This window comes from Cucurbita maxima, unplaced genomic scaffold (assembly GCF_002738345.1).
Source record: "Cucurbita maxima cultivar Rimu unplaced genomic scaffold, Cmax_1.0 Cma_Scf00015, whole genome shotgun sequence".
Classification (NCBI taxonomy): Eukaryota; Viridiplantae; Streptophyta; class Magnoliopsida; order Cucurbitales; family Cucurbitaceae; genus Cucurbita; species Cucurbita maxima.
This window is the reverse complement of record NW_019272031.1, coordinates 1,694,824-1,766,912: the sequence shown is the minus strand read 5'-3', so window position 1 is coordinate 1,766,912 and position 72,089 is coordinate 1,694,824. Positions and strand designations below refer to the sequence as shown.

The 72,089-nt window shown below is 36.7% G+C and overlaps 5 protein-coding genes across 12 annotated transcripts in view; 3 read left to right on the top strand and 2 right to left on the bottom strand.

The window, feature by feature from the left end:
* Positions 1-17,145: 17,145 nt before the first annotated feature.
* On the top strand, positions 17,146-17,996 carry LOC111490488 (protein LIGHT-DEPENDENT SHORT HYPOCOTYLS 4-like). Of its 3 annotated transcripts, none has more exons than XM_023139134.1 (2): positions 17,146-17,839; positions 17,904-17,996. In XM_023139134.1, exons 1-2 carry the CDS (start codon positions 17,344-17,346, stop codon positions 17,918-17,920), a joined length of 513 nt encoding a protein of 170 aa, XP_022994902.1. In that variant the 5' UTR covers positions 17,146-17,343; the 3' UTR covers positions 17,921-17,996. The 3 variants fall into 3 exon arrangements, with proteins under 3 accessions (XP_022994902.1, XP_022994903.1, XP_022994901.1); XM_023139135.1 differs by having other exon boundaries at positions 17,146-17,837; positions 17,889-17,985; XM_023139133.1 differs by having other exon boundaries at positions 17,146-17,985.
* Positions 17,997-34,011: 16,015 nt separating this feature from the next.
* On the top strand, positions 34,012-39,450 carry LOC111490429 (UDP-arabinose 4-epimerase 1-like). 4 transcript variants are annotated; one of them, XM_023139044.1, is made up of 11 exons: positions 34,012-34,050; positions 34,989-35,132; positions 35,305-35,429; positions 36,201-36,314; positions 36,397-36,504; positions 36,604-36,695; positions 37,564-37,705; positions 38,438-38,532; positions 38,612-38,741; positions 38,833-38,977; positions 39,081-39,450. In XM_023139044.1, the coding sequence occupies exons 2-11, from the start codon at positions 35,072-35,074 to the stop codon at positions 39,320-39,322; spliced, it is 1,254 nt and encodes a 417-aa protein (XP_022994812.1). In that variant the 5' UTR covers positions 34,012-34,050; positions 34,989-35,071; the 3' UTR covers positions 39,323-39,450. The 4 variants fall into 4 exon arrangements, with proteins under 4 accessions (XP_022994812.1, XP_022994810.1, XP_022994811.1 ...); XM_023139042.1 differs by lacking the exon at positions 34,012-34,050 and adding an exon at positions 34,383-34,494; XM_023139043.1 differs by lacking the exon at positions 34,012-34,050 and adding an exon at positions 34,422-34,494 and having other exon boundaries at positions 34,950-35,132.
* A 2,000-nt stretch (positions 39,451-41,450) lies between these two features.
* On the bottom strand, positions 41,451-54,123 carry LOC111490455 (probable ribose-5-phosphate isomerase 4, chloroplastic). 2 transcript variants are annotated; one of them, XM_023139085.1, is made up of 9 exons: positions 53,822-54,123; positions 53,061-53,188; positions 52,383-52,452; positions 51,153-51,257; positions 43,909-44,004; positions 43,761-43,817; positions 42,892-43,009; positions 42,739-42,805; positions 41,451-41,798 (listed from the first exon to the last, which is right to left on the bottom strand). In XM_023139085.1, the coding sequence occupies exons 1-9, from the start codon at positions 53,996-53,998 to the stop codon at positions 41,729-41,731; spliced, it is 888 nt and encodes a 295-aa protein (XP_022994853.1). In that variant the 5' UTR covers positions 53,999-54,123; the 3' UTR covers positions 41,451-41,728. The 2 variants fall into 2 exon arrangements, with proteins under 2 accessions (XP_022994853.1, XP_022994854.1); XM_023139086.1 differs by having other exon boundaries at positions 42,739-42,799.
* Positions 54,124-56,683: 2,560 nt separating this feature from the next.
* Positions 56,684-64,061, bottom strand: LOC111489928 (lysine-specific demethylase JMJ18-like). The gene is given in 12 exon segments (XM_023138333.1): positions 56,684-57,122; positions 57,948-58,051; positions 58,133-58,162; positions 58,165-58,298; positions 58,364-58,767; positions 58,900-59,268; positions 59,730-59,891; positions 60,996-61,220; positions 61,316-61,825; positions 61,920-61,997; positions 62,523-62,594; positions 63,912-64,061. Coding segments are annotated over 12 exon segments (2,325 nt in total). The 3' UTR covers positions 56,684-57,035.
* Positions 64,062-68,713: 4,652 nt separating this feature from the next.
* The window catches only part of LOC111490363 (peroxisome biogenesis protein 1), a 22,480-nt gene continuing 19,104 nt past the window's right edge, over positions 68,714-72,089 (top strand). Inside the window, exons 1-2 of one of the 2 annotated variants that reach the window (XM_023138949.1) lie at positions 68,714-69,251; positions 70,075-70,248. In XM_023138949.1, coding sequence (XP_022994717.1) covers positions 69,039-69,251; positions 70,075-70,248 — 387 coding nt within the window. In that variant the 5' untranslated portion in view covers positions 68,714-69,038. Of the gene's footprint in view, positions 69,252-70,074; positions 70,249-70,677; positions 70,819-72,089 lie in introns of those variants that run through there. The other variant, XM_023138950.1, reaches the window with a different exon arrangement.

Here is a 72,089-nt window from a genome sequence, read left to right as displayed (position 1 = left end):
ACACTAGGGGGGTGCGAACCGCCTAGGGATTCACACTCGCACGTATGGGTTGTGTGTAGGGAAGTACTACACATCCAATTTTTGCCAAGACTAGAGGTCACCCCAAAAATGGTTTTAATGATAGGTCCCTAATCATGAGTTGCGTGTGTTTGGATTCCCTAACCCCAATAGTGGAGTCACTTACTACTGAGTATTTGTTAAAATATTCAAGTCGTGTCTACTTCTATTTTTCAGATAAAGGCAAGACACCCCTATATGGCTGACGACGATATCGCAAGTAAAAACCATGTCTCATGCATAGGATAGAGGTATCTCATTTATTAGACTTTAGGTTAGTATAGAGTTTTTTTTTTCTTCTCTTTTAAATGTGTTATTTATTTTAATTAGTATTTCCGTTAGGTTGCTTTAAAGCTGTTTTCAAACATGCAAGTCTATGACAGTGTTTTATGATCAAGTTTTAAATGTTTATTTTCACATATAAGAGAGTATATTATGATGATATTACACTTTATGTTAGTAGAAATCTAGGGTCGCTACAGTTGATATCAAAGCTCTAGGTAATAGATTTTGTAGACTAGCCTACGAGGTAGACTTGACATGTTCCATGGTCTCACCATTGATACCCCATCACCGTCAGGTATGTCATACGTAAGATAAGAAAAGGAAATTTCATTCTATGTTGTTATTGTTGGGTCATTGGCGATGAAGAGAATTTGATGAAAATTAAAAGTAATAGTTATCTAACATAAAAGTCTTACTTTAGTTCAATCACAATGTGAATACTCTACTCCATCCTAAACTCTTCCTAAAATACCCTAAATTAGCCTTATCCAATAAAATTTTAGCTTAAATACGAGGTATTTGAGGCATAGTGACCTAGAAAAAATGAAATTAGAAGAAATAGTTGGACCATAATCGGTTCAACTAAGCCATAACTTTTGATCGTAGAGTCGAACAACAACATTTAACGTTTGATCGTGCATGGTTCATTTGACGTTGTGCACACATCCTTTCTCAACAACCATAATGATCTTAATCTGAGATGACAACCACGACAATCACCATGTGAAACACTTGTGGAGCTACTCTAGAGAACTCCTAGCAATGGGCTATAGTACTATGGTGAAGACTTGAGAGCGAGAACATTTGAACCCTAGAGTTCAAATTGAAACCGAAGACCAAAATAAATTTGTGAGAAAAATAAATTTCCAGATGTTGATCCACAATACCGTGACTAGAGGTTTGGAATACGAGCAGTGGATGGTGAATAGAATGATGATCAAACCTTGCAAAACAATCGCTAACCAATGGTGAACTCGATCGCTATGTATTGGAGATATCTCGCTAATTAGGTGGGCCAAAATGTAGACGAACACTAAGTTCAATAGTATCGTGAGTCGAGTGCGAACCATAACTGATACTAAAGCCAATGACACGAATTCTACGAGAGGAATTGAGCTTCCTCAACTTTTAAAGTTGGTAGTTCTAGTTTTCTGTTTTCAGTTTATTCTTTAAATATAAGGGTGTAACGACCCAAGTCTACACGATATTATCTTCTTTGGGCTTCCCCTCAAAATTTTTAAAATGCATATGCTGGGGAGAGGCTTCCACACCTTTTATAAAGGAAGCTTCGTTCTCCACCCCAATCGATGTGGGTTCTCATGATCCACCCCCCTTCGAGGCCAAGTATTCTCGCTGGCACTATTCCCTTCTCCAATCACACATTTATAAAGAAAGTTTCATTCTCTACCTCAATCGATGTGGGTTCTCACAATCTACTTGCTTCGAGGCCTAGTGTTCTCGCTGGCACTGTTTCCTTCTCCAATCGATGTGGGACGAAGCACACTCAACTTTTAAAATTGGTAGCTCATAGGTTTTTGTTTTCAATTTGTTCTTTAAATATAAGAGTGTAACAACCCAAGTCCACCCCTAGCTGATATTGACTTTTTTGGATTCCCCTCAAGGTTTTTAAAATGCTTTTCCTAGGGGAGGTTTTCACACTTTTATAAACAATGTTTAGTTCTCCTCCCCAAGTGATGTGAGATCTCACAATCCACCCCATTCATGGCCCAACATTCTCATTGGCACTGTTCCCCTTCCAATCAATGTGAGAACCTAAATCCACTCGCTTTCCAGCTTCCCTTCAAGGTATTTAAAACACATGTGATAGGGAAAGATTTCTACACCTTTATAAATAATATTTCCTTCTCTACTCCAACTGATGTAGGATCTCACAAAAGGTGATACATCATAATTGAAACCAATTTATACATTTGGAGCGTTGGAAGTATTTTGCTCTAAGCTATCTTAAAACTTTGATAAAAAGAGTTTGTTACAAGTTTTAATTATACAAGATCATAGTTGTGGCAATAAGAACATAAGATATGTCATTTCTTTTGTTTTTTGTTAAAGATTCTAGTGACAAATGTTAGAACTTTTTATGACGAACATCAAATTCCATTTTAATTTTACACTAACACTAAAGCATAATATTTTAAGATATAAAGATGGTGAGAATAAAATTGTTTTTTTTTTTTTAAATTTAATTTATTATTCTTCTTGCACGATGTAAGTTCAAGATGATAAAATAATTCACTTGATAAGAATGGATTAAAGAATTAATTCTTTATTTTTTTTTCAAGAAAGAACGGACGTAAGTGAATATTTTTTAAAAAAGAAAAAACTATACAAATATTACATGCATGATATTATGTCTATATGACAAGACATGATCGAGATGACATTATCATCTCTATCTTTGTCCATCATTTCACTTTTGGGCTCACCAAAAGGCATCACTTAATTTAAATTCAATTCCACAATTCCTCTCTAAAATTGTGTGGAATGATAATTTAGCCATGCAGCTCATGCACACCTTTGCTTTCGATTGCTCCATCTCGACTTCACCTAAAATGAATTGAAGTAGTATAGATGACTATAGAAATATTTACTAAGTAGCTTGTTTGTAGTTCTTAGTTTAAGTTTGATGTCATTGATTCGTTTATTTGTTTGATTACTTATTCATACTTAGGAGTCCGTTCCCAAGTTACAAGCTCTTTCTAGGTTATACCCTCGGTTTACTTGGTTCACCTAAGCTTACCTTAGGAACAAGATGGCGAAGTCAGAAATTCTCATGAATCGTAAATGCCTGACTATGATGTACCAAAGAATCTGCGGCTCTTGGATTGTCAATTCTCATGGTTCGTTCCTAGGGTTTTGAAGGAATCTTGTTTACATGTTCAACAAGTTTCTTTCTTCATCATCACTATCATTGTCATCCGTGTCACAAACATCAAAGACCTATAGCTAGTAGGCTCTCGAGGCGCAGTCCCAATATCAGCTTCTAACCAATAGTTCTCATCGCACTGTTATAGACATTGTTCTCAAATTCTCTAGTAGGGTTTATTTGGCATCTCTAAGCCCATAATGTAAACACCATAAAGGAGGTTGCATCCCTCAATCTAGCCAACATTTATCTACTTATATGGTCCCTTGCCCATCCAAACAAGGACACAATTATGGAGCTATTGGAGACCCCTTAACCACACCCACAAGGCGAGTTCTCATTGGGTTTATGCATTTTCAGGGCTCAACTTTAGTTCTACAAACTCCTAAAGGTACTATAGTGAAATTTTACCGATCGGACAGGTTCACTAAAAGAAAATTAACTAGAAAACTTCTAACAATTCCCACGAGTACACATAAACCATAACCATTTCTAAAATATTACCTCGGCCCTTAAAAACTGAGCTAACTAGAGGTACATGGGTTGGGTTGGTTGGGTTGGGTTGATTGGATTGGTAACGAACCCAACCTAAAATTGTTTCCCAACCCAACTCAACCATTTTCGGGTTGGGTTAGGTGGCTAGTTTATTAAAAAAATATTAATTTTTTTTAAAAAAACTTTTTATTTCTCAACCTTACATCTTCATTTAATATAATCTCATATAAAATAATAAAATTTCACAAACGAACAAAAATCAATAGATATTCATTGAAACAAATAATTTTTTTTCAATATATAACTACGACACCACGCTATAATTGTAACATAGTTCAACATTATCATAGAAGAAAAATAAATATCAACAATTGGTTATTCTGAAAGTAATGTGGCTTGGTTGCCCTATAATTACTAGAGAGCATAGAGCAATAGTTTCACAATTACATCTAGTTCCACTCTGCTTTAGAATATGAACAATTACCATATTATGCATCAAAATAACTCAACTATTTGTATAAGCGGTTACATTGAACACAATATGATTTTATAATACCCGAGCAAAACATGTATGAAAATTTCCCTCTATTCACTTTTTAATTTCGAGCATTCAAAATTCCGCAATTGAGGGATGGTCAACCCTCACGAAATCGTTCACTAGACTGAAAAAAAAGGAGATCAAGTATTTGGATCAACAATTTCTTCTAAGAACTCGTTCAAGAAAACTTGAAGTAAATCCGCAGGCGGCTACTCTCGAAATAGTTTCGACAATCAATGAGTTTTGAGTTTTAAGATCGGATTCTTGAACATAATGCTTTAGGAAAGGAAATCTTGAAGTTTCTTGTTGGTACTCGGCCGAGAACCTCAACGAAAATGGAGTAAATCAGAGGTGTTCTCACACTCAACTGCGTCATCACAGCTGCGATGGATGCCCCACCTTTCTATCTCTTCCTTCTAACTTCTCAATGCGGGGATGGACTCTTCAACTTCGATAAGAATATTATTTTTCGTAAGTTTGAACCCGATTATTAGAGTCTACATGCGCCTAAAAATTTCAAGAAAATCATAGTTGAATAGAGGGATATGAGGTCTATAATTTTCGTGAAGAAATCAAGTAGTTTTGGATTACGGATTAACAGGTAAAACATTACAAAGAAAATAGATGGAGTTAGAGAGTTGATTAGAATCTGAAGATTTTGTATATAGGAAAACTTCGGCGACAAGCGTCAAGAAAAGGATGGTGAAACGCAGCGGAGGCTGAGTGGGACACGTGAAACAGAACAGTGGAAGAACGTGTTTGGCTCACCAAAGGATATGCGTAGGACGATATTAGGAGAAATGCGTCCGATGCAAAACGAGACACGCGATGCGGTTAACCGGTCAACTCGACCCAACTTAACTTGTGATCGACCGAACCCTGTGCACTCAAACCAAACCTAACCGAAACCGCTCGACGACCCACGGTCCAACCTGACGACCACCCACCATCCTCGCGTGCCATGTGTCATTTCCACATAATTCAGAAGGTAAGTTGCTTCTGCTAGGGATCGGAGAAGGTACCTAATTCAGAACGTAATTAAGTTGCTTTTACCACGTAATTAAGTTGCTTCTTCCACGTAATTAAGATGCTTCTAATACGTAATTCAGAACGTAGTTAAGTTTCTTCTGCCACAAAATTCAGAATATAATTTAGAAGGTAAGTTCCAATGGTTTATTTGCTTGCCTGATTTAATTTACTGTATTTGATTATCCAGTAGAGGACTAGTAATACGAATGACCCTAGACTCGGGCGTATGGGATAATTTAGCTAGCTATGACTTAGGACGGAATGCCTCTAAAAGACAAGCACTATAGATTTGTGAGAGATGAACAGAGGGTGAGACCCTATTGAGCAATTTTTTGTTTGCTTGCTATGACCTATGACAAATAGATGGTGAGACCCCATACTCGTGACCAAACAAGACTTTGATGTCAGAATCACATTACCTAGAGATGTAGAATTTCTTCAAGGCCGCTAGACAGCCTTGAGACCTAGACAATCAACACGGTAACCCTGTATGTAAGTAAAGCACTACGTAGCCCAATAACAGTCGGTGCAGCGTCGGGGAACCTCTAAATCCCTTTTCACTCCAGTTTGGTACCATTGAGCTAGGCGTGGGTCGGTTAGGGTTTTGTGACTTGAGTGAGAGAGTTTACCTAAACTACCATGAGTGGAGGATCCAACCTATGGGAGGTGCTGATCATGTGAGTAATCAGCTCACCTCCGACCTTGGGCGATTCCATGGCTTATGGAATGAGTTTCCCAGCTACCTCTCATGGATGACGAGCAGGCTAGCACTCACCATGATGTCCCCACTTGATTTTCGAGACTGTTCTTAAGATAGTGCCTCAACTCCAGGCACCGGACACTGTTATGAAACATAACGTAATACAAAGTCTATGCATAGCAAGGCCGAAGAGCCTAGAGCTTAGGAATAACCTATGGTCATTTGTTAGGTCAAGGATGCGATGAGAGTCTACAGGTAGGTTGTGTACTGGGTATTTTTTTATATACTCACCCCATTCTACTTTTCCTTTTTCAGATCCATGAGAATGTTGGTCAAGACGAGGGGTGCTTGGGAGCTCAGTAATCACAAAGAAATGTCGACCCAGGGAATTTGTAGAGTCCATGAGCTCATAGTCCACATTCCTTTTAACACAGTTTATCCCTACCTCGTTCCCCTTTTAAATGTGCACTCCATATACATTCACTTGATTTGTTTTTCACTTTGTAAAATTTCAATTCGGGTGAAATTTTATGGTGATTTTTCTTATGTCTTCTCTTACTTTCATTATGTCTTGCGAGTCACATCCATTATTTTCATGAACAGGATCTATATAGACACATACGTCCAAGGATCCATACATCTCGATCGGAAAAGTATCAATAGAAAAAGAAATAATCGAAATTGATCGTTATATTTCTCAAAACAAACGAAAAGGAAACGAAAGACGAAACATAAATCATGGATCAGTATGAAGACTACTAAACATGTTTGTACCTAAAATGAAATAGGAAAAATATGATTGATCATTCATAAGCCTTCCAATAATAAAGAGAACACTAATAATAATAATAGGATGAAAGGATACTAGTGGATTGTTTGCCATAAAGACCATGAAACACAAAACTTATATCATTACGATGATGATAGTAAAAGTTATTATAATACAATGTTTGGTTTTTAGTGAAGGTCAAACGACAAAGTCTGAAAAATGATCACAAAGCAACAACATATAGTTTTTAGTACTAAAGACCTTAATAAAGAACTTGAAGGTTGAACTTGATGTGATGATCGTCTTTGTGATGTGAGGAGAGGAGGAAAAAGAACTTGATGTGATGACTCATGCGCTTGCGCCCAAGAATGGAAGAATGGGTGGTCGACGGGAGTTGAACATTGAAGAAGAACGTAATGGGAGGCATAGATGTGGTTAAAAATGGTCAAACTAAGTGAAACCAGTTCGATTAGACTAAACTAGCCGATCCAACTGAACCGAGTTGGATCGATCATCGTATACCTTATGATATTGGAATCATCGTACGTATATATCTCCTTCCTCAAGTTGAAGACCATGGTTAAGTTACACTAAGTTTCATCCAAAAGTAAGGAAGTTATGGCCATCCAAAGTTGTAGAAATACCCAAAACCATACCTTTAGATTTTTCAAATTCAAGAAAGGTGTTGTGATGTCCGACATTGGTTGGGGAGGAGAACAAAACATCCTTTATAAGAGTGTGGAAACCTTCCCCCAGACATGTTTTAAAGCCATGAGGAGAAGACCGAAAAGGAAAGCCGAAAGAGGACAATATCTGATAGCGGTGGGTCTGGGCCGTTACAAATGGTATCAAAGCTAGACACTAGACGATGTGTCAGCCTTCTCGTTGTTCCCCAAAGGGGGTAGACACGAGACGGTATGCAATAAGGACGCTAGGCCCCAAAGGAAGGTGGATTTAACGGGGTCCCACATCGATTGGAGAAAGGAACAAGTGCCAACAATGACGTTGGGTTCCAAAGGGGATAGATTATAATGTCCCACCCTTTAATCCATGGACAATTGATTGAGAAGTTAACTCATGAAATTTTTGGTTTGAAACTCAAATTTGAATCTCACTTTTTTCGAGTCCTTTTGCCCGAATTGGATTTGTTCAATCCTCAAGCTTCAACCCTTTACAGGGTCCTTGTTCTAAATCGATCATGGATGGCTCGTGAATTGAAGCTCGATTCTTCTCTAACGGTCATGGGTTCTCAACTAACAATGACCATATCTCCTTAAATCCGAGCTTATTTTCTCAAATCTATCACAAATACCACCTTAAATCTTTTCAATCTCACCTGATATCGCAAGAATTTGCCCTTCCAAATCTACCATTGTAGCTGACCGTAGTGTACGACCAACGACTACGATAACTTTTTTATTTTTTCTATTATTTAGTTATTCCATATCAAAATTTCCTTTACTTCTATCTCAAAAAAATAAGCAAGTACGTTATCTATTGAATTGAGCTCATATTAGCATGTATTACACACCGATCATACTGCAACTCAAATATAATCATAACATAACCTAAACTATCTATCGATATCGTTCAAATGGATATTTAATCACATAAAGTTTTATATAATAAGATATGATGTCATTTATTTTTTGTTTTAAATTGAAGATTGGATATGAATAGGGGAAGTTAAATGGAAAAGATGTAATTATTGAGCATAAAGCATATTCAGAAATGTGGGAATTAAATAATTGAGACCGTGAGGAATGGAATTTTATTTTTAATAATGGAAGTAATAATCTAATAAGAGACCGCATTTTCGAATTTCATAAAATAAAAATACTCAATTATTATTATTATTTTTCTTTTTTCTACAAAAAANAAAAAAAAAAAAAAAAAAAAAAAAAAAAAAAAAAAAAAAAAAAGGAAACGACAATGTCCTAACAATCCAATTTTAAAACATGATCTTATAACCCTAAATATACAAAAGCTTAAGGTGACGTCACCTTCTATTCCAACATTTAGCCATCGTGGAATCCTACATGGCACTATCCAACGTGGAACGCCAAATGTCCCAAAACTATATTTTTATTTTTATTTTTATTTATTTTTACCAACGCCTATTACAAAAATATTAATGGTTTCGAAAATATTATTCCTACTTGCTACCCGACACCTTGGACGTTATTGTTAGTCAAACTTACTGTTGACCCAGAATCTTACTGTGAAGGCACTCCCTGAATGACGATGGTTAAGAAAGCATACTAACTAAAAATTTTGAATCATATGATAAAATGTTCGTGAGAATAGTTAAACTTTTACGATAAAAAGTAATCCTCGCATGATCTAGTCTTATAATATTTAAATTAATAATTTTGAATTTTATAATTTTTAAATGAATTAATCGTGATAGTTTTTGTTTTTTTTTTTTTTTTTGTATAAGATAGTATTTTATCGAATTTTTTGAAATTAATAATTGAATAATTAAATTATTGATAATTAGTGTTTTGTTTTAGATTAATATATATATATATATATATATTATCAATTTAAATGCATGCACTGAATGGAATATCTCACCCACTAGTTGAATTTGGATGAAATTATTCATTATTCTTTTAAAAATGAAGTGAATCATTAGACTAATATTATTCAAAGTATTTTAGTACCTAACTTACTATTATTCTTTTATTTATTTATTTTTATATATATATATATATATATACATGGGTTCCGAACCCTAAACCCTAAACCCTAAAACCCTAAATCCTGAACCCTAAACCCTAAACAATATACTTCGTACCATATCCAACTGAATTTAGAAAACAAAATGGTTTGAGTCTTAATAAGAAGGTCCCTCACATAGCGACTTTGTGGTAACAATTTTCGATGGGCGGGTCCTACTCCCACTTTCCAAAAGTGTTAAATTTGATTGATTTGTATGTCGAACCCCAACTTTGGGATCTGATATTTTTGTCAAAATTTCAAGGTTTAGTATAGGCGCTATGTCATAATCAAAACCAAAGGAATATAAGAGTCATGAGGCTCATAGAAACTTACTATTTTTCTCCTTCAAATAATGTCATTGACGATTTGTGGCAACGTGCAGCTTGCGATGATGGTGAAAGAATATATGGGTAGGCAAGCTGACGATGAGGACATGCGAGATAATTAAGTCATGTTTATGAGATAATTTTGATTCTTAATTATTTTAATATTTATGATTAACACGTGCTTGAATTGACTAACATCAGTCTATTTAAGCATATTAATTTTCGATTGAGTATAGAAGTGTTTGTAAATTGTGAGGATTTATGAGATTGAATTTGTGCTTTAATATAGAGTAGGCACGAGATGAGGTTCAATGTGAAAGCTATTATTAAAGAGTGCTAGTTAATCTTTAATAGTAAACTGTCTCAATAGACAAGGTCTAAATTTGTACAAATTTGTGTTGAAAGGGTTAGTTGATCTAAGGTCGTGCCTTAAGAGCATATGACATGTAGTGTATTATATTGATATTGTTTAGAAGATCTCCAACTATCCTTTGATAGTAAACATATTCATAAGGACAAGAATCTACCTAATATCCAGATAATTGGTGGGCACTAAGTTGCTCCCCTCATGGTTTTGATCTTGGCCATCTTTAGGTTCTTTTTGAAAATTGGACAACTTTCCTTAAGGTGTCGGAGCTCGGAGGACACAATAGGGGAAAGCCTCAATTTCTTTCAAATATACTATGTTGGCCAAAATTTTCGAGTTTTCTCTTACCCAAAATATTCCTTGTACGATGATTAATTTGGGCAGGAAGTTGGATGGTTATGTTTGCTTGAGGAGTACTTGAAAGGGCCAAATGATTGTCGACGAAGAGGGAGAACCATGGTTGTTTTCTAGGTAAGGATTCGTGTTTCAAAAAGTTTAGAACGTGATTTTTCCTCTTTGTGTGAATGACTTTGACCCAAATTGGTTTTCTTAGATTAGGGTTGGTGTGCACAACATCAAACTTAGAGGAATTAGATCGAATAATTGAGGAAGGGTATTAACAAATACTATCGGAGTAATGAAAATTATCGTTGGAAAAGAAATAGGATCCACGAGGTTCTTAAGGTAGAGGACTATGCCCACAGTCAGTGTTACCTGGTTAACAGGTAACCTATTTTGACCCTCAAAGTTCGATTTTTTAATCATTTTTATCGATTTTCCTCTTTTGACTCAATTTAAGACGAGTTTATGACAACTTAAGCTCCCAAAAAGAGGAAAACTGAGACTTAAAACATTAAAAAACGGTAAGTAGTCATTTCAAAAAATTTATGCCAGTTTACCTCTTGAATCGTCTTGAACTAGCATGTTTGAGTTAGAATAAGTTAATGTCTGAATATATGCATGAATTAGCCTAAGAATTTTAAATTACGATGATTAGGTCGTATTATGAACTTGGTGGATTATCCTTTAATTTTGTCGTGCTGTTGAGATAACAATCCTACACATGGAGTATGCAAATATAAGGGTCATTTTTTTTTTGGCATTCTAATCCTAGTTGGTTAGAATGAGCCACCCTATCCAGAATTTAGCAATCATGCAAGTCAAAGATAGGTCCATAAAGATTAAGTGCTAGATACCACGTTGAATGAGATTTCCATGCCAGGGATGGTTTGAAGGCTCATCAGCTCACCCATATGCTTTCAACAATAGATTTCCACGCCAGGGATGGTTTGAGGGCTCATCAGCTCACCCATAATCATGAACTTGTCCTCAGGGAGCGAGGGTCTGTTAGTGGCTTTAGTTATTGGGTCACTCCCTACGATTTCTATAATGATGTGGGGGGGGGTTAGTAGTCGAGCCAATAGCTCCTATTAATGACCCTATCACAAAGATAGAGTCCACAATTATTTGCAGTAGATTTTCAAGAGCTAAATTAGTCAAGGTTATGTCTCGAGATAGTATGTACCACAAGTAAAACTTATGTGGGGATGGTCAAGGAATCTTCAACTACTCATTGGTCGTGAACTTGCCTCCAAGGATAAGGGTTCACAAGAGTGTAGTAACTTGTCAGACACGAGACTCTCTCTCTCTTAGATTATGACAAGATTATGGGCCTATTAGGTATCTACCCACTCATCCTTTTTAGTTGACTAGTATGAGAAATATTTCCCATGTAGTAGTTTAATAATAAGAAACAATTGGAGATTGTGCCTAATAGATGCATGATACTTAGGTGTGTGACATGAGCAATGACAAGTTCAGTACGGCCAGCCTAATCTACCCTAAGACCCTATAGAGAACCCATATAGGTGTAGACGTATTTTGAGGGAGCTGAGTACGAGGCACTTGATGCAATTAGTATCCAGATAAGACTAGTACCCAAGAGAAGAGATGAGATTTAACAGTTCAATAAGAACCTCAATTAAGTCAGAACTCAAAGAGATAGAGATAAAGGGTGCAGTGTCCTACAGGAGCTCGCTTAGAGTTATATAATCCGAAGTTAGTCTCGAACAAATGGTGATTTAGAAGTGTGGTACTAGTCATAACATGAATCGATAAGAGCTACTTAGGGTTTAGGTAGTTCTCGTCAAATGCAAGGGCATCCCTAGATTTGTGCCTTTAGTCTCCTATGTATTTTGATTGTGTACTTTGAATACTTGAACACTCATGAAAATGTATTTTGTATTTGAATGTTTTTGAATGTTTCATAAATTTTAATGCATTTTTATTTCAATACATGAATTGTACCATTTTATGATTTGAAGGTTCAAAAAGTGAGTTGTTGGACAAAGGTCGATGTATAATATTAAGATAATTGGCAGACATAATTATGATATATGACAACTACTCGAGAAACTCTTACTAACCTCTAGTAGTAAGTTGTCTGATGTAATAATGATCAAGAGCTAGTGTCTCACCTGAGCATATCTAAATCACGTAAACTTTAATGAATAGCGTTTAACAAATCATTGATATGTTATCTAAAACATGGTTGATAATAAGCAATGTGGTACTCACTACTGAGTTAGACCATATGATATAATCTTTTGCAAAGAACAAGGTATCAAGCATCAACTCACTGCACCATATACTCTACAACGAAAACGTGTGGTCCAACGAAGAAATCACACCACAATGAACACTGCAAGAAGCTCACTCAAGAGTATGCAAGTCTCAAGAATTTTCTAGGGTGAGGCAATACGACATGCGATTTGTAATGATGCTAAATTTTCTATTTAATTTAAAGACGCTACTATATACATATAATGACCATTAAATACAACAATACTTCATTTAAACTTCTTCGTAACATAAACTTTATCTTAAAACACTGACATTGACTTACGTGCTCAAAAACTTCTTTAAAACAACATAGCAATAAATTAAATGAAGTAAACAAACATTTAAATTAAAAAAACATCATATTTCTAGCCCAAGTCCAAGAAAATAAATGGTCACTCTATGCATGTGCAATGGTCTTGAGTTGCGATGTCGTCGTCAACTGTACAGGATGCCTTTCCTTTATCTGAAATAGAAATAGCGCGTGACTAAATACTCAGTAAGTGACCCCACTATTGAGGTTAAATGCAAACATAGACAAATTCATGAATGAGACCTATCATAACAGTCTATTTTCCTAGGCGGCTATCCTAACGGACAATTGGGATGTGTACTTAATTTTCCTACATACGATCTACACGTGCGAGTATGGACCCACCAGTCGGTTTGCACACCTCCTTGGCCGTCTTTCTGGTCGGGTGAGCATTCACTGAGAGTTGTTGATGTTGGACATCTATTAGGATAGCAACCGTCACGATAATATTATGATAAACATAATGAACGTTCCCCTGCCTAGTAGTGGAATAGGGGTATCCCCCAATGCATGAACACATAATAATGCATAAGGTCTCAACATTTTTCCATCTTTATTATTATTTAATACAACCCTACTAATGTCTTCCTTCATATCATATCATTCATGCGTATGTCAAGATTGTATTTTATGCTAGTACGTTGTTTTGCATGTCATTCACATCATATCAATCACATTTATATGCATATGTCATATCTTAACGTTTCCATATTTCCAGACATAATAATTTTCATCATGTACATACCATACGATGACATATCGTAAACATATCATTTTATCACATATATCATACCATAACATATATCGTATCGTTTTCATATCATATCATTCATGCGTATGTCAGGGTTGTATTTTATGCTAGTACGTTGTTTTGCATGTCATTCACATCATATCAATCACATTTATATGATGTCATATCTTAACGTTTCCATATTTCCCCACATAATAATTTTCATCATGTACATATCATAAGATGACATATCGTAAACATATCATTTTATCACATATATCATACCATAATATATATCGTATCATTTTCATATCATATTATATCATTTCGTAAATACTTCGTAGTCATGTCGTTTCCTAAACTTGTCACAGTCTTATCGTTCTTATACATCTTATAGTCATATTGTTTCATGAACGTACCTTAGTCATATCGTTTCTCAAACGTACCCTAACCATATCGTTTCATGAACATATTCTACTCATATCGTTTTATGAACGTATCGTAGTCATACTGTTACAGGATCGTATTCTAATTCTATCATTCTATCAATCTATCATAATCCTATCTTTTTCTATCCATAACCTAACCATATTGTTTTATCAATCTATCATAACCATATCATTTCCTATACATAATCTAACCATATCGCTTTATAAATTTATCATAATCATATCACTTTCTATACTTAACCTAACTGTATCGTATCAATCATATCTTAGTCATATCGTTACATTACGTTTATCGCATGCTTTTTGTATCCTATCTTACACATATCATTGAACACATCGTAACGTAAGGTTATCATACCATTCACATATCATAGCATATATATATCATATCATAGTCATATCAATTCATAAACAATTCACACTATCAAATATATATGATATGTGCAGGACCACAGGCATGTGTGAACATCAAATATAATCATGTCGATAGTAAAGCCACTTGGTTGGCCTAGGTTAAAGCTACTACGACCATTTTACCTTAACGCTGCTCTCTGAAATTTAATTCTACCTAGGAGTAATTCTAAGAACTGGTTCATTTTACATAAAATAGTTTAAACGAGTTAAACCTAATTATGCATAAATACTTTAAATTTGACTCAAAAAATTTAACTAGCTGGGCCTAATTATGCATAAATACTTTAAAATTGACTCCACAAATTTAGTTGTACGAAATTTAAATGCGCTTCCAGAATTGAAACTAAGCGGAAAGGGTCTTAGCAATAAGCCGTTAAAAAGTGTACTATATGGCTGGCTCGAACTGTTTAATTGGGATGATAAAATGAAGTGGGAGACCTCCCTTTTATCGTGGAGGCCAACCCCCCACACTTACTCACCTTTAGCAATGTGGGACAAAGTTTTCTTTTCATTTTTTTTGTTATTATACGATTTTTTTTCTAAACTGTTTACCAACAAAGGCACGGGATACTCGCACCCCCTACGAAACATGATTCGACAAGACACCTCACTTCGAGTACCTAAGAGTCTACGGTTGTACAGTACATGTTAAGACTGCAAATCAATATATGAAAAAGCTTGATGATTGAACCAAAAGATGATGTACTTTGGCGTAAACGATGGGACCAAGACACACAGGCTATATGATCTGCAACATGAGAAAATTTATGCAAGTAGAGATGTCGTATTCGAAGAAGAGAAAAAGTGGGATTGGTACAGCATTGGCGATAACAAGCAAACTGTTATAGAGATTACTACCCTAGACGAAAAGGGAGATGCAACCGACCTAGGAATTGCACTGACAATGACACCAACATATCCACATGTCATTACCGATGACACCAATAGGTTTGATGAATTCTCTAGAACAAGAGAGTCAAGTGAGAGCACAGAAGGATCCAAAACAGAGGATGGACCAAAGAAGTTTCATTCTCTTGCTGAAATTTATGCAAATACACTTGAGGAAGAATTGGATCCTGACAAGTAAGTGTTTCTTGCGGTCTAGGAGACAATAGCCTACCGTGAGGCAGCAACTGAGACGATGTGGCAGGAGGCCATGCAAAAAGAGTTTGAAGCCATTGAAAAGAAAAAGACATGGACACTAACTAACTTACTGCCCAAACACAAGCCTATCGATTTGACGTGAGTGTTTAAGTTGAAGAAGAATAGTGAAGAGAATTTCATCAAGCATAAAGCAAAACTAGTGGTACCAGTGTGAAAGGCATCAAAGAGTTCAATCAGCAAATGATGAAAGAATTTGAAATGATTGACTCGAGCTTCTCACATACTACCTCGGTATTGAAGTGAATCGAAAGAAAGATTACGTCATGCTAAAGCAATCAACCGATGCTAAGAAGTTGTTGTAACAATTTAAAATGACAGAGTGCAACCTGATCAAGTATCCCATGGAAGAAAAGTTACAACTTAAGAAACATGTTGAAGGAAGCTTTCCACTTAGTATAGCACGTCATTGGAAGTCTGAGGTACATGAAAAAGCCCATTATGATGCATCATCAAGCTGTTAAGTACATTCTCCATTATGTGAAGGGAACAACAAGCTACGAGCTAAAGTATAAAGAGGGCGAGGTCTTGAAGAACTAGCCGGTTTTACTAATAGTAATTTAGCTGGAGACATTGATGATTAAAAAGCACCTCAAAAATTGTGTTTTATCTCAACGAAAATTTGATCTCTTGACAATCTCAGAAGTAGCGAACAATGGCACTATCTTCCTGTGAGGTCGAGTTCATGGCAGCAACTACGACATCGTGTCAAGCATTGTGGCTGAGAAATTTGCTAAACGAAGTGACTAGAAGTGAACTAAAATCGGTAGCTCTCTACGTCGACAAGAATTTGTGATTGCACTAATGAAAAATATGGTATTTCATGGACGTAGCAAACACATTGACACTCGCTTCCATTTCATCCATGAGTGTGTCGAGAAAAGACAAATCATTGTGGAGTTCATATGTACTAGAGTATTCTAACCAAAGCCCTAACAAGGGTTAAGTTTGTAGAGATGACAGAGTTATTGGAAATGAAGAATAAAGAATCAAGTCAAGTTTACGAGGAGATTGTGAGCTAATAAACTTGACTTAGTAGAATAAAAATAAAGTTTAGAAACCTAGCGACTATAAATACTCATTAAATGTATAATCTTTGTTTCAAACCTATTTCGACCGTGGGCTACATCCAACAACAGGAGAAGGTACTAGAAAATGGTCACTCGATATCATGTGACGTGGCTGTGAATGCTGTGGGCCCACCTTTGTCTCCAATAGCCCCCAAACTCTTTGCCCTGTCTTCCACCCCATCCTCTGAGAATCTCTTTAAATTCTCTTCCATTTCACTCCCTCTTTCCTATCCTCTGTTTTCCTCTCTCTCTCTCCTCTGTTCTTCCCTTTCTCTCTCTTAAAAATATCATCCTCATTTCAAATCAAACCCACTTCTCTCTCCAATTCAATCCAATCCCACAACACCCACTTCAAATCATCTCCCAATTATCACCCCCCATCACAAAAACAACAAAATCCCCTGTTTTTAGCCATGTCAGCTGCCGTCGCCGCCGCCGCTGCCGCCGCCCTCAGACGCCGAAGCTCCTCCAACTCCACCGCCTCCGATGGTTTATACACTCAGTATTACCCCTCTCTCTCTCTGCCAAAGATGCCTCTCCGACAGCCGCCATTGTTCAGCCGATACGAGACCCAGAAACGGCAGGACTGGAACAACTTCCGGCAGTACTTCAGAACCCACTTCCCAAAATTAAGCCTTGCTCGCTGTAGTGGAGAGAATGTCGTGGAATTCCTCAGCTACCTCGACGGATTCGGCCAAACAAAAATCCACGCCGCCACCTGCAGCAACTCCGGCCACCGCTACCCAGCAGATATCTGCTGCGATTGCCCCACCCGGCAGCCGTGGACCAGCCTCAACGCACTCATCGGCCGCCTCAAAGTCGCCTTTGTGGAAAACGGCGGAAATCCGGTGACCAATCCGTTTAACGCCGTCGACGTCAAAGCTTACCTCATCGATGTCAAGGACTCTCAAGCGCTCTCATCGGCGGCTATGGCGGTTTCCACCACTTGTCTTCGTCTTCAAAGCTAAGCATGAAAGCTTTTACACATAATTTTTTCATGGCCCAAACTGGTTTGCTAATCTAAGAGGGAGGGGGCAGATAGCAAAAAAAAAAAAGAAAAAAAATGCAAATATCTATAAATGTAGGCCCCTATGAGCAAATAATTAATTATAATTATGCAAATCTAAGGGTTGTTTAGAACCTTAAATTTATTTGTTTTGTTTTAATTTAAAAATAAATAAATAAATCTAATGGGATTGAAAATCACTTTTATTTCATTATATAATAAAAATGATAATTATGAATTTATTTATATTTATTCACAAAAAAAAAATTATAATATATAATTGAAAAAAATTAAGATGAAAATTGTGAAAATAATTGATTACTTTTAATTTGATTATGGAATAAATATCATAAGAATATAGATCAACATATAAACTATATATTAAAAAAATATTTTAAAATATTAAATTTTTTTGTCATGAAATTTCAAATAAATTAATTTATTTTGATTATCCCACTAAATTTAACATGACATAATTTAGACTTAGTGACCAAAAATAAGATTATTAATTAAAATGAAATTATATATACACAAACAAAAAATAATATAATATATATATATATATATATATAATTGCCCACATGTCCAATCAAAATCAAGAGTACTCTATAGTACACAAAAATAATTTGAGAAAAAAATAATAAAAAAATAAAAAATCTATCCAAAAGAGGAATGGAAATTATAGAGTGCTAAATATTTTAATTAAATAATGAATAATAATTGAACAAAAATTGAATTAAATATAAATAGGTAATTTTGTATTAAAAGAATAATTGGTGGTAAAATAAAAGGCTAACTTTATTTTTTAATTTTTTTGGGGACACTTTTTAAGATGACCTAACTTTGCTTTTGTTATATTATATTATATAAAGATAAGGAGTTGTGGAAATAATTAGGTCTTGCATCATCCTTTTGTCTTCTTGCAAAATTTTCCATTTTTGCAATCATTATATTCATTTTCCTACTTTATTATGATTAATAATTTATATCCTAACATTAATTATCATATCATTTTTAGCTCGAGTTTGTGATCGTGTTGTAGTATGAACTATTATGTCCCGACTCTTGCAATATTAGATATATCGATAGTAGCTTGTTGGAACTTTCATTAGTTTTCAACCCTATAGATTATAGGGTTCAATGCGTGAATCTCGTGAACTTAACTTAAAGAATTTTACGTCGTTACTAGGGGTGTTCAAAAAATTTGATGACCCGAAAAAGTCAAGTCAACTCAATCGATATCGTTTGGGTTGAGTTACGTCGTTACTATGGGTGTTCAAAAAATTTAGTGACCTAGAAAAAGTCTAGTAAACCTAATCGATATGATTTGAGTTGAGTCACGTCGTTACTAGGGGTGTTCAAAAATTTTGATGACCCGAAAAAGTCAAGTCAACTCAACCTATATCATCTAGGTTGAGTTACGTCGTTACTAGGGGTGTTCAAAAAATTTGATGACCTAAAAAAGTCAATCAACCTCATCGTTTGGTTGAGTTGATTAGATTAAAAATATCTCGATCCTCCAACTCAATTCAATCCACGAACATTTCTAATATGTTGAATTTTTTAATACAACAATTTTGAAAAAAAAAAAAAAAAGATGTGTAGCTGTTCTCCAACGTTAAGAAATCCCGTATTGATTTAATTACTTTTAATCGTGTGGTTGAACGTTGAGCTTCTAAAATGTATAAGATTACATATGAGACAAGATAATTGAAATTAATAATTAGGTATAATTTAATATTTTTTTAAGGTACAAAAACGACGTAGTTTTGATATTGATTTGATGTACTAGGGAGGTGACAGGCATGGCCTACTTAGACAAGTGATTCATGAGGGTTCACAATCACATAGAATTAATGGATCCCATACAAAATAAAATATTATAATGCAAATAAATGTGGTTGGTTGGTTTTGAATTTATACAATGGGCCATCGGATTAGGTTATCTTATGACATTTAATCAACGGTTAGATTTTAAGCAAATTAATGTGTAACACCTTAAAAAAAACAAAAAACATGGAAACCACCCTCCCATCCCCTAAAATCTCTATTTGACTCGTTGTCGAAAAAGATGCGAAAATTATGGTATGAATTTTCGCATCCTCACCCTACACGTTTCTCCCAACGTCAAGAATACGCCAATCACCTTCAGTTGTATCTCATAGAGTCTACCTCAAAGAAAAACAACATGATATTGAGGGAAAACGAGGGAGAAGAAGAAAAGACTATTGAATTACCTCATGATGAACACGACGCATACAACCACCCCGTCGAGACTTATTGCGTCGTATAGTGTAGATAACGCCATGGAAGAGTGGACTAACAAGCTAGGAAACACTATGATGCACATGAGTCTTATGAATAGTATCGTAACTTTGTTGGCTAAGAGAATATTAAGGATATTTAGTACTTATATTTTATTTTAGACAAATATCTAAATATTTACCATTTTTACCATGGGTATCTCTCAATTTATTATTTTTTTTTCATATCCTTGTAATTTATTTGACTATGAATAAATAACTTTCACATCACAATAATGAAGTGATTGCCACTGTAATTCTCGTAGGTTCAAACCTTAGTAACCTAAATAGAACTCCGTCTTTGACTCCAACCTAATTTTGCCTCACTTTTATTTTATTTATAAATATTTTTTAAAATATTATATTATGTATTTTTATTAAATATTATTAGATTTATTAGGAAGTTTTATTCCTTCTAATAAAAATTATTTAAAATATTGAGAGCACCGGCCATAGCCGGTGAAGTTGGGGCCGTGTGGACGGTCGTACGATCACACCACGGAAATGCAGAGGTTAAAGTATTTACGGAATTTGCCACCGACCACGACACCGTAAATTGCGCTCCGGAGGCGCCGATTGCCAGATGAAGGTGTGAACGGTTCTGTATAATGAGGGCACGGAAATTTCAGGGGTTAAGTGTTGTCGGAGTTTTGGGCGGAGAATTTGGTGGGTGAAATTTGGTAGAATGCTTTGTGAGACGCATATACCACTGGAACAGCTAAGATTGATGCTGTAATCGTGTGGTGAGGTTCAAGGAGAGGCTGCTCCGCCGCCATTCTAGAATAAACACTCCAACCGGCGACGTTCAAAGGGAAGTTCGTTTTCTCTTGCTTTTACTTTTGTGTTTTAATATTTACTGTTCATTATGAGTGTATTAGATTTATTCATGAAATAGGATTAACTTAGCGATGGTGGGAGTGATTATGGTGAACGCAAAATTTTGTATTCTTGTTGTGAAAGAATGCCTCTGTTAGATAAAAGCCTAAAAAGTTTTATGAATATTTTTTTTTTACTATCCAATTACCATTGGGAGGGAAGAGGCATAAATTTAGTTTGCTAGCTATTTTTTAGGGTAGAATAGTTATTTAAATGGGTGAATTTAATGATAAACCAATTACCGCAATATTGGGAGGATCGACTGGCGTTTGCCGCCATACTGCAGTCTATGCCTCCAAAGATGCTAGCGTCTCTCTCCACCAAGCGCACTGCCCAATCAGTCTGGGAGGGGATCAAATCCTGTCGGGTTGATGTGCAGCGAGTGCGGGAATCCAACATCGAGCAGTTGCGGAAGGAGCTCTCGGAGATTCTCTTTAAGGATGTGGGGAATCCATTGATGATTTTTCAATACAGATCACGAGGCTCGCCAACAGCATCACCACTCTCGGTGAGAAAATCAGAGAAGAATGTCGCTTCAGTTGTCAACAAGCAGGGTCGTCTTCTCCTCACTGAGGAGGAATGACTTGCACGCCTGAAGCTCCGCGACAACTCCGACGAGATCGAAGGGCGCGACACCATCCTGTTCATCAGCAAGGGAGACGAGCACTGCAAGCTGACTAGCGTCTACTTCCTCCCGAGGCTCAAGGCTAACCTTGTGAGCCTGGGTCAACTCGATGAGGCCGGATGCTTCATCTCCATCGAGCACGGGCTACTCAAAATCTGCGATGATCGACGACGGCTGCTCATGCAAGTTTGGCGCTGGGCAAACCGCCTTTACATCCAAGAGTTGGAGATAGAGCAACCGGTCAGCCTCTCGGCTAAGACCAAAGAAGTAGCTTGGAGGTGGCACGCAAGGTACGGGCACCTGAACTTTCCTACTCTACAAAAACTTCACAAGGAGCAGATGGTGCTCAGTTTACCGGCAATCGAAGGCGTGAAAAGGCTGTGCGACGGGTGTCTCATCGGCAAGTAAAGGAGCACCCCCTTTCTGTCTTAGACATCCTACCGCAGCAGTGAGCCGTTGGAGCTTGTTCACGGCGATATATTTGGGCTCATCAAGTTGGCAACCCCAGGCGGCAAGACCCTCTTCCTCTTGTTGGTCGATGACAAAAGTCCGTTCATGTGGCTGATCCTGATGCAAGCGAAGAGTGAAGCGGCAAAGGCAATTAAGCGCATTCAAGTGCGAGCGAAGGCCGAATGCAGGAAGAAGATGTGAATGTTGTGCACGAACCGAGGTGGAGAATTCACCTCAGCGAGCTTCGGTAAGTACTGCGACGAGCTCGGCATGCAGCGGCAACTAACAGCACCCTACTCCCTTCAGCAGAACGAGGTGGTGGAACACCAAAATCAGACCATCGTCGGGATAGCAAGGTCATTGCTGATGACGGTTGGGATGCCTGGGAGGTTCTGGGGAGAGGCGGTAATGACGGTCGTCTACCTTCTCAATCGGCTGCCAACGCGAAGCCTCGACAGGAAGACGCTACACGAGGCTTAGTACAACAAGAAGTTAGTGGTACATCATCTCTGAGTGTTTAGCTACGTCGCATACATGAAGGTCACGCGTTCCCACCTCGCCAAGCTCGATCCTAGGGGGCTGAAGATCATCTTCATTGGCTACGAACCCAAGAGCAAGGCGTACAGGCTCTATGATCCTGCGGGGGGCGAGCTCACGTGTCTCGCGACGTCATCTTCGACGAAAGCACCTTCTGGTAGTGAAACGACATGAACAAGGCAGACAAAAACCCAAATCAATTCACGGTAGAGTACCTCATTACCGAGCTGGGAGAAGGAGGAGTGCAGCATCAGGAATTGTCACAATAGCCAGCAGCTGCACCCCCTAAACCAATGGAGTTTGCAACACCACGGACTNGGGGGGGGGGGGGGGGGGGGGGGGGGGGGGGGGGGGGGGGGGGGGGGGGGGGGGGGGGGGGGGGGGGGGGGGGGGGGGGGGGGGGGGGGGGGGGGGGGGGGGGGGGGGGGGGGGGGGGGGGGGGGGGGGGGGGGGGGGGGGGGGGGAGCTCACGTGTCGCGCGACGTCATCTTTGACAAGAGCACCTTCTGGCAGTGAAACGATGTGACCGAGGCGGACCAAAATTCAAATCAATTCACGATGGAGTACCTCGTCATCGAGACAGGAGAAGGAGGAGCGCAACATTGAGAATCGTCACCATAGCCAGAAGTTGCACCCCCTGAACCAATGGAGTTTCCAACACCACGTATTGCGGATTCGACGCTGAATGCCAATCACAATGATGATCTGGTGGCTAGGTACCGGAGGATAGAAGACCTAGTGGGAGGAGGTGAACCACCTGGACTGGCTGCGCGCGAGCTCAAAGAAGAGGCGGCCGAACTGCATACCATTAGCGCGGATGAATCGAACATTTGTCGCTGGCTAAAGGAACCCTTGTTGGTTGAAGGTAATACAGGAAGAGATGGCGTCCATCACTGAGAACAAGACGTGGAGTCTGGAGGACATGCCATCGAGAACCAAGCCATAGGGCTCAAATGGGTCTTCAAATTTAAGCGTAACGAAGAGGGAGAAGTTGTGAAGCACAAGGCCCGTCTGATGGCGAGGAGCTACGTCCAGAAGCAAGGAGTATACTTCGAAGAGGTATTCGCGCCGGTGGCAATGTTGGAATTTGTCCGCCTATTGCTGGCGATCACGACACATCATTCTTGGGAGGTCCACCACATGGACATGAAGTTCGCTTTCCTCATCAGAGAGTTGAAGGAGACCATCTATGTCCGACAACCACCGGGCTTCCTAGATAACGACAACTCCGACAAGGTACTGCGCATGCACAAGACTCTATGGGCTTCGGCAAGCACCACTAGCCTGGAACGTAAAGCTCTATAGTACCCTGCTGTCGCTGAAGTTTAAGCGCTATGCCTCTGAGAATGACATGTACACGCACGGCCATAGTGAGCAGCGACTGATTGTGGGAGTGTACGTTGACGACCTCATAATCATTAGAGGTGACATGGAAGTCCTTGGAAGATTCAAGAGGTTGATGTCAAAGAACTTCAAGATGAGCAATCTCGGCGTGCTCAGCTACTACCTCGGCATCGAAGTACAACAAAGTACTGCCGGCATCACCATCTGTCAAGGTGCGTACGCAAAGAAGCTGTTGGACACAGCTTGGCTAGCAGACAGTAACCCTACAAGGACACCAATGGAGGCCTGACTTCAGCTGAGGAAGGTCCGTACTACGACTACAGTCGACTCCACCAATTACCGCAGCATTTTCGGGAGCCTGTGCTATCTGGTAAATACACGCCTTGACCTTGTTTATTTTGTTGGATACGTGAGTAGGTTTATGGAAGCACCTAAGGAGAAACATCTTATGGCTGTCAAGCGCATCTTGTGCTATGTGGCCGAAACAAGAGGCTGGAGTGTGAAATACTACACAGAGAGAGGAAAGAAGAAGCTTGAGCTGGTCGGCTACAGTGATAGTGACATGGCCGGTGACGTTGATGATCGTAAGAGCACTAGCGGGATGATTTACTTCCTCTCAGGCGGCGCGATCTATTGGCAATCAACTAAGCAAAAGGTATTTGCTTTATCTTCTTGCAAAGCATAGTACATTGCCGCTTCGACGACAGCAACACAAGGGGTCTGGCTTGCGCGACTGATGGAAGAACTCGTTGAAAAAGAAGGACATTTACCAATGCTTTACATGGACAACAAAGCTACGATCTCCCTGATTAAAAATACAGTTTTGCACGACCGGAGCAAGCACATAAAGATCAGGTTCTATTACATTCGGGAGTGTGCAGATCGAGGGCTTATCAAGATTGACTTCATCCGAATAGAGGAACAGCTTGGAGACATCTTCACTGAGTCTCAAGTGTGGGTAAAATTTGAGGAACTACGTTCAAAGATTGGAGTTCAAATAATAAGGTAGATATACCACAGGTTTTAGGAGAAAATTGTTAGATAAAAGCTAAAATTGTTAGATAAAAGCCTAAATAAAATATTTCCTTTCGACCATTTGACCAACAGGTTGAATGGATTACCATTTTTTTTTAGGGAAGCGGCACAGGAGTAGATTGTTAGATACGATTTTTTTATTTAGCTTTTACACGTTTTTACCCAGTTGATTGAATATTTTCTTTTGAACATTTGACCAACACGTTGAATGGATTACCATTTTTTTAGGTGGCCTTTTGAAGGGAAGCGTCACATATTTAGTTGGCACTCTAGGCCATTTTTAGGATAGAATAGTTATTTAAATGATTGAATCTAATGATAAACCAATTACAGCTTCTTTTAAGTCAAATCAAAGTTTCCTTCTCTCTTTTATTTTTACTCTCTTTATTTTCATTTTCTTCCAACAAATTTCTTTAGCTATTCCGTCAATGATTTCCCTCTCAAAATTTCTTTTCCTATTCCGTCAATGATTTTCTCTCACCAAAGTCGATTGTCAAAAGACAACATTGCCTTAGTTTATTTGGGTTTTCATTATTTCCTAGTTCATAAAGAATAAATGTGGAGCAATTAAGGCTTTGTCAAATGGGTAATCTAATTTTCGATTGTCGAATGGGAGTCGTCTCGAAAAGGATTTTGAATTTAAGCCATTGTTGGATGAATATGTGAAGGTTGTGGAGTGTTAGGAACTACGAATCTCCACAAATTGTCCACTTTAACTATAAGCTCTCTTGACTTTGCTTTGGGCTTTCCCAAAAGGCCTCATGCCATTGGAGATGTGTTCCTTGTAAATACATGATCATTCCTAAAATTAGCCAATGTGGAACTCTTTCCCAACAATCCTCTGAGCCTTCCATGAGCCTATGGAGCCTTCGAACAACCTTCCCTTATAATTGAGGCTTGATTCCTTCTCTGGAGTCTTCGAACAAGGTAAACCTTTGTTCGACACTTGAGTCACTTTTGACTACATCTTTGAGACTCACAACTTCTTTGTTCGAAATTTGAAGATTCTATTGACATAGTTAAGTTAAAGGCATAGCTTTGATACCAGGTTAGAAATCATATTGTATGATATTGTCCACTTTGAGCATAAACTCTCATGATTTTGCTTTGGGCTTCCTCAAAAGGTCTCATACCAATAGAGATGTATTCCTTACTTATAAACCCAGGATCATTACCTAAATCAGCATGTGGGACTCCGTCCCAAGAATCCTCAATAGTGCTCCTCAATTGTACAATTCTAATAAACGGATGATGAAGGAAAATGTGAGTACAAAATAGTGTCAAAAACCAAGTGACTGATGTTCAAGGTAATGTGGATGTAAAGAACATTTTTAAACGTGTTGATCGGAAAGATATGTTCAATAATACAGAGAGAATTACATGTAAGTTTGATAACAAGAGGAAAGGAGTTACAAGATCAAAGTATGACGTTAAAATGCAAGGTGTCACGGTCATGTTGTCCAAGGCATGTCGTCCATGGCCGCATGCCTGTGACACACCGAAACCCTTGTCTTGTACTACTTTATTGTTTTCTTTTACCGCTTTCATGTTTTATTATTTTTTTTATTGTTTTCTTTGAGTGTATGACATTTCGGTGAAGTCATGGCTATGCCTGGTAGACATGAAATGCCTCAAAATGTACTATAGGGGATGCGACTAGTTGTCAAATTCTCCCTACCCAAAAAGTTATATATTGTTTAAGCCGTTGTTGTTCCCTTTTTGCTTGCATGCTACATAACCACCCCTCTCTCTCTCTCTTGCTTTCAAAACTTTTTTTCCAAAACCTCGATCCCCCACATTCTAAAATCTTCTCTTGAAATCGAGACCCGAGGTTTGTATTCACGTTGCCCGACTGTAAGCAACGTAACTCGAAGTAGGCTTGACTCACTCAGTGTTGAGAGTGAGTGCAGCACAATCGCCAAATCCCCTGTCTAGAAACCGCGATTGTGACACGAGGCAACCCCTTTTGATTCATATGTTAATGATATACAACATGAAGATAAAAAGAAAGGAAGCTGTGTTAGGATCGCACAACAGTACACACACTCGATCTAGATGAACACAAAGAACAAGATAGAGAAAATGCAATGAGAATATTGACTAAAGGTTTTATATTGATGACTACATATATGTACACTAAAAAGAATACAGATAGAAAGTACATTTTTCAAGATGATGTCGGTACATTTTTCAAGATGATGTCGGAGGGAATATATATATGGTTCAGCTTACTATATATAGTTTTACCAGATATAACTGCCTTATATAACTTTGCTTTTTACTCTACAACTTTGCTTTTTACTCTACAACTTTGCTTTTTACTCTACAACTTTGTTTTTTTACTGTACAACTTTGCTATTTACTATACATATCTATTCACTATTTACGATAATTTACTTTATACTTTATATGTTATTTACCATATATAGTTTTACTATATATTTACTTTATATGTTATTTACCATATATAGCTTTATTATATATTTACTTTATATGTTATTTACCATATATAGCTTTACTATATATTTACTTTATATGTTATTTACCATATATAGCTTTACTATATATAATCGTTGACTAAGTTATAAATAAGCCGTAGACTCCATAACCTAACAAGCTGGTTGAGTTTGATTGAGTCAAAAGTTTGAAGGTGGAACAGAGACACTGGTTCATTTTAAGGCTAATACACACTAGATATCAAGAGAGAAAGAGAGCACCAAAAGGAGGCAAAAGAATATAGAGGACTCGAGCAAAGTGAAAGATTAGCTAGAACATGGGATGTTTGAAGAAGCTAGAGAGCTGTTTCAGAATTTATCAGAACAAGGACAGGATGAAATATTGGCACGGTATCTGACTCAATTGTACCACGTACATCCTCTTGGATTTCCAATCACCATAGCGGCGATTCGCATCATTTCTCTCAGTCAACTTGACTACATTTTGTAGCAGCCCAAATCCAACGTCAGCCTCATGGTTTTAAAACGCATGTCTTAGAGAGAGGTTTCCACACTCTTATAAGGAATGCTTCTCCCTCTCAAACCAATGTGGGATCTCACAATCGACCCCCCTTGAGACCCAGTGTCTGTTAAAATAAAACTCACAAATCTGTGAAGTAACTCTCACATTCACTAACAATCAAACGCTCAGATACCGCTTTGTGAAAGTACTACTCGTGTACTTGTGAAGGAGATGTCGAGAAGGGAGAGACAAGGAGACGAAGAGTATTGAAAAACTTTTTTCTATTACTCTGTACTTTCTTGTGCTCTTCTACACTTTTGCTCTTTTCTCTTTTGCTCTTGCTCAGACTTTTACAATCAAAAGCAAACTAATTTATAAGTTTTCTAAAAACTAAATATGTCTATCAACATTTTGACTTTTTCCTCTACACTGAATTTTAAAACCCAATAAAATTAACCAAAAATTATTTAGGTTTATTTTAGGCAAAAACTAATATCCATCATTTTAAGTTTATTCCAACAGTGTTCTTGCCGGCTTTTCTTCAATGTTTTTAAAACGTATCTACTAATGAGAGGTTTGTACACCTTTGTAAGGAATGATTTATTCCCCTCTCCAACCAATGTGGGATCTCACAATCCACCCCCATGGGTCCCAATATCCTCGTTGGCACATCACCCGATGTCTAGCTCTGATACCATTTATAACAACCCAAGCCCATCACTAGTAGATATTGTCCTCTTTGGATTTTTTTCGAGCTTCCCTTCACAAAGTCTTTAAAATGCGTATGTTGGGGAGAGGTTTTCACACACTTATAAGGATGTTTCATTTCTCTCTCTAATTGATGTGAAATCTCACACAATCACTCAAAAAAAAAAAAAAAGTTTCGTGATGATACTATTATTCAATTCATTAACAAGGTTAGCATGTTTCTTACTCGAAATGAGTCATGAAATCCATTGTTTCAACATAATCTAAGAGGAAGGGTTCTTCTTCAGTCATTCTCTTGTGGTTAATACCTTAACTCAAGAGTCAAAAGTTGCACAAAGTAGGATTATCAATTCTTTTAGGACGACGATTAGACTAACTAACAAAAGAGGTAAGTATTTGTTTAGTTCTTTCTCCTCCAACTAATTTTACGAGGTAAATAGGCTTTAAACAAATACACTATTCAAATGCTCTTGACATGCAAATCAAAGAAACATTGCCAAACGAATGGAGCTTGGAGCTCGAAAACCAAAACCCGAAAACCAAACAAAACAAAGATTCCTACAAAAACCCTTCAAACTTTTTCCATCACGTGAACAAGAGATCTTCCAATTGGGCAAAGATGGAAATGAATTTGTTGGCATAATTGTATTTATAGTTGCAAATAAGAAAGAGAGGGAGAGTGAAACAAAGCAAGTATTTAAAAATTAAATGAAATAATAACACCAAAAGATTATTATTCCATAAATCATTTTCAAAAATCGAATCTTCCAAACACAATTTTTGTCATGTATGTTTTCCAGCTCACATGGTTGACAAATTTCTAAATTCAAGATTTTGGATTAAAAAAATATATATTTAAATGGGAAAGTTCTTAAGTGAGCAGTTTTTTTTTTAATCAAGGGTGAATTTACAAAATTGGAATAAAAGGTAAAAATTGCAATGTTTATCTACCATAGAGTTTAACCGAACAACGTAATGAATCATGAGAATGGGAGCTGAGAAAGAAGGGAAAAAAACGTAATGAATCTAAGGTTACATAAGGACGTTTCGTGAGTTAAAGCTCTATCCTGACCCAATTTTCAAGTCTTCAAAAACTTTGTGATTATAAAGACAAAGACCAATAACAAATAAACCATAAGCAAAATAAAATAAAAATAGGATAAATTTAATTCAAATAAAGACAAATGACATCACATTAGATGTAAAAGGAGATCCAATTACAAGATAAGATACTATATCGATTGGAGAGAGGAACGAGAGTTAGCGAGGACGCTGGGCCTCGAAGGGGTGTGGGTTGTGAGATCCCACATCGATTTGAGAGGGGAACGACATTGATTGGGGAGAGAAATGAGTGCCAGCGAGGACGATGGTCTCCGAAGAGGGTGGATTGTGAGATCCCACATCGGTTGGGGAGGATAACGAAGCAGTCTTTATAAGGGTGTGGAAACCTCTCCCTAGCTGACACGTTTTAAAAACTTTGAGGACAAGCCGAAAGAGAAAACCAAAAGAGAACAATATTTGCTAGTAGTGGGTTTAGACGGTTGCAACAATGTTGTTCAAATTTATTACAAAGGGAAAATGAGTTTGGGACACAATTACAAAATGAAATACAAAAGACTCAAATACAAAGACAGAACGACGCTTCGAAACAATCGCCTATGTGACCACACAACTCTCGAACACTCCTCCAACTCAACCGACAGCATATGAACACCTAAAAAAGAAAGGAAAAAGGGTGAGTACATAACGATCCCCTGTGTGACAGCACAACTCTCGAACACTCCCCCAGCTCAACCGGCAGCCTATCAACACCTAAAATAGAAAGGAAAAAGGGGTGAGTCTAAAAATATTTAGTAAGCAACCTACTCTCTTATTGTATCCTTAATCCACTCCTCCAGCTCAATTGGCAGCCTATCAACACCGAGAAAAGAAAGGAAAAAGAGGTGAGTACAAAATATTTATAAGCAACCTACTCGTATGCTCTTGTCGCATTCTTAATCCAGTTGGTATCTATGGGTTTTTCTCTAGGTTTTTTGTTCTTTTGACTTAGATAGTTTTAATGAGACACTATGATGTTTTTTTTTACCCTAAATATCATCCATGGAAGGTTAGCTTCATCTAAGTTTGGGGGGTGTGATCCCCCAAGCATTGACCACCTATTAGGTCAACCTATGTGGTTCCATACCCTGCTCTCAAGAACAGATTTACAGCATAGTAGCCGTGTTCAAGGAAATCCGAGTCATTTCCACAAGTTTGGCACATCTAGTCATCTTGACGCACATCCCTAACCATTCTAGGTTTAGCTCAATAGTACTGGTATGAGGGTGGAAAGGGTAGTAGATACTTTACTGACACCGTTCACTGTTATTAGCCTGAGAACTACGTTAATCATTCTTGGGTATTGTGGTAGTCTACTAGGTTTTATGGACACTTGAGCTGTTTAAATCTCATTTCATTTTTTGTTTCCACAACATTTAGGATTAGCTCCTAAGGGGGCTAAACTAATCTCCGGGTTCACATAGGTCTCTGATCGTTGCTCACAATCCTAGGGTGTAGGTTCTCCTTAGACAATTAAACATTTCTTATGAAAGATTCCTTCTTCCTTAAACCTTTTATTAGGGTCCAACTAGACCGCTAAGTAGTCAAAGTTGTCAAAACGACTATTTTACCCCTGAAGTTCATTTCGACCTAATTTTTCACTATTGTCTTTTATATGTTTATTTTTATTTTTTTTGGAGTTTCTAGAATTTCTCTAAATATTTTACTCTTCTACTCTATCTTAAAATTCAGTCTCTAGACCTCTCGATAAAAACTCAAAAGCAAAAATAAGGTATTTAATTTTTCACCCTCGAGTGTCTTCTAGATACGAAGCCTTGCAGATTTGATAGTATCCGAGCTAAGAAAAGAATTAAGATGCTCAAACTTGGATCGAATGACTCTACAATAATTTATTTTTAGACTTAAAGTTTTAATTTTTTTTCAATAAAATATTAATTTTCTATTTTAGCTTTTATTTTGAAATATTTGTAGTTTAGAGATCTTTTTTCCTCATTAATCATCACTTGCATAAACTTTTACCCTTTCCCTCTCCCTCTCCCTCGTGGGGAAATCATGAAGCCTTATGTTTTGTATCAAAATTTTAATAAGTAATTATGACTATGGACCTAACTTTAACATACAATTATATAATTCAACTTTGTTTTCACTCCTTTCAAATTCTTACACTCTTTCTTCTCATCTAAAATATTCGGTTCATATGAATAAGTAACATCGTTCATTAGGTTAGGCTCATTAGGTATCACCAAGTTTAATCCTATCGTCATCAACCTCACGGTTTAATTTAAAATTTACAATTATGTGAAAATTCATAATAAATACTTCATGGACTTACCCATTTAATTTTAAATAAGAAAATAAAAATAATATAATTTTTGGACATGAAGAATGAAATAAACCATCTATCAACTACTAAATGAAATTTAATGCATAATGCTGTCCTATTTTACTTTTATAGTCTTTCCAGCATTCACCGTCATTCGCGACTCGAAAAATATAAGAGTCTTAAAAAATATAAGAATAGTATGTGGCTTGACTATTTTAAGAAATACTGAGTGAGTTATGCCACTGTAGAGGTTAGTAATGCAATCACACACATAACATGATTGGGACCTATCCTTTAAAACCATACCATGGCCTTGAATTCTTTCTAGTTTCGAGCTGGGTTAGATGTGTTGTACTTCCCCATACACAATTACGCATGGACACATGGACCCACCAGACGGGCTCGTATACATACCACATCACTGGACGCTATAGAAAAAGAAAGGCCTACATGATATCTTGACGAACATAAATATCGAAGGTATGCATCCGTACTAACATAACATAACGGAGAAGTATGCCGATGCACATTACGTACATACATGCATGAAGTCTCTATGATTTTACATTCATATACATGACAATCATGTGTGTATGCATGTTTGATTCCATTAGAGAGGCCTACTTATTGAGTATTTTTAATACTCAACTTTTTTCAAAATATTTTTATTTATCTTTATTTGATTTGATGTCGAGTTAAACAAATATCTTTTTTTCCATACATTTTTATTAGTATACACGTGTTAATGACTTTAGAGAAATCGTATCGTTTCATCGCCATTTTGTGATAGACACAAGAGAAAGAGTTTGCATGTTCAAACCCTTCAAAAGAAAAATCAAATTTCAAAAGATATTTAAGGACACTATCGTTAAGAGTGAAGCGAATGAATATGTTGCGAGTAAGAAAGATTGTATCGAGAATTTTCTGAATTATTCGATACCACATTTGGTCCCGTTCCCTCCTTTACCTAAAATTCATATTGTATTCTAATATTTCTTGAGAAAAATTAACAAATCTAAAAAGTGGGTTCTCCTACGTATTAAAAAAGTTTAACCTGGTCAATCAAAACATATTTTTGAAGATAAAAATAAGCTTTCTATTAAAAAAGATTGAAAAATCTAAAAAGTGGGTTCGTCTATATATTAAAAAAAGTTTAGACTTGTCGATCCTAACATATTTTTGAAGGTAAAGAGACACTTAATACTAAAAAAGATCGACAAATCTAAAAAGTGAGTTCTCCTGTATATTAAGTAAAATTTAAATGTGTCTGATCAAAACATATTTTCGAAGATAAAAACACGTTTTATACTAAGAAAAGATCGACAAATCTAAAAAGTGGGTTCTCCTATATATTAAGAAAGATTTAAACTTGTAGATCAAAACATATTTTCGAAGATAAAATAGACGCTTAATACTCACAAAGATCGACAAATCTAAAAAGTGGGTTCTCTTATATATTAAGAAAGATTTAAACTTGTTGATCAAAATATATTTTCAAAGATAAAGACATGCTTAATACTCACAAAGATCGACAAATCTAAAAAGTGGGTTCTCCGATATATTAAAAAAGGTTTAAACTTGTCGATCAAAACATATTTCTAAAGATAAAAAGGCACTTAATATCTTGACTGAACTTATTAGTTCAATGGTTGATCGTACTTTATCATCCTAAAATCGAAAAAAAGGAAATATTTAGAATGTTTATACCTTTTCATACTAAATAAGCAAAAAAAAAAATAATAATAATAAAAATAAAAAAAAAAACCTAATAATCCAAAAAAAAAAAAAGCATCTTTCAATATTAACTCTATATGTACATAAATTATTGAAATGAACGAATGAATTTCCCCAATAAAGGAGAAGGAAAGGAAATTCAGAACTCGCATGCGCCGTGAGGTATACGCGTTAATGCAATGTGGGACATACACACAGCTCCAAACAGAATTTCACCTTCGCTTTCTTCCCTGTCTCCCTCTGTCTCCGTCTCTTCACCTTTCCCATTCATTTCATTTGGTTTCATTTACTTTCTGTTTCCATTGGCAACGTTTCTTTCAGAACCCTATGTCCACCCTCGATTAATTAAGGGAATGGTCATGGGTTTATAATCTAAGAATATACTCTCCATTAGTACGAGGCCTTTTGAGAAGTCCAAAGTAAATTTAGGAGAGTTATGCACAAAGTGGATAATATCATACTAGTATGGAAAGTCGTGTTCGTCTAACACCCACCCCCATTTTAAGTCCTCCCCTTCTCTTTTCCTCTGTTACCCACATTTTCATTTTGGTTCTTTGTGTTCTTCATCCAATTTCATTCCTCCCCTGGACTTCAATTCAATTTCTGGTGACGTTTCCCTCTGTTTTAGCTGTTTTCCTTTTCTGGATCTTGCTTGGATTGATGCAATCTGTTTTCCATTCAATTCTTGATGATTTGTTTTTGAAGATCGTTTGATTCTATGAAATGGGGTTGTTTCTATATGTGATTCTCTTCCTTTGATTCATCTGCATTTCTAGTAGGGGATTGATTTCTTTGTTTTTCTTAGTGAAAGTGCAAATGATCGGGAGATGATTGTTGTTTTTGAAGAGAAATTTCTCGTGCCTTTCGTATAATCTTAACTCAATGGATATTGATCTGTAATTTGAAATTTGGGTTCTTATTGTTAGTTTGTTTCCATTCCTGCATGGTTGGCTACTGTAGTTTGCATTATAAATCATATCAGCATCTTTGAAGTGTTTGAGATTTAGAAGTGATGATATCTTGAGGGGATCGGTTCACATTTCTGGCTGGTTTACTTGCAGAATTTAGTGATGAACTTAGTTAGAGTGTTAATTTTGCAGGATATTATACCACAGCTCCGTCCTGAACTGGATTCTTTGAGTTACTTTCGTGTAATATAACAAAAGATAGAGCGATTTCCCAAATGCTCAGTTTGAGTAGGTCGAGAAATCAATCGAGGTTCGGTAGATCGGTGTCATTTGGAGGTGAGTTTCTCTTATGCAGTGTCTTCAAAAATCGATGTACATTGTAGGTTGGCTGCATGTATGAGTGTTTGAAACTTTTAAGTTGCTTGAAAAGACATGAAAGTTGCTGCTCCTTAAGATCTTGAAGGTTATTTACTTGTTTTTTCTTACATTTACCTTCTTTTATGTATAGGTATGGATTATCCGGATCCCAAAAGGAAGAGCAATTTTGTAGGAAAGATCATTTTGGCTGCTTCACTTACAGCTATTAGTATTATTATGCTCAAGCAATCCCCAAATTTTAGCACCCCGACCCCGGTAGCTCTCGATCTCTAATGATTCTTTTATAGCTTTGTATAACTAATGACCGAGTTAGTTCCGCCATGGATTATGTTCTTTAACGTTGAAAGTCTACAATTCCTGTTGGAGGAATCTTCAGCCTTTTCACTTGTTATGTGGCATAGCATCTACTAGATCATATTTGATATGAGTCTAGCTGTCAGTCGTTTTGTGAGATCTCACATCGGTTGGAGAAGAGAACGAAACATTCTTTATAAAGGTGTGGAAACCTCTCCCTAGCAGACACATTTTAAAACCTTGAGAGGAAGCCCAAAAGGAAAAGCCCAAAGAGGACAATTTGTTCAACACTTGAGTTACATTTGACTAGAGCCATCGAACAAACTACACCCATTATTCAACACTTGAGTCACCTTTGACTACACCTTCAAGTCTCACAACGTCTTTGTTCCACACTTGAGGATTCAATTGGCATGGCTAAGTTAAGAGCATGACTCTGATACCATGTTAGAAATCATGAATCTCCACAATGGTATTAATATTGTCCACGTTCAGCATAAGGCTTCATGACTTTGCTTTTGGATTTTCCAAAGGGCCTCATACCAATAGAGATAGCATTCCTTACTTATAAACTCATGATCTTCCTCTTAATTAGCCAATGTGTGACTACTCCTCTTAAGAATCTTCAACACTTTCTTTATCGAGAAAAGACATGTCGAGAATCACCTTTTTCTAAGAGAACCATTATTTTATGCCATTTTGAAGTTGTTGTGCATGTTGTTTTCCTTACAGTTTGCAATTCATCAACCAGGAGTCACTCATGTCCTAGTAACAGGAGGTGCTGGATATATCGGTTCGCACGCTGCTCTTCGGCTATTAAAGGACTCTTACCGTGTAACAATAGTGGTATGTCCCTATAAATTTTGAAGGTTGAACCATGGTAGCCATTGGTGTTATGACCTTCATTTATGAATTCTTCCTTTGCCAGGACAACTTATCACGAGGAAATCTAGGTGCTGTAAAGGTTTTGCAAGAATTGTTTCCTGATTATGGAAGGCTTCAGTTCATCTATGCCGACTTAGGAGATGCAAAATCTGTATCCTTCCTATATGACTCTTTATGATATATATTTCTGAAGAATCCAAGTAATACCAGCTGCCTTGAACACCAATGTTGCCTTAACTGGTATGTTCAGGTCAATAAAATATTTTCAGAGAATGCTTTTGATGCTGTCATGCATTTTGCAGCAGTTGCATATGTTGGGGAAAGCACCCTGGATCCTCTGAAGTGAGTATAAACTCTTAGAATTGCCGTCTTTTTTTTTCTTTTTTGTTGATGGTCACTGGTCTCTTACTTCATCATGTAGATCGTAACGGCCCAAGCCCACCACTAGCAGATATGGTCTTATTTAGGTTTTCCCTTTCGGGCTTCCCCTCAAGCTTTCTAAAACGCGTCTGCTAGGGAGAGGTTTCCACACTTTTATAAAAAATGTTTCGTTCTTCTCCTCAACTGATGTAGGATCTCACAATTCACCTCCCTTCGGGACCCAACGTCCTCGCTGATGCTAGTTTCCTTCTCCAATCGATGTGGAACCCCCCAATCTATCTTCTTCGGGGCCTAGCGTCCTTGTTGGCACACCACCTCATGCCCACCTCCATTTGGAGCTCAACCTCCTCGCTAGCACACATCACCCAGTGTCTGGCTCTAATACCATTTGTAGCAGCTCAAGCCCACTACTAGCAGATATTGTTCTCTTTAGGCTTTTCCTTTCGGGCTTCCCCTTAAGGCTTTTAAAATGCGTCTCCTAGGGAGAGTTTTCCACACTCTTGTAAAGAATGTTTCGTTCTCCTCCCCAACTGACGTGGGATCTCATATAGATTGTGATAGAAGATTGTTTTCCTCTCCATTAGCGGATTTGATAGTTCATAAGCATATGCATACTGATACATAGCCAACATTTTATGAATTGATGGATGATGTTAAACAGTTCTTCTAAGATCATAAATCCAACTCCATTCTCCTTGTCAACCTTTTGATAGACATCTCTAAACATGAAGCTTCATTGTGGGAAAGAGAATTAGAAAACTTCTGAGCGGGGTATTTAGAAGTATTTAGAAGTAAATCATTTCTGAGCGGGGTATTTCTTGCTATGTAGGTATTATCACAATATTACTTCAAATACCTTGACAGTATTAGAATCAATGGCAGCACATGGTGTGAAGACATTGATATATTCTAGTACATGTGCCACATACGGAGAGCCAGAAAAAATGCCCATCACTGAAGAAACTCCACAGGTTCGTAACATATGCATCATCTTGTGTTCGAGGACTCATGGCTAGTTGGATTTCGTTGGTCATACTTTATTTGGTTTATGTGAGATCCCACATCGGTTGGAGAGGAGAACGAAGCATTCTTTATAAAGGTGTTGAAACCTCTCCCTAACCGACGTGTTTTGAAACCGTGAGGCTGACGGTGATGCGTAACGGGTCAAAGCGGACAATATCTACTAGCGGTGAACTTTGGCTGTTACAAATGGTATTAGAGTCAGACGCCGAGCGGTGTGCCAGTGAGGACGCTAGCCCCCTAGGGCGGTGGATTGTGAGATCCCACATTGGTTGGAGAGGAGGATGAAACATTCTTTATAAGGGTGTGGAAACCTCTCCCTAACATACATGTTTTAAAATCGTGAGGCTGGGCTGATGACGATACGTAACGGGCCAAAGCGGACAATATCTGCTAGCGGTGAACTTTGATTGTTACAAATGGTTTTAGAGTCAGACACCAGGTGGCGTGCCAGCGAGGACGCTGACCCTCAAAGAGGGTGGATTGTGAGATCCCACATCGGTTAAAGAGGAGGATGAAACATTTTTTATAAGAGTGTGGAAACCTCTCTCTAACAGATGTGTTTTAAAATCATGAGGCTGATGGCGATACGTAACGGGTATTACCGTTTATTTCTTCGACATGCTATAATTTTGGATGCAGACTGAAGTTTGGCTGATGAAAATTCATTTGTTTCATTGCAGGCCCCAATTAATCCTTATGGGAAGGCCAAGAAGATGGCAGAAGAAATCATCCTTGACTTTTCAAAAAATTCAAAGATAGCAGTCATGATCTTAAGGTTGTTCCTTTTTGCTTCTTCCTAGAACTTGCTTTCTGGAAATTACTGTATTCATGCTTCTGTGTCGAAAATCGTCCAGATACTTCAATGTCATTGGTTCCGATCCAGAGGGAAGACTTGGGGAAGCTCCTACACCTGAGCTTCGGGAGCACGGACGTATATCGGGTGCTTGTTTCGATGCTGCCCGTGGCATTATTTCCGGGATTAAGGTAATTTGCATATATTGAAAATGAAACATGTTCCAGAAATCATTGGTGTAATTATAAGATCCAGCTAAACTTTTTCTTATGATGTTTTCAGGTCAAAGGAACCGACTACAAAACACACGATGGAACATGCATACGCGATTATATCGACGTCACTGATCTCGTGGATGCTCATGTAAAAGCTCTAGAGAAAGCAACCCCTGGGAGAGTTGGAATCTACAACGTTGGGACAGGGAAAGGTTTGAAATAAATTGTTGCATTACTATACATTTTCCTTTCTATTTCCCAACAAGCAACCTAGACATGGCAAGCTGTAAGTTAGCTTTGGATGTCTTTGATCAGGCCGATCCGTGAAGGAGTTCGTTGAGGCGTGCAGGAAGGCAACTGGGGTCGACATCAAAGTCGAGTATCTCCCTCGTCGACCAGGTGACTATGCCGAAGTATTCAGCAACCCGACTAAGAGCAAGAACGAACTGAACTGGACAGCGCAACACACCGATCTTCAAGAAAGTTTACGGGTAGCGTGGAGATGGCAAAAGTCGCATCGCAATGGCTATGGGAACGCTTTGGTTATGTCTTCTTGAAGCACATTGGTACTGACTTGTGAGGATTAGTTCATTTTGGTCACATAGAAGTAGGAGAATACCATTACTACTAATATTGTTTGTACCATTTTTTGTCATGTATTGGATAGATTGGTTATTGATATGAATGCATCATGGTGGGATGGCATCTTGAATCATTGTTCTTATTTCCCTTTGAACAACGTTTTGATGGAAGCATTATTAGTAAGGATTTTGTGTTAAAAATGAATTGAAAACATTTACACTTAGAATTTATCAACTCAAAATTATAGATATGTATATCACATGTAAATATATAACTCTTTCAATGCTAAATATGTATATCCATTGAATAAATCCTTATCATCCAAATGAGATTAATAGAGCTTAGCATTGACATAGCATGGAATGTAGGTGCCATGGGATAGCCAATGCATGATTTGCAATGCCCTAAGCATTTTATGCTATATAGCAAACACGTGCATGCATCCATCTCGACTAATCTATACAAAAACTCTTTTATCGATGAAAAACATTATGAAAACATTAAGAACACGAGTTTGATTTGAATATTTGAGATTTTGAACAGAAAAAAATGATCCTTATGGCTCTCCCTTCTCTTCTTATCATTTGAGAAGAAGATTAACTTCTGCAGAGGAAGCAGTTAAAATGCCAAAAGACTCACCACTCAAATTACAGTTACAATTTCAGACCTTAATTATTTTAACTTTTTAACCATTTCACTCTAATCCCATCATCATGATTCCCATAATGCCAAAGCTCTCCTCTTTTGCACATTCCCTTACTTCCGATCCCTCCCCCTTCCCTTCTCTTCTCCTACTACTTCTCGTCTTCACCCTTCACGTCCCCACATGCCGTTTCTTCTCTTATTTCCTTTCTGCAAGCCCTTCTCTGTACTACCATTGTGCTGCTGCCCGTAGGAACTGGCTGTGCAATCCCATTGCAATATCCACTCCCAAACGGCTGCCTTCTGGTGGTTGGTCTTTACGAGTTGCGCCAATTGCCTTACTCGTGGTGGTGAGTTGGTTGACTAAGAAGGATGCGGAAGGAGTCACTGCTCGGAACTGGGGATCTTGGTGCTGTCATGTTCCGACCATCTCGGACATGAGGAAGCACAAGACGGAGGCTGAAGGAATTGGTGGTTGTACTCCTTGGGTTCTTGTGGGAATGATATTGTTACTATTCAATATGGCTCAACGGCAGGCGCTCATTCGACATTGCTTGTTTGTAAGTATGTGAACTAAGGTTCTATGGAAGGAGATAAACTCGAGAGTGTTCTCAAAGAAGCTGTTTCCTCTATCATCTTTTAGTGATTTTGTACAGTTTACAGCCTCTAATTGGAGTGCTCCGTGTCACGGTCATGCTTGTCTTGGCCACATGCCCGTTACACTCCGAAACCCTTGTCTTGTACTATTTTATCGCTTTCCTTTGACTTTCGTGTTGTATAATTTCTTTCTTGCTTTTTCTAAGAGTATAACGTTTCAACAAAATCATGTCTACACCTAGTAGACATGAAATGCCTCATAATGTACTATAGAGGGATGTAACTAGTTCTCAAATTGCCCCTACCCGAAAAGTTATATACTGTTCACGCTGTTGTTGTTGCCTTTTGCTTGCATGATATATAACACTGTTTTCAATCTCTCACTCAACCTTGCTTTCAAACTCTTTTGTCAAAATCTCTCTACCCCGCTTTCTAAAACCTTCTTCTCAAATTGGGGCCAGAGACTTGAGCATACGTTCGCCGGCCGTAAGCGATGTGATCCGAAGTTGACTTGACTCACTCACTGTTAAGAGTGAGTGCCGCACAATTGCCAAATCCACTGCCAAGAAAAAGGCGATTTTGATACTCAGCATAGGTTATTTCGTAACTACTCTAAAGAAACCATGAATCTAGATTGGAAAGTCCTTTTGTAACCCTTCCTTCATAAGAAAGGACCTTATCCCTTTGTCCCTTGGGTTGTTTTGATCTGCATTTCCCTTGTTTCTCATTAAAAAGAACGCAAGTGAATTAATCCTTCTATAAAGTATACTTGATCTAAGTAAGGAAAGAAAAGAAGTATACACCTAAAGACTGATGAACTATCTTTGTTCAATTTATGTTTTCGTGAGACCTGCAAATCAAACACACTAATCACTTGCATTACTTTATACTATAAATGATCAGACAATGTATATCAGTTTCATGTACATGCATATTGGTCGATGAGATAGACGAGTACTCTCGGATGAATGTATAGATATAGCATGACGTAAAAGGACGTCAAAACCCATAGATTCATCTAATATCAAAGGTAGAAAGTGTATTTCTTGTCATGGTTTACATAACTTCCACAAAATTTAAATTGGGACATTCGTGACTAGCAAAATTACCTGTGATGGCATTGATCTGTACACTGCAATACTCTATACCATATTCCTCTGCAGATTATCGACAATTTGCAGCCCACTTTCAGATGCAATAACTGCTGTGCAACTGTAACACACGGAAAAGTATAAGGAAGAACTCGACTTGTCAGAACTTCAATCTAGGGTGTTATTAGCAAAACAAAATGTGCATAGTGCTGAATAGTTAAGGAGGTTAGGAATAACGACTCTCCACAATAGTATGATATTGTCCATTTTGAGCTTAAGCTTTCGTGGTTTTGCTTTGGGCTTCTCCAAAAGACCTCATACCAATGGAGATGTATTCCTTACTTATAAACTCATTATCATCCCCTTAATTAGTTGATGTGGGACTCCCGCCCAACAATCCTCCCCTCGAACAAGGTACACCATAGAGCCTCCCTTGAGGCCAATGAAGTCCTCCAATAGTCTTCCAATTAAGGCTCGATTCCTTTCTTTGGAGCCCTCATGCTTTGTTCGACACTTGAATCATTTTTTTACAACATTTTCGAGGTTTACAACTTCTTTGTTCTACATTTGAGGATTTTATTGACATGGCTAAGCTAAGGGCATGACTCTAATACCATATTAGGAATTACGACTCTCCACAATGATATGATATTGTCAACTTTGAGCTTAAGCTCTCATGGTTTTGCTTTGGGCTTCCCCAAGAGACCTCATACCAATGGAATACCAATGGAGATGTATTCCTTACTTATAAACCATTATCATCCTCTTAATTAGTCAATTGAGACTCCTGCCCAACAATCCTCAACAAAAGACATGTGAGGGCTAACCGAGGAAGATAATTCCTAAGAAAATGAATGTGGAATGGAGTATAATTCACAAGTATTGTTTTTCTGCTATGAATAATATCAATTCGACAAAGTAAATTTGTTGAACTTGAAGCAGATGGAAGAATAATTCTGAAAATGGAATAAGCCATAAGGTATGCAGACATCCAATGCGTAGAACCAAGCAAGAGGAATTTCATTTTAGCAAAAAGAAAAGCAACTGAGAGAAATACTGACGGAAACTTAGAAATGACTCCATGATCTACAATTCCATCGATCTGCTCAAGACTTTCTGCCACTGCAGCTGCAAATGCATTTCATGTGCTTAGAAACTATTTCATGTCATCTATGAAGAAATGAAAGTAGAGCCTAGAACAAATCATCACGCACCCAGACTTGATATTGGAGATGTAAATATGACATCCAGAATGTTATGCCCTTCTCTAGTGACAAATGGAAAGTCGCCCCCAAGGGGACCCGCATGCCCAATTGATGGCCTCCTCCATACCTTAACGTGGAAAATTTGATGTCATGGCAAAGCTTAATAATCTAACATAGAACTATTAAAATAACTAAATGAATAATTATTTGTGTTTTCCCCAGTAAATAATGATGCTTAGAAACCAAAGGTTACCAAGCCATACTGAAGACATGTTTATGATTGACATCTCTCGTTCATTTCTTTTCCAAATAAAATTACTATATTACTTTTCCTGAATAAGGACCTTTTTTGATTTTTCGCGCTCATGGAAGATCCGTCTTAAAAGATACACAGCTAATGACAAAGAAAAACAAACAAATCATTATTTCATGTGTTGAGCATAGTTAAAGCGACCATGCAATGCATAGATTCACAAAGAGTGATTCGAAATTGAAATAAAAATATAAGAGAGAACAAAATCAATATTTCAATATGTTTAGCATATGTAAATAGAACATGCTACCTTTATATTGTCCTGTTAGATCTGCAATTAACCCTGCGCACACTTTTGAATTCATCATTTGTTTAAGCTTGATTTTGTAATGTACAAAGTTACAATTTACAAACATTTGATCATCTTTGTCACAAATTACATTAATTGGTATAGCATTCATCAAAAAGAAAAAAGAAACTATACTGAGCATGGTGCGTAAGCAGGTCAAACTAACGAGTTTGGCTTTCTGAGCTACATGGGTAAATAATAAAATCAAGCGATTCCACTTGGTAAAAGCAGGGTAAAGTTTGACAAAATTGTAATATCCGTCAGTAAAAAGCTTACCTCGGCATCCCCTAAAAAGAGATCATCAATTTCTTCTGCAGTTTGCATCCAATTAAGCTGAAAATAAATTTCAGTGTTTCTTCATTAGCTATCTGATAGTCTATGTCATATATAAGCCATGCTATAGATGATATTGATGTCTTCTCACAGAATTCACTAGAACTGGAATAGAACCCTCGGGCCCACCCATATATTGGCTATCTTTTACCATGAATGCAAGCTGGTTCGAAGCATTTAATATATACTGCAAATAAATGAAAAACAAGAGAAAAAGAATAAGAAAATAGATGATCACGAAATGATATTTTCTCATTAATTGTGATCAACAGTAGCCCTATATATAGGCTTACTGTAAATACAAAATAAACAGAATTACATATGAAAGGTAGAAGTAACTACCGTTATCACCAGTAAACTAAGTATTAACAGACGTTGAGATATGATTCAAAGTATTCAAAAAGAATATATGTTTTGAAGTAGTTGAGATATGATTCAAATATTCAAAGAGATTTTAGGAAATTGGGAGTAGATTTGAATTTATCTATATTTCCATAATTGACTAATTTTGGTATGAGAGCCAGGTTCCTTCAACACAAACCAAAAATGGCAGTAGCTGGTTTTTTTCCTCTGCAAAGTTATTACCAATCTTTAATGGTGAGAAATATGAGTGGCGGAGCATCAAGATGAAGACCTTGCTCACATCGCAAGAGCTATGGGACTTGGTGGAGCACGGGTTGGTTGATCTATTAGAACCCACAATAGAAGAAAAGGAGAGACTAAGAGAAACCAAGAAAAACGATGACAAGGCTCTATTCACTATTCAGCAAGCAGTTCATGAGACTATCTTTTCACGAATTGCAGCAGCAACCACATCAAAGCAGGCATGGTCAATTCTACTGAAGAGTTTCTAGGAGATTCAAAGGTCATGACAGTGAAATTGCAATCTCTAAGACGTGATTTTGAAACTCTACTCATGACGAATGGCGAATCAATTGTTGCAAAGGTGTTGAGAACCTTGACTCCAAAGTTTGAACATGTGGTGGCTGCCATAGAAGAAGCTAAGAATCTATCCAAACTCTCAATTGATATACTGATGGGCTCGCTTCAGACTCATGAGGCAAGAATCAATAGATCATCAGAAAGGAACAAGAAAAGGCACTACAAGTGAAGGAGACAACCAACAACGAAAGAGAAAATATTCATTTAGTAGGCAGAGGTAGAAGTCGTGGAAGAAGAGGATTTCGCAGCTTCCATGGTGGTCGCAGTAACAGGGGTAGATGGAGAAGTGATGGACAGAGACAATTCAATGAACAAAGGAATGTCATACAATGTTACTATTGCAGAAGGTATGGGCACACAAAATCTGATTGTTGGTATAAAAATCAACGAATGAATTTTGCAGCAGAGAATGAAGAAGAAGAAGAAAAGCTGTTTAGGGCGTGCATGGATACTAATCCGAAAAAAGGTGACTTATGGTTTGTTGATAGCGGATGCTCGAACCATATGACAAGAACCAAATCCTTATTTAAAGAGCTTGATGAGACGCAAAAAATTAAGGTGCAACTTGGAAATACAAAAGAGATGCAAGTTGAAGGAAAAAGTACAGTGAAAGTCGAAACCAGTTATGGTAAGATAAAACAATTAGATAATGTTCAATTTGTACCTGATTTAGGGTACCATTTATTATTGATGACCAGAGGACATTTCATTCTATTTGATAACAACACATGTGTCATTACACATAAGAAATCATGCCATAAAGTTCAAATTGTCATGACTCAACATTATGTCATCTCAAATATGGACATCTTCATATGAACGGCCTGAAAACACTCAAGGATAAAGGTATGGTTTTCGGATTACCAAGAATTGATTCAACTAATTTATGTAAAGGATGCATTTATGACAAGCAGACTAGGAAGTCCTTTCCTGTTGGAAAAGTTAAAAGAGTTTCACATTGTCTAGAACTAATTCATGCTGATTTGGGCTAATGCAAACGAAGTACTTGGGTGGGAGTATATACTTTTACTATTCATTGATGACTATAGTCGCATGAACTGGGTTTACTTCCTACAACATAAATCAGAAACTTTTTAGAAGTTCCAAATTTTTAAAGCTTTGGTTCTCCACCATAGTGGCTGTCACATTAAAGTTCTTCACACAGACAGAGGTGGCGAGTTCATATCTAAAGAGTTCAATCTGTTTTGTGAAGAAGAGAGCATCCAAAGGGAGTTAACAGCTCCCTACACTCCAGAACAAAATGGAATCGCTAAACGAAAAATCGAACTATTGTAGAGATGGCAAGTATGTTACAAGCAAGGAGACTTCCAACCCAATTTTGGGCAGAAGCTGTAGCAACATCTGTTTATTTATTAAACATCTAGCATGGAAGAACACCATCTGTAAGTTATTTACGAATCTTTGGTTGTGTTGCTTATGCTTTTGAAACATCCTCAAATACGTCAAAAGCTTAATGAAAAATTTGAAAATGCATTTTCATTGGCTATTGTACTCAATCAAAGGCATATAAATTATACAACCCCATTAGTGAAAAGATTTTAGTTAGAAGGGATAATATTTAATGAAAATGGATTGGAGTAAAGCACAGGAGCAGCAAAAGATTACAGTTTCCCCAAATGAAGAGACAAGGGTCAACTCCAGTACATCTCCCAGTGCATCCACTACAACACAAAATGTGTCAAATTCATCATCTTCAGCATCACTGAATAGCAATTCTTCTCTTGAAGAACTTTCGAATGAGACACCTCCAAACTTTAGCTAATATCATGTCAATTTGCTCTTACTATTTCAGGCCCTATGAATTATGAAGAAGCAACTGAAAAAGAAACTGGAAGAAAGTCATGGCAGTAGAGATGCAGTCCGTTAAGAAAAATGGAACATGGGATATGGTTGACTTGTCAAACGAAAAGTTCTATGGAGATTTACATGGGACATGCAGCCCATTGTGATGGCCTGTTTATCGGTTTGATGGAGATTTACAAGAAGAGGTCTATGTAACACCGCCATAGAGATTCATAAAGGAAGACAAAGAAACAAAGGTATACAAGCTGATACAAACATTGTACAGGTTAAAGCAGACATACTTACGAAGGCTTTGTCAAAAGAAAAGTTTTGTACTTGACATCTGCAACTTTGAATCAAGAGGGAGTGCAATTTTGAATCAAGGGGGAGTGCAACTTTGAATCAAGGGGGAGTGTTGAGATATGATTCAAAGTATTCAAAATGAAGATATGATTGAAAGTAGTTGAGATATGATTCAAAGTAGTTGAGATATGATTCAAAGTAGTTGAGATATGATTCAAATATTCAAACTACCGAGATTTTAGGAGATTATTAGTAGATTTGAATTTATCTAGATTTCCATAATTGACTATTTCTGGTCCAGTGTATAAGCCTATAAATACTGGAATTGTGTAACCCTTAAAGTATGGAGTCAAAAAACAATAATAAAGCACGGCAACTTTGATCTCTTTTATCTTTTCTTATCTCTTTCTCTATCCCCTTCCCCAACATTGATAACCAAAGTAGAACAGTAACCCTATATAAAGGAATTGATGGTTCAATTTTTTATTGTGAAAGTTGCATCTTAGCGAAGAATCATTGTCGTGTCATGTATCCCTAATGCTATGATGAATGATACTAAAGGTTCAAGTAACCATTCTGTATCTGATATGTCTAATCTCAATATTCCTATAACCCATAGAAAATGTATTCGTAATAATACCAAATATCCTATTGCAACCTATCTTTCTTACCATATATTGTCTCGTAATCACATATCTTTACCTCCATTATTTCTTCTAAGGAATATACAAGAGGCCCAAAATGATCCGAATTAGAATTTAGTAGTTAATCGAAGAGATGAATGCTTTCAAGCAAAACTGCACATGGAAGATATTAGAACTACCAAAAGATAAGAAAACAATAGGTTATACATGGGTATTTACTATGAAGTGCAAAGTTGGTGGTAACATTGAAAGACATAAAGTCACCTTAGTTGCTAAAGCCTTGACACAAACCTATGAAATAAACTGTCAAGAAACATTTGCTCCATTGCTAAGATTAACTCTATTAGAGTGCTCTTATATATTGTTGATAATTCAGATTGGTCGCTTTATCAGCTTAGTCAAAAATGCATTGCTCAACGGTGATCTTGAAGAGGAGGCATTTATGGACTTACCACCAAAATTTGAAGTGGATTTTGCCGTTTACAAAATATACAAATTCAAGAAACCTTCCTAAACAGATCAATTTATGAATTTTTAGAACCAAGCAGATCATACTATTTTCTATAGATACACTAAAAATGACAAAATGGTGGTTATAATAGTGTATGTTGACGATACATTCTTACAAGTAATGATTTGGTTGGACTGAACAATTTGAAGAAAAAACTTGCAAATGAATTACAAACCAACGACTTGAAATTTTGAAGTATTTCCTAGGGATGGAATTTATCCGGTAAAAGAAAAGGTAACTATTTCAATCAAAGGAAACATAATATTGATATACTTGAAGAGATAGACTTACTTGGTTGTGGGATCATAGAAACTCCTATTGAACCAAATTTAAAAATGCAAGCAGCAACAAAGGAAGAAGAAAAGATAAGGAAAAATACCAAATACTTGTGGAAAGACTTATTTACTAATCTCAACTCATCCAACTATTGCTTTTGCATTTAGTACGTGATATGGAATCAACTCAAGGGAAAGTTTTGGAACGGAATACCTTGATGATCAAGATCAAGAGGTTTAATTAATACCATTTGAATGACTCTAGCATGCAAGTTCTAAATACAAGAATTTGCAAAGTAAGAGCTTAGCTCTCAACAAAGCTAAAATAGGAACTCTATTTTTTTCCATTCCAAAATCAGTAACATGAATGACTATTTATAGCCTTTAAAATAAACCTTATAATAATCCACGGTAATTGAAAGGTTATAAATTTCATGGTCATCAATACCATAATGCCCACTAACTCATTGTAACTTATAATTTAAAGACAATTCTCTAAAATTTTCTTAAATCTAAACTATCCATGGTATGATTAAGACACTCTTTCGTATTAGTATGGTAAGTCAATTCATACATGGCTTAGGACCAACTCATTTTGAGGCAGTTTATAGGATCCTAAAATATTTGAAAGGAACTCCAAAAAAGACATACTTTTTAAGAAACATGGCCACTTCCATGATGAAATGTACACTAATGTTGATTAGGCTAATAGTACTACAAATAGAAGATCTACTTCAACCTTTTGGTTATTGCTCCTTTATCGGACGAAATCTAGTTACTAATCAAAGTGAAAAATAAAGTGTGGTAGCTAGAAGTAGAGCTGAAGTAGAAGTCAAGGCTTTACCTCATTGTAATTGTGAAGGTATTTCCATAAAAAGACTACCGGAAGGATTGAAATTCAGTCAAATGACGCCTCTGTGTGTTTTTTGTAATAATAAGACAATCCTCTCCATAACTCACTATCAACTTCTTCATAATACGACAAAACATATGGAAGTTGATAAACACTTAATAAAGGAAAAGGTTGATACTAGAGTGATATGTATTCTCTATCTTCCCTACAAGAGAGCAAATTGCTAACGAACAGAGGAACTTCCAAAGTTATGATTGGTTGTAATTATATTGTAATAATGTATGTAAGTTTTTTTCGTTTTATGTTTTAGGGTTTTCTCCTACTTAAGATAGGTTTCTTGTAATCTTTATGAAGAAGAAATAGACAAGTACTCAGGTCATATTTTATTGGTATGATAAAGTATCGTCTGGTTGATGGATGAATACCGCATAAGATGACTTTCTTGAGTCAATAACATCGGATACACCTTTGGAAGAGAGGAGTTAGTATCAGATAAACAGAGATAACAAATCAGATAACGGGCCTAACCTAGCCAAAATGTGCATAACGTGATTGTCATGAGAGATTTTTCGTCCAACATCTATTAAGGAGTCAACCAGATTCTTGATCTTGGTAAAGTATTCTTGAAGAGTGAGAGTACCTTTCTTCATCGTCTCAAGCTTCGATTTCAATTCCATAGCCCTAGCCAACTTTTTCACAGAATAGCAAACATTAAAAATTTACCAAACCTCACGAGCCGTTTTACAATCCAGCATTTCAGTTGATAAAGTATTCGACATTGATCCAATATCCATGTTGTGATTAAAGCTTCCTGCTGAATCCATTGCTAATATGTGGTATGATTAAATCGTCAAATGCAATACATTTGGGCAGAATGTCACGGATTTCATCAACAAAATTCTCCAATCCATGACCTCAAAGTACCATTAACACTTGAAATTTCCATAACAGGAAGTTTTCTTCATCTAATTCGACAGTAGAAGACTTTTTCATTGGACTAGTAACCTTTGAAGGTGAAGAAGAGTTGAGAAGCTTAGAATAACTTAATGAATCGAAGAAGAATCCATGGGAACGTAAAAGAAATCGGATCTAGACTGTTGTTAGAACTACGATGCTCTGATACCATCATAAGTATTTGACATGAGAAAAAATGAGAAAATAGAGATGATCACGAGATAATCATTTCTCAGTAATTGTGATAAAAGTAGTAGTAGCCCTGGATATGGGCTTACTGTGAATACAAAATAAAAAGAATTACATATGAAAAGTAACTACAGCTGTAACCAATAAACTAAGTATTTAACAGACTTTATAACCAGAGTATAGTGAGCTCTCGTAACATAGGAAATGAACATGGTTCAAGCGTTTACTTCAGCTTGCTTGAAAGCTTCATCCTGGTGTTCTCTGTCCTAATATTTTGCGGCTTTTCTATAAATGATATTTACGTACATTGAGATGTTTTTATCTTCTATTAGTCTTTATTATTTTTTTTTTACTTGTGGTGTTTGTATCTTTTAGCATGTCTCTTTTCATTCCTTTAATGAAAAGTTTCATTTCTTGTTCAAATAAATATGTTCTAGGCCTTGTGGGTTCAAGTCTTCACATGACATTGACACCAAATTGTTGTTGTACAATAAAAATCAAAATTGTTTTCGATAAATATAAATAATCAAACCTTCTAGACTCCAAGTTGTTGGAGTCTGCAGGTTTAAGTCTTCACATGATACTGACACCAAATTGTTGTTGTACATTAAAAACCAAAGTTGTCACCGATAAATATACATGATTGGATCTTTCAGACTCTAGGATCTTTTCCCTGCTATAGATGAAAAAACATGAGCCCCTGATTTAGGAACTTTTGAAAATGGTAGAACATGCAAGCAGGAGCTTTAGATTTGTTGTGGGTTTATTTATTGTATGTCCTTGTTTTCATTTCATTTCTTCTCAATGAGCTTAGTTTTTTATGAAAGAAAAAAATTGATAGGACAGACAGATTTTATTCACCTTCTCCTGGATTATTGAATCTTCCACTTGCGGTTTCCTATGCCCAATGACAGCAATCAGTGTTCCTTCTTCCATAATATCAGCATCATCAAATGAAAAATCAATCTACAAAACAACAAACTTATTGTTACTTGACTGAGGTCTAACATAAAAAATAATACAATACAAACCAAAAAGTAAAAAAATGATTAAAATATAAAAAATCGGGGAAACGAGAACGATACTTTCATTTACAGTATTGAGTTCATAATATTGATCTAGGTTAGGTTATGGACCAATAAAAAAATGATTTTTATATTTGAAACCCATTAGAAAGAAGGGACAGTAGAAATCATACAGAAATGATAGACTCGAAGGCCTTGAAAATGCTATGAGGTGTTCGAAAATGGTTGAAGTTAGTTGAATAGGAGGATCACTATGACTATAGCCGTTGGTAAATTTACCAAAGACGAAAATGATTTATTTGATGTTATGGATGACTGGTTACGGAGGGACCGTTTCGTTTTTGTAGAGCTTTCCATCTTTAATGCCCAAAATCCATAGAATAATAATTAAAATTCAATTATTCATTATTAGGGACTTCGTAACACCTCATTGATTTATTTTTTTTAATATTCCGTGCGTGTCTAGGTCCTAATTGGGTTCACAACAGTTATTTATTTTTTATCCACAAGGAATCAGAGTTCTTATGAGAACCTCTGGGGTCACAAAGGCTCAGCAATCTGTGCCAATATCATTAATACACCCCAATGACAAAGAAGCATCAAACAAACATGAGGAGACTCTAGAATGGAGATGCATTCCTTACTTATAACTCATGATCATTCCCTAAATTAGCCAATATGGGACTCCCTCCTAACAATCCTCAAACTATTGACATGGCTCTAATACCATATTAGGAATCATGGATCTCCACAATGGGTATGATATTATCCACTTTGAGTATAAGCTCTCATGGTTTTGCTTTGGGCATAATATTATCCACTTTGAGCATAAGCTCTCATGGCTTTACCTTCCCCAAAAGGTCTCATACCAATGGAGATGTATTTCTTACTTATAAACCTGTGATCATTCCCTAAATTAGCCAATGTGGGACTCCCTCCCAACAATCCTTCACATCGTCTACCCTTTAAATATTTTCCCATCATAACTAAACTTAGAGACAACCTTGGATTCAAAAAGTACTCCAGTAAAGAGCATAATTAATTAAGAATTGAATGTTTAGCTCACTTGAGAACTATCATTGAACTGGTCTAGTGGAATTCCTGCCTTGGCAGCTTCACTCGCACTTGTTATGGACCTGTATCAAGCCAAGGAAACTGACATGGTGCGTTAAGAAAGAAAGGTACATAGAAACTCATTTTGTCTTTCAGAAATATAGCATAGTGCGTTAAGAATGGTAAGTTACATATAAGAAAGTCACTGACTTCTAAATTATAAATATAATTACAACTATTATCGAAGTCATTTTGCCTTTCACAAATATATTCAACAAGTTGGAAGTCATCAACTGGTGAATATGGAGACATAGTTGGCATTCAAAATCTCAAAGTAAAATAGGACTGCATAAAATTTAATAACAACCAAATAGTTGGAATTTGGTGTAAAGAATCCCAAATTGGCTTTTGGCCTAACATCTCCAATGCTTTCAAGAGATATTCACTGTAAACCTCGTTTAACTTTATAATTCTAAGGGTGAACTTTCAACGCAAAACAGGTCTTGGGAAGGAGATTTTAATTATTTCCAAAAATGTTTCTTTCACATCAATCCTATCCAGTGTCGATAAGAAAAACAAGTACGACTACAAATTGCCAATTGTTGTAATGTTCAGATTGGAATTAGGCCGATGATGAAACCAAGCATTTAGTATCAGACATCATCAATGAATTCAGAGGATAGTAACTCACATGGGTATCCCGACTATATCTTTCAAAGCACCTGTTCGAAGCAACCGGCCAAGATACCCAATGGCCATGCCAGAAGCTTGACCAGACCCCAAGCCAATAACCATTCCACTTTTTACGTATGCATCCACCTAGAATTACAAAGACTCGCAGCAGTCATTTTCCTCCAGAACATACCCTCTAATTAATTAACAAAAGCATTTTCGAAATCAGATCACATAGAGATCAAATTATCACAAAACAAAAACTATCGACTCTTCCAAATACTTCAATTTAGACTATCTACAATCATTCCCCTCGTACACTTTTAAAGATTTCTCAATCTTGGGTTTTGCTCCTATCTCAAACCGGAAGTCTCTCTTTCAGCCAGATTACACAAAGGTGCAAGAAGAGTAATGTACAATTTTTCTGCCAACTCGAACAAACTCAATGGCCGAACTCTCATTCATTCATAGAAAGATTCCGATGCTAACACTTGGCTCATAACCATACCTTTCATTACTTATAAGAGCGATGAATCCCGGTCTCTCTGCTTCTCCCATTTTTATCATACCTATTTGCTCTGATTAGTTCGCCAGTTCACATGCTAGGTAAAATCACACACAAAAAATGCAAAAAAAGCAAAAAAAACGCTGCGCCTTACAGTCACATTACAGGAAGTATCCTAAAACAGAGAGCTCAGACATTTCTTTTACCAGAACGAGTAGAATACAAGAACACTATAAGAAAAAAAAAAAAAAAATGCTCGTTACTTGAAACCATACAGTATGCTTGGCTGCTTGAAGAAGAGGAGATCCATCGGCAAGAACGGAGGTTGAGGCAGAAATTCTGAAGCAATTTCTTCGGAGTTTGATCTTGGGGCGAAACTTGCGCAAAAGAATGGATTTGGAGGAGCATGTGCAGGGAGGAGCTGAAAGCGAAGCGGCCATGCCCACTCTCATTCGTCTTCTCTGCCACTGCCAAGAACTTCGTCAGTTCAGATTGAAGCAATGGAGTGGATAAGGAGGGTAGAGGTAGAGGCTTAGTGACAAGTATGGCACTTGTTTGGGGCCTCACCGTTCATGCCTTGATTTATTTATATTTTATTTGAATCAACACTAAATTAATTAAAATAATTTTAATTCTCTCTATAAAAATCTTTTTATTAATATTTTTAAACTTATTAAAAATATTCTTAATCATAATTTTAAGGAAAATTAATATTTTTAAACTTAGATGAAATTATTAATATTTGTTTAAAAATACTAATATTCTTTTTAGATATTTAAAAAATAACTTTGAAATATTCTTAAACCTTTTTAAAACTTTTTTAAAATTTGAAAAACATTTTTAAATTTTTTTTCTTAGAATTTAAAAATATTTTTAGTACCAAATTTAAAAAAATACTCCTAACTTTTTAAAATATTTTTAATAATTTAGGAAGTACCATAAACTATTTTTTTTTTTTATAAGGTACAAATATTTTTATATTAAAAAATAAAATAAAATAAAGATATTTTTTAAAAAAAAAAAATCTAAAAAAATTAAAACTTTTAGGAGTTTAGAAATAATTTTATTAATTTAGCTGTATTCATGAATTTTGCATTTGTGTATAAAAGATGCTATCAAACTTTTGAAAGTTAATATCATTACTAATATTTTATTTAAAAAATATCACAAAAATTTCATTAATTCCTTTAGATTTTAAAAACTTCAAAAAAAAAAAAATTAAATTTTTTATTTTAAACTTTAGAAATACTCTTACTTTAGTATATGGGCAAGACCGTTAGGATCGCATTTCAAAAATACTTAAAAACTTTAAAAATAATGTTAGTTAATTTAAAGTTTTTACTACTAACATTCTTAAAATTGAAGTGATTTTTTTTTACGGAAGTTGCGTGAGTTTCGAGAATATCCTCATTCATAGGTCTAATATTCACATCTATGCATTGAAAGGTCCAAATGATCAACTCTGCAATCGTTAGAATCAATAGATCTTCAAATCGTTCATTTAAAAAAATTGATTTTAAAAGTTTAAGAGTATATTCGAAAGTCAAATGCAAGAAAAATACCATAATAGAGAATATATAAAAAAGTATTTTTTGTTTTCATGTTTAAGATATTTGGAAAATCTCATACGGCAATCTATGTTTGTAAATACCTTTAAAATTTGACCATGATCATAACTTCTTATCCTACTATAGCTTAATAACTTTAACACTGCGTATTTTAACTATGATCGAGATGTCTAACTGAAACATCTTACCTTCCTTATCAAAATCATTTTCATGCATATGTTAGCATTTAGTATCTTACTAAACAATAGCTCCCCATTCACCATACAAGCCTTCTTAAATCTAAATATCGTCAATACATCAATTAACATTCACATTACATGCAAGGTAAATCATAACATGACAAAACAACATCATTTCTTATCTTTTATAAGGTATACCTAACGGTGACAGTATTAGCAGTGGGACCATGGAACATGTTAAGCCTACTCGTAAGCTAGTCTACAAAATCTATAACCTAGAGCTCTTATACCAACTGTAACGACCTGATTTTCTATTGAAATAGAGTTACTATCATATGCATGACGTAACCTCTTTATGCAGAAATATTCATTTAAAACAATTTCATAAAATGATGTCATAGACTTGTATGTTTGCATAAGAGTCTTGAAATAAAACAATGAGAAATATTCCATGCAAAATAAAATAAAACCAAAGAAAAAGATTAAAATGATGCCCTAGACTAAAACTTAAGATCTACAAAATAAAATGTAACTACCCTAACACAAGTTTCATGGTCTTTAATACGATGTCGCCGTCAATTGTACAAGAGTGTCTTGCTTTTACCTGAAATATAAGAGTAACACAAAGCGGAAGTAATTTAAAAAATACCCAGTAGTTGACCCCACTATTAGGGTCAGAGAATGCAAACACATGTGACCTATAGTTTAAAACCATATTCTAACTACTAGTTACACATGCAAGTGTGGGTCCACCAGGCAAGCTCGCACGCCCCTGTCGGGCTAGATTGAAATGACCATCATGCTCGTGCACCATGCGAGCATGATGGTCATTTCAATTTCATAGTGCACGTGTTTGTACTCATCACAAACTAGAAGTATCCCAATGCATATGAACATACAATTATGTATGAAGTTCCCATACTTCGCATTATAAATATATAAATAAATCATGCATGACAACCCTATTCATTCCTCACGTAGGGTTATCTTTTTGTAGGGGTTTATCTTTTTTGAGAGAATGTTGAACTGGTCAATAATTTCTAAATGAATATAAATTTTTCAAATCTATGGGTTTTCCCTTCCGAGCTGCCCTTCAAGGCTTTAAAACGTGTCTGGAAAAGGTTTCTTACCCTTATAAAGGGTGTTTTGTTCTTCTCCCCAACTAATATGGAACATCACAATGAGCTTCCGTGTATGCGCGCGCATCCATGCATATATATATATATATATATATATATATATATAAAAGGTTTTAATTGCTGGTAAAAATGCAATGCCACCCATAGCCCCAAGGTGGGAGAGATTCTACCTTTAAATTTTCTTATAATAATTTGCAATTTCTTACCAAAGAAACAAGCCTGTAAAATGAAATTCCTAGCAGAAAAATGTCTTTCTATCATTTTTAGATTTACTGTTGCATTTATCAGGTAATTTACAGGAGTCAATGAATGTCTATTATCAACCAAAAGTTCGTTTATTGTTAAAAAAATTTACATAAATGAAAGCAAAGAGTTAAACTGCTAATATCTATCTAGAATTGAAACTTACTGCAAATACTATATTTGTTATTTCCAGGCATATCTTAGTGTCATCATTGTTTACCTTTACGACCACCACTTCAAGCAAGCTGAGAAGTTCTTCCATGACTGTTCATAGTGAGTATAAATTCTGGACTATATCATCATCATCATTATCTTTTCATCTGCTTCCCAGATTTTCATACTTGGCTGTTCTCCAGTTAGTTAGCCTTGGTGGGTACTCAATGATATACCTGATGATCCACTTGTAAAAAGCAATCCACTTTCACTGGGAGATTCTTCCAAGCTCACCTAATTCCACAGAATCAACGATTAATACACAACCAATTTTCTTAGAGCTCTCTTTATGGTAAAAGCTATATAGTGAGATCCTACATCAGTTGGGAAGGAGAACGAAACATTTTTTATAAGGATATGGTAACCTCTCCGTAGCAAATGCGTTTAAAAACTTTAAGGGAAAGCCCAAAGAGGACAATATCTATTAGTGGTGGGTTTGGACGGTTACAAATGGTATCAGAGCCAAACACCGGGCGATGTGCCGCGAGGAGGCTGAGCTCTGAAGAGCTATGTGCCAGCAAGGACGCTGAGTCCCGAAGGAGGTGGATTTGGGGGTTCCCACATTGATTGAAGAAGGGGACGAGTGACAGCAAAGGATGCTGGGCCCCGGAAGGGGAGGTGGATTGTGAGATCCCACATCGATTGGGAGGAGAATGAAATTATAAGGGTATGGAAACCTCTCCCTAGCAGACGCGTTTCAAAAACCTTAAGAGGAAGCCCGAAAAAGAAAGCCCAAAGAGGACAATATTTACTAGGGGTGGGCTTGGACTGTTACAAATGCTATCAGAGCCAGACACAAGGCGATGTGCCAGCGAGGAGGCTTCCCAAAGGGGGTGGACACAAGGCGATGTGCCAGCAAGGACGCTGGGCCTCGAAGGGGGGTGGATTGGGGAGTCCCACATCGATTGGAAGAAGGGACCGAGTGCCAGCGAGGACGCTGGGACCCAAAGGGAGGTGGATTGTGAGATAGAACAAACATTCTTTATAAGGGCATTCTTTATAAAGGTATGAAACCTCTCCCTACCAGACGCATTTTAAAAACTTTAAGGGGTGACTCACCTTGAATAGAGGTCCCAGGAGGCCATGATCGAAAACATCTGACCTGCAGGTAACAATATTAGTTGGATTAAGCACACTAAAGAATTTCTCTCGGCTTCTAAAACCTGAAGAAGTCGAACAAAAAAACAACAATAAAAAACAGAATCCTCTGAATTAGGAAATTAAAGCTAATTTTAAGGTAATACCTTTTGGAAATATGGCTTTCTGGCGGTGCAAGGCTTTCCAAGCATAATTGTTCCAATATTTGTAGGTTCAACAAAAGGAACCAAATTCCAAGAACTTGGCGGTATCTTTTTCTTCATGTGCTGCTTTACAAACGTCCTTTTCTTCAAACACCAAACTCTACGTTTCCTCCAAATCAATGATTATCTGCTCACTCTTGTCCCGCCTCGTCTTTATTAATACCCTTACTTCACCATTTACAATGCATTAAAGCTATTATTTCTGGAGACCAAGATGAATTTCCAATTACCTTAGCTACAGTTCCATTGTCGTTTCCCATTTCACAGTATCTCGAGGCCCATTCTTTAATGGCATCTAATCCCCCTTCTAATGCTCCAACAAGTGTGTGCAGCTCGTTTATACTGTAGCGAAAGAGCACGCACCTGTCGTCTACTGGACATGAACAAAAGTTACTAGCATGCTTAAGGCATGAGAATCGATCGGGGGAACACTTGCACGAAGTTGAAGAGAGATATAAGTCGTAGAAGCAGGCATAACACTCTCTCTCGCTTTTGCAATCAATCTCGTTTTCCATCTTTTGCACCTTCATAAGAGTTGGAAGGCAATTCATTCTTTCCTCCTCCATCTTCACCCTTGTCTGTGAATATTGACATGATAACATCAGTTTTAGTACAACATGAACAAGCCAGATAGCTCACTCAGTGCCACATTCATATAGACTATGCAAATGCAAACAGAGGATTTGGGAGGATGAGAAAGAACAGTTTACCTTGATCACTTTTGTAAGATCTCCATCTTTTCCACACACACTTATCCAACTCTGATTACTTGGTGTTCTCTTTTCAAGAACTAATAGCTCCCAAAGGGCCTGGGCAGCTTCCCGAGCTGATCCAATTAACAATTTATCATGTGAAAGCGATGTCCTATGTCGTTGTGCACTATAAAGTTCGATAGCATTTTGCCCATGAATCAACCAGTCCACCGGTGCCACGTTCACAGCCTCAGCACAGTTGAAACCACAATTAAATCCTGCGTGATATGCCCTTGGAAACGTAAGAACAAACTCCCTGGAATTTTGGACCACTCGATACACAGGTACTCCTTCAGATTTGAGTATTGAAGGAGATAATTGAGTGACCTGTTGCAAGAAAAAAGTCATAATTCTTTAAGAAAATTTAGAAAAAGGTTGCTTCTACCGAGAGAATTGAAGATGTGACAGAAAGTTATCAAGCACACCAGTTGATGAAAGTCGAAGTAGAGGGCTGAAAAAAATAGCATGGTATTTAAAAGGTTCAGAAAAAGTTATATTCGATGATTCATGATTCCCACTATACAACATTGGAGTTACACTAGGTGTCCCCAACCGTCGAATGAATTGGACTAGGCTCATACAAGGGTCCATTCTATTGTTGATAGAAAATATGTTCCGAGAATACAAATTATTTGAATGAAAATTAAATGATATCTATATAGATGTATAGTCAAGACCGTAAATGATAACAAACCAACACTTCTGGAAATTTCAACTACGGTGAGATCTTTATGTTTGTGGGAGTTCATTCCAGCACGATTTGGAAAATAATAAACTGATCAAATTACCAAGTCATGAAGTAAATCTGGGTGTTCTTCAAATAAGTCAGGCAAATGTTTTTTCATTGCAGCTTCTAAAGAAGGTGCGTAGCTTCCAGGAACTCCATACCATACTTTTGGATCGCCCCAGTGCATATAGTTTAAAGAGTAAAGATGGTGGTCTTCAACATGCTGTTAAAAAATCACAACAAAAAACCTGGAATGACTTTTGAGAAGAGAAAATATTTCGTAAACAGTTGCGGAATTTAACCAGATAATCAATCGACAGCGCAAGTCTTCTTCATATAAACTGAAGAGCCAAAAATCATCTTACTACGCTATGCTAAATATCAAAATTCATATTATTACAAAAGAAAGAGAGGCAATAGATGATAAATAAGCAAAAAGCAGTATGGCTTCCATCATGACAGTTCGTACTTCTGTAACCTTCAGACTTTTTTTAATGTCACATTTCAGTCTTTGTTTTCCTGATCTATTTAATCGATTGCAGTAGAGAGATAGTTGGGCCCAAGTGCAAAGCACATAGTTTTTAGAAATAGTTGAAAACAAAATTAAAAGCTATCGAAAGGAAATACACACTAACCCAATTTTTCGGAAGCATAGAAATTACAGTTCTTGCAATAACCTAAAAGGTCGTATCATATCCCCCGAAGGAGGATGGATTTTGAGATCCCACATCAATTGGAGTGAAGAACAAGTGTCAGCGAGGATGCTGGGCCCTAAAGGGGGTAGATTGTGAGATCCACATCGATTGGAGAGGGGAACGAGTGTCAGTGAGGACGTTGGGCCCTGAAGCAGGGTGGATTGTGAGATCTCACATCTGTTGAGGAGGACAATAAAGCATTCTTTGTAAGGGTGTGAAAACCTCTCCCTAGAAGACGTGTTTTAAAAACCTTGAGGGGAAGCCCGAAAGGGAAAGCCCAAAGAGGACAATATCTGCTAGCAGTGGGCTTAAGCTGTTACAGCTTAGTTTCCTTATCTCTGCACCTTCTTTAGAGACAACGGAGTCCTTAGCTACTAAATATGTTTTGAGTGGATACATAGGTTAAGCTACCATTCTCAATTATAAACATATTGTTATCCTAATTTTATGTAATATGAATATATTCAAAAATTACTTGAAGAATAGATGGATTTTGAGAATAAGAGACCCAAGGAAGAGGTGAAAGGATGGTGATTTCTTTTGATAAGAGACATTTCATTCAACAAAAATAAATACGGGATACGTGAAGACGAGAGGTCTCCACTCTCCTTAACAAAAGAGGACAAACTTACCCAACAAAATGATGAAAAGAACATTCCGACATACAGCCATGGAACTAGAACTCCAGATATATCACTTTCCTCAAAACACAGAACAGAACCTGGCAAGCGAGGGAAGTTATTCAGATTCCAACCAGACTTTACATATGGATCTGAAATTCCTTCAGTTACCATCGATGAGGCCTTGGGAAAGCCACTGGCGAACGTTCCTGATTCTATATCAGCTCCATAGTAAACCTGCAATACGGCATAATAAAACAGAGTACTCATGAACGTGCAAATATTTAAGAAATACAAAATAAAAAAACTAGTAAAAGACAATATTTTTATACCTCGACCTCATCTGTAGACTTTTCAACTATCCGCCAGTACTCACCCTCAATATCCTCCACAGAAGGCTCCCTTCTCTGGCTAGATTTGATATCAAAATTTAAATCCTCTTGAGCCTGCTTAATTCCAAAATAACATTCCTTAAAGTAGTCTGCATATGCCTGGAATTCCTTGAGTGTGAAGTCTGGTCCAGAATTGAATCCAAATTTTTTATCAGACCCAGAAGAAGGGTTTGCTTCTACACCAAGATTGGTGTTTCTAACTGATGTCCCTGCTCTTGACTGCTTCCTTCGCTTGCGTTTTCTACCTCTACTCTTCTTTTTCATGGGCTCCCTATTTTGTAGCAAATCAAGTTGCTGAATACGAGTAGAAAATTTGTCATTTTCCCATATGCATTTCTCCTTGAGAACGCATGGTGGATTCCAAGAAGGCGGAGGGACAATCCGGCATATACCATAAGCTTCTGCTTGAAGACGAATCTTAGCTATGTACCCAAGTGTATCTTCAAATTCCTAATGAATAGTAAAAGTGGATAAAACCAAGTTTGTATAAGAGAAACAAAAGGCTACGAAGTTGTACAATAATTTCTTTAATAAATGATATTACCTCAACGGTTGGATAAAATACAGGTGCTTCATCAATTAAAGGCCTGCACGCTTCATGCGGGTCCCATCTAGCTGATATCTGCAACATGACAAAAGGGAGTGCTAATAAAGGGTACTTAATTTTGTTGGACAAGATACATACATCAATCACAATATATTGGTGTCATATGAGGATGCAAAACATGACCCTGGAAGAAAAATATTGAACAAAACTCCGTAGCTAAGGAACTCTACCAAGAAGCTCAGAAACAACTCAAGCAATAAATGTATCAAGGCTCTCTTTTAATCACACCACAATCCGATGATTACATACGAATAAATAATGCTAGATTTGGTAATAAAGAGGTGTCTCGAAATAAGTGGAACAGTGGAGTAGACTGTTAATGATAAGAGTCCTGCATCAGGGCAACAAACCGAAGGCACAGATTCCCCCATCAAGAGCAGATGCATTTAATATGGACATTAAAGTGTACAAGAAAAAGTCTCAACGGAATCCTTCTCATCCAAATCGTGCATTTTCACACATATTACAAAGTTCATATCGCAAAATTTTATAGGCTAATCGTGTGCCACGGCATCTAACAATGGTGCTCGAGTTATGTACCTTCAGATGCTGAGGACTCCCTAACATCTCAACAATCTGATCACTTTTATGACTGCTCTTGGAAGAACGATCCTGGAAAGAAAGACCTCAAGTGAGAAAGGAGTGTATTGATTTATATATATATGTATATATGTGCCTATCTTAGCACAACAAAAATTGGACATCCGTCTAAATTGTGATAGAAAATCAAACCTACTAGCAGTCTAAATTAACAAGTTTCCTGACAGCAAGTTCTTGACGAAAATCCAGTGTATAGAAGAAAATATTTTATAGGTCTAACATTATCAAATACAGATCAACGTTAACAATAAAGATCGGTTCCTAACTTGGCTTGGGTTCCCAGAGAATGAATGGATAATTCTTTCTAAAAAATGATCTCTGGTTCTATGCTCTAAGGGCAGTTTACAGTGCCTAAGGCTATCAAAATAATATTCAAATCACTCATTAGAAAAAAAAACATCACCAATAGGAAGTTCATAATACACCTTTTCACTATTATTAGTGAACATGTTTTCTTCAAATTGCAGCAAAATTTGAAGAATTATAATTAGCAAGTTCCAAAAAAAATCTATGATCACCAGGTAAACAAACAAAAGTCAGAAAAAAATTCGAGAACAAAAGATAACAAGAAAAATCTATAAATTTTGTTCTAGAATAGAAGGAGAAGATCTGTTCAATCAAAGGTCAGATGGTAAAAGATTGATTTTACAATGTTATATTTACCCGAACTACAAGGATAATAAATTCAAACATATTCAAGTTCAAGAAAAGAAATCAGAAATCATTCTGATCTATCGACAGCAATGACGTGAAAACCTAATTCATCAAACAAAGAAGCAAAATTCAAACCCATTTGCATGAAAATACACAACATTATCAGAGAAAAATGTTCCTGCATGAGCATAATCAAGCTATCATATTCAGAACAGGAGTTATTAAATCGGGTGCTTACCCCAAATCAAGAGAGCTACGAAAGCAAAAATCATTCCGGGAAGCAATGTTTCACCATTGTCTCAACCAAGAGCTTTAATGGATGTAAGTGGATTGATTTACAGAATCAAACCCTCAAGAGTAATGACTGAATTCTAAAAAAAAAGAAGAAAAAAAATACCCAAATGATGATCAATTGCATGTTTTCAAAGAAACCCAGTTTCTAAAATTCCCCAAGAGAAATGAAAAATACCAAATGTTGAAATCAAATGGACGATAACGGATGAAATTAATTGGTAAGTAAATAAGGCAGGAAGAACAATAAATATGAAGAGGTTTCGAAATTCCTGATAGAAACAGGAAAAGGAAGAGAGAAGGGGCCTGCGAGAGCAAATGTTAAAGAAATAAGAATCAGGGAGAGAGAGAGAAAGAAAAGCCGCTAAAAGCACGCGGATTAACGGAAAGCGGCGAAACCGAAGCCAGGCAAGAGCCAAAACTGGGAGTTGATTGAGTGGCTAATTTTGATGTGGCTCGTTGGAGCTCGTGATTGTGCCCCAGTCCAGTCCAGTCCAGTCCAGTACGGATTTGGCTCGTTGCAAGCAATACCATACAAATAAAGCAACCGGATGCTATGGATTACTAAGCAACCGGATGTCTTGTTGCAACCTCGAATGCAAACTCATATACTAGGGACCTATCGTTAAAATTATTATATGGGTGGCCTCCAATGTAGACAAAATTCGATGTATAGTACTTTCCTATATACGACTCACGAGCATGGGTCCCTAAGCAGTTCGTACTCCCTGGACCTATCATAGACGAGCTAGTTGTTTTTAGTGACGTCCGGAAGTCAGCAAACCCCTGAGTGTCATGAGAGGCATGACCATCATCATCATAGTGTACGCGTTCGTACTCATCATCATAAATGGGGAAGTATCCCGATGTATATAAACACACAAAATGCATGAGATCCCTATAGTTTTCGTTTTTAAATCATCTTTATGACACAACCCTATATATCGTTTACACATTATTCTAAGTAACATGCATGCATTGACCTTCGTACATTCATCATCATTAACATTAACTAGAGTTGTGTCTTTGAAACTCATCGTCATAATGCATCGTGACATTTAATACATGCACATCATTTTAATATGAAACATCATTATATTAAGTCATTTCATCATTGAACATCTCACATAATCTTATTATTATGCATCATCATTATCATGGCAACATCGTGTACATCATCATATAAACATAATCACATCATTATCTAACATCATCAAGTCATCATATAACATCATCATATCATCATATAACATCATCATGCACTCACAAGCTTAGAGTAGACAGAAGATTTACCTATGAGGAATAGGCGAGACTATGTGATGTCAATATTAGTTGTAGCAATACTTTAGTTTCATAAACAGTTGAGATTTCAAGTTAGATCTTATGGAAATTGTTTATAGCCACAAATATTGTAACAATGAAGGCCTCGATGTGCTGGGATGAGGTAGGAAGCATGAACTATTGGGACAAGAGTTAGTCCAAGTCACCAATGAGACTCAAAAGATCAAGGTAAGAATGTGCACGACTTAGAGTAGACAGGAGATTTACGCCGACGTAAGGCGTAGAAATTTAGAGTTTGAGGTATACAACAAGATATTCTTGAAGGTGTTTTCGATGAAATGCATCTTAAGGGTCGAACGAAAGGGGAAGCTAAACCTTCATCAGACACTTCAACATTATAGATCAAATCATATTGATGACATACAAATTAGTCCTACCACCATCCCTCTTCGTGGTTCATAACGTATACCACATATCCATGTTTCAAAAATACTTGGATGACACGACTCACATCGTAGACTACGAATCCTTACAGATAGGCGATGACCTAAGATACGAGAAAACACTAATAAGAATTTTCGACCGGGGAAGTGAAGGTTTTCTGTACTAGGAAAATAGTCTTTACAAAGACATGTATGATGTAATAACCCAAAATAAAATAAAAGTTGTCCCACATCGGTTATGTTGAGAACGTGGAGAGTTGGGCTCCATTATAAAAAGGGAGGTCCCTTAGTCTTCTTTTCATTCCATTTGAGCGGTTCAAAGCCAGTCGAAGAATTCATTTTCTGTGTTTGATACACTCGGACCCTTTCCTACTAGTTTTTAGCATCAATGGGTCGTAAAAGCTTTGGTCTAGGCCAACCAATTAAGTGGTTCTCCCTTTCCTACTAGTTTCTAGCATCAATGGGTCGTAAAAGCTTCGGTCTAGGGCAACCAATTAAGTGGTTCTACTATCGGTTTGGTTGGAAAATTTGTTTTATGTATAACGACACATGTCTCGTGGCCTTACTCATATCATGTGTGTGATATGCCTTGTGATGTGATGATGTTGTGAATGTGTCATTATATGATATGTCAAATGACACGATGGTATGAATGAAATTCTATATTATGACGCGATAAGCTATGTAATGTATGAAATGACAAGATGCACTCTGATGTATTGTTGGTTTTATGTTCTAAAACTCATAATTTGTAAATAAAAATATATTCTATTTTCAATAAATTTATTATTGATGTTTATTCAGTAAAGATTGTTATTGAATAAAGTGAATTTTACGATTATTAATCTAAATCTAATAAACTAAGAACACTTTGACTATAGTATGATTACTTAAATTATATGTAGAGACATAAGAGTGGATCAAGTTCGAATATATATTCAAAATGATCTATAGTACAGGGATAAAGTTGAGTACCTTATCTTGGGGACACTATGGATGCGACCCACTTTTGTATATGACATAAACAATATGATCATTAAATTGTACATGCGAAGACATGTGAGTGGGGGCGTCCTATGCAATGAGTATTGCATAAGATTGGACCATGAAGAAAATCACTCTCACTTGATAATGTCGTTTACTGTTGAGATAGATTTTCTTTTCATTCGATGACCTAGGTAACTCGATCTTAATCCTAAGTTAACCATGAACTCCTGTTTATTCGGAATTATCCTTAGATTTGCATGAGTGAGAGTGGCTTAAGTTCGCCGACTCAATAGGCCTCCCATTTCAAGGGTAAGGCTAGATGAATGGCTGGGAACGTGGGGTGCAAGATTGACCTGTGAATTGACCCAGCTCTAGTTAGGAATAACCTGTGAAGGATCGACTTACTAATCATGGTTATATAAATGGACAAAAATATATCTATAGTGAGGGGAGTGCAACTATTAGGCTATAGTGGAGTGTAGTTAACGAATGTTGGTTAACAAGGTTAATGAGTTTAACTGCTAATCTTGAATCGTTGGAGCCCATGATCTATAGGTTCATTAGGTGCCTCTGCTAGCTCATATCATACTAAACCATAAAACAGTGTGATGAGTGAGTTCGAAATGTTCGAATTCAAATTAGGAAAAATGCACTACATATATACGATATATTTAACTGCATTTTTGTTTTATTTACGAATTAAATAAAAAGAGAGAATCTGATATATTTAAATAAGATTTAAATATTTTAATCAAATATGTGTCGGAATTGATTGGGATTGACATTTGAATTAATATTAAATATTAATTAAATAGTTTAATTAATCATTTAATATTACTTTAATTTGAAATTAATTATTCAAATTAAAAAAAATCTTTAGTGGAATTTTGAGGTGTCAAAATTTGGGTTAACCAAACTTACATGCTTGCCAAATAAACCTCACAAATTTGAGTGTCAAAATTTGGTGATCTCAAATTTGCATAAACATGCAAATATGACTCTATAAAGAGATTGATCAAGGTACATGGAACTTCTTTCTTGGAAAAACCTTGAGAAAAACTCTCTCTTCATATATACTAAATCCCTTCTAAGTTTAGTCACTCACCAGATTCCACAATCCTGTTCTAAGGCCGAAGAATAGTAGAGAAGACACTAGTGGTGGTTCGAAACGGTTCGTAAGGAAAAAAGAATTTGAACTACAAAAGGTTAGTTTAAACTCTTTGAGTTTTAATACTTATGAACATACTAGTTATTTACTATAATTGATGTTCTAAGAGTGCCTAAGATTCAATTGGTTCCGCATGTATTATATCAACATCATCATATATTATGTTAGGCCATGATATGCTATGAAATGTTTTTAAATAAAGAAAAGCTACGAAGCACAACCCCTACGCTATGATTTGAAAGATAAGTTATGAATAAAATGATTTATGAAAGTTTATGCATGCATATTACCGAGTATAATATGTGAGGAAAGAATGAGAGTTGTCTTGCATGATTTGTTACAATTGAAACTATTGGAACCTCATGCATAATTGTATGTTCACGTGCATCAATATACTTTCTCTTTATGATGAGTATGGATGCATACAATATGAGATTGAAATGATCATCATATATATCATGATGCTACAACGGTCGCTATTCCCTCTAGGTATCCGACAACAACCCAAAAAAGCTAGCCCGACTAACAAGTCTAAGGGGCGTATGAGCTCACCTGGTGGGCCTATACTCGCACATGCAGGGCATGTGTAGAGAAGTACTACACATCCAATTTGCCCGAACTGGAAAGCCGCCTAAGAGAAGATAGTTTTAAATGATAGGTTCCATCATTTTGCACGTGTTTGCATTTCCCGACCCCAATAGTAGGATCATTTACTGAGTATTTCTTAAAATATTCAAGGCTTGTGCTATTCTTATATTTCAGGTAAAAGCAAGAAACCCCTGTACGGTTGACGATTGCATTCAATGAAGATTGTAGAACCTGTGTTAGGGTAGTGACATTTTTATTTCGTAGATCTTAGATTGGATTAGGACATTGTCTTAATCTTTTCTTTAGTTTTATTTATATTTAACATGGAATAATCTTCATTGTTTTCTTTAGTTTTATGAATGATTTTGATGGTCCCGACATTTTCCTGCATCTCTACAACATAGCTACCTTATGTATGAGGGGTGACCATATGGTATCTGAGTAAAAAAGGGGTATATGAATGAACAAGACACGAAAAAAATGAAAGTTATTATCTATATCAATAAAATGCATCTTAATTTTTTAGTGGCTTGATCATAGACATTGGTTTGTGGAGATAGTCTTCACTCATATAAGTGTGACTATGTTGCATTAAATGCAGGAAAATGTCGGAGTCATTAGATACCAAATTTTAATTCTAAATCGTGGTATAGTTCGATAACATAATTAAAAGTTTGAACCAATAATGGACCTATTAAATTTGATGGGCAGTCAGATAATGTGATGGGTATCATTGAAGTTCGCAACAGTTTTACTGCAACTTTCTGCTCCGACGACCACATGACGACGAGCGACAACTGAGCAGACTTCAACTTCAACTCACAAAGCCGTCACTGCCGGAGAAAGTCGGGATCGGTGAGAGCCTGGAACTCTCTCTTTTTGTTGGTGTGAAGACCGGCGTCATAGCCATCGTCGGAGGCACTCAATTTTCATTTTCATTACACCGGCGGCCGACTTATTTCGGTATTGGAATTGCATTGCACCATCTAATTCAGTTGCTTCTGCTGCGGGCTTCCGTTTGTGGAAATTCAATTCTTGAGTGCTATGGAATTGGAGGTGAGGACTGTGGGAGGGATGGAGAACTGTTTTGTGTCACTTCCTCTCGTTCTCATCCAAACTCTCGAGAGGCGGTCTGGTTCTGGCTCGGCCATGGGCGGTCTCCCTGAATTCCTCGTTCTTGAACTTCGCGATTCCTCTTCCGATGAGGTTTGGACGGTTGCTTGGTCTGGCGCTTCCTCATCTTCTGCTGCAATTGAGGTACCTCTTTTCTTACGTGAATGTTATTTCTCAATCAACTAGCACGTCCAAAGCAGAATTCTTCAAGTACGAGCGTTTATGAAGACTGTTTTAGAATATATCGTTGACAAGTTTAAGGTTGTGCTTAACAAATGATAGAATTCAATGGATTTTCTGTTTGTCGTCTTTCTTTTACCTTGCTTTTAAGCCGGGTTCCTTTGGTATCAGTAGTTTCCGGTAAGCAGAGCCGCTGGTGTTTAAAAAATCGTGTATGGAATGCAAATGCATAAGATAGTGATCATTAAAAGTTTTATCTTCCATTGATGTATAATTTGTTTAGAGATATAGATGAGGATGAGATAGGGACTCTGGTTGAATGCTGGAATTTCCATGTTAGAAGTATAGCAAAATCGACACAGCAACGTGTAGGTGGATTATTCTGTGTCTGCAACGTATAGTTTATGAGCTATGCATGGTGGACTGTTCATTGGAATGTCCTTGCATTGATTATGTTTCTAGTTGTAGCTTTGCTTCTTTGTCGACTGTAATTAACCAACTATATGGTAAGTTTTAATGATTCATATGTCATATGATGTCTGTTCTATAAATTTGATATGGTTAATTCCATCATATTTTGCTGTGAAAATTGTAGCTATATCCTGTCGGCATTTAAGGAAAATAATATCATAAACTTTTATATTCCTCATCTTCTCTTCATATTTTTTTATTCTTCTGCCATTAAGCATAAGCAGCATGTGGTTCTTTGGACGTATTTAAAATTTTTCCTGAATTTTGTCATATTAAATTCTTATTCACTCAACATGTCGTTTTAAATTTAATGTAGGTCTCCAAGCAATTTGCAGATTGTATTTCCTTACCAGACTGTACCAGTGTTCAAGTTCGAGCTATTTCAAATGTGCCGAAGGCTACTGTAGTAACAATAGAACCTTATGGTGAGGATGACTGGGAAGTTCTAGAGTTAAATGCAGAGCTTGCTGAGGCAGCCATATTGAACCAGGTTCCTCATATACATCCCTATCTTCTATAATTCCCTTTCTTATCGCACATATAGGATGGATGTAAAAATTACTTGATTTTGGGATGTTTTTAATCCATTTCTTATGTTTGTCTACGCTGGACAAAATTGTGGCATGCAACGGATAATGAGTTTTGTCTTTTCCTACAATTCGTAGATTTACTGAAAAGTTTTGTTTCTGGTTAAGAAAAAGATATTATTTTGCTCCTACCAAAGATTTCTGTTCTTATATTATTTTTGGGTTCAGCCTAGTGTTAAATCTTATTATTACACAAATTCTATCAAATAACAATTACTTCTTTGCTATGTTTTCCTTCTTGTTGCCGCTGTCCTTTGATTCATCTGTGTTAGTGTCTCTGTTATCCTTGGTTTTTCCCTTCGTCATCATTTGAATATTTGTTTATATAAAGATGGCTGGTTGGGGCGTGGCAATCAGTCTTGCAGTGTTCATTGAGAACTCAAATTTTAAGCTTTAAGTTGATAGCGAGTACAGAGGAGGCATAGTGAGACTGATTTAGGCAGTAATATCTCATGCTCCTTCTCGTTATATTGGTAAACTTTTTCCTGGATCTCTGGTTTTGAGAAGCATCTTTTGGAGCATTTGGCGTTTTTTTTTTCTCCCCCTCCTCCCTTTCTTTCTTTCTTTTTAGAGATTCAAGTCATGGTATGCAACGACCCACTTTTCGGTGCCTCGAATCATTGATTGCCATGTGGACTCAAGGGTAAAACTAGCGGTAAATTTTTCAATTTGTAAAAATGGTATGACTTTTTGAAGTAACATTAAAATAATCTTAAAAGTGACATAAAAGGGGGAAAGACTCGATCTAGGGATCCCTCTTGCAGCTGCCGGCTCCTGCCATCGACTGTAATTTACGCTTCATCTGAAAAAAAAAAAAAAAATACAGGAATGGGTATAAAAATATTCAGTAAACAACCTACTTGTAGGCTTTCGTTGGACTTAATCCTTATGACAGTATCTTAAGCTATGTGCTCGTATACTGAACTTAATGTTAGAAAATACCTTGACATGTAGTCTGTGTTAACCCTATAAGGTTTATACATACCTAGACCCTAACACTCCTTCTCGAGGGGTGTATACCTAACCCCCTCGGGGTCATAATGTAGGGTTTTCGGTTATGCTTAGCTCTATATTTTCGTTTTCCATGAACAGACAAGTACTCTGATCGCTTGTCCCCTATACATATTTGTCTACTAGGTGCTCCCTAATAGTATACCCTATACAATTTTTGGGACCCTCTATGGGTGACCACGAAATTCTGTATGCCAAGTAGACCCTAACCACTCTAGGAAAGTTCATGATTAAGGGTTACTTGCCAATCGTCCCTACTTGATACTTAGTCAACCTGAAATGTATGTGGGATCCATATGTAGGTTCAAACATAAAACAGTGGCTTATGTTCATTCATGTGTCTTCCCAGACTTTCTAAGCACAGAGCAAATATCCAAAGTAGAAACTGGGAATACATGGGTGTTTAACCCCTATAACATTCTCCCACAAGTATATCATTCATATATAAATGTCCAACATGCTCAAACAGACGTTTAATAATCATATGAGACATGCTAGAATCCTAAAATATCTCTAGGACTAATTAGAGTTTTTAAACATACAAGTGGAAGCTATAAAAACGTATTATCATGCTAAACCAGACAACCACTGAGTTACTAGGCTTAACTATCATATATCTCGGTCAACTAGGCCTATAATCATGTTTTCTAATAGGTAGCCCAATGTCCTAATCGATCCCTACAAGTATTACTTGAAAAATAATCCATTTGGCTACTTACTTGTTTGTCGACTT

What these genes read in the sequence shown, in the direction of transcription:
- LOC111490429 (XM_023139044.1), top strand. Translation starts at nt 35,072, where the DNA reads ATGCTCAGTTTGAGTAGGTCGAGAAATCAATCGAGGTTCGGTAGATCG. An exon ending in TAGATCGGTGTCATTTGGAG is followed by an intron (nt 35,133 to 35,304) that starts GTGAGTTTCTCT and finishes TTTTATGTATAG; the next exon opens with GTATGGATTATCCGGATCCC. An exon ending in AGCACCCTGGATCCTCTGAA is followed by an intron (nt 36,696 to 37,563) that starts GTGAGTATAAAC and finishes CTTGCTATGTAG; the next exon opens with GTATTATCACAATATTACTT.
- LOC111490488 (XM_023139133.1), top strand. Translation starts at nt 17,344, where the DNA reads ATGTCAGCTGCCGTCGCCGCCGCCGCTGCCGCCGCCCTCAGACGCCGA.
- LOC111490455 (XM_023139085.1), bottom strand. Translation starts at nt 53,998, where the DNA reads ATGAGAGTGGGCATGGCCGCTTCGCTTTCAGCTCCTCCCTGCACATGC. An exon ending in ATTCAATAATCCAGGAGAAG is followed by an intron (nt 44,005 to 51,152) that starts GTGAATAAAATC and finishes ATTTATTTGCAG; the next exon opens with TATATATTAAATGCTTCGAA. An exon ending in TTCCAGTTCTAGTGAATTCT is followed by an intron (nt 43,818 to 43,908) that starts GTGAGAAGACAT and finishes ATTTATTTTCAG; the next exon opens with CTTAATTGGATGCAAACTGC.